This window comes from Lagenorhynchus albirostris, chromosome 14 (assembly GCF_949774975.1).
Source record: "Lagenorhynchus albirostris chromosome 14, mLagAlb1.1, whole genome shotgun sequence".
NCBI lineage: Eukaryota > Metazoa > Chordata > Mammalia > Artiodactyla > Delphinidae > Lagenorhynchus > Lagenorhynchus albirostris.
The window spans coordinates 82028744-82094238 of NC_083108.1; the positions used below are offsets into that span (position 1 = coordinate 82028744).

General features: G+C 48.8%; 2 protein-coding genes and 1 long non-coding RNA gene across 9 annotated transcripts; 1 reads left to right on the plus strand and 2 right to left on the minus strand.

Annotated features, from left to right (window-relative positions):
- Positions 1-6076: 6076 nt before the first annotated feature.
- On the minus strand, positions 6077-7845 carry LOC132504334 (uncharacterized). Its single transcript, XR_009534854.1, has 3 exons — positions 7109-7845; positions 6590-6767; positions 6077-6400 (listed from the first exon to the last, which is right to left on the minus strand). It is a non-coding gene; the product is annotated as an uncharacterized LOC132504334 (long non-coding RNA).
- Positions 7399-13211, plus strand: SNRNP35 (small nuclear ribonucleoprotein U11/U12 subunit 35). Of its 2 annotated transcripts, none has more exons than XM_060121638.1 (2): positions 7399-7544; positions 12327-13211. In XM_060121638.1, exon 2 carries the CDS (start codon positions 12330-12332, stop codon positions 13068-13070), a length of 741 nt encoding a protein of 246 aa, XP_059977621.1. In that variant the 5' UTR covers positions 7399-7544; positions 12327-12329; the 3' UTR covers positions 13071-13211. The 2 variants fall into 2 exon arrangements, with proteins under 2 accessions (XP_059977621.1, XP_059977623.1); XM_060121640.1 differs by having other exon boundaries at positions 7458-7614.
- Positions 13212-16011: 2800 nt separating this feature from the next.
- RILPL1 (Rab interacting lysosomal protein like 1) lies at positions 16012-60157 on the minus strand. 6 transcript variants are annotated; one of them, XM_060121635.1, is made up of 9 exons: positions 59289-60151; positions 52141-52291; positions 37776-37894; positions 36889-37110; positions 27138-27310; positions 25134-25226; positions 18882-18969; positions 18584-18607; positions 16754-16858 (listed from the first exon to the last, which is right to left on the minus strand). In XM_060121635.1, exons 1-8 carry the CDS (start codon positions 59595-59597, stop codon positions 18605-18607), a joined length of 1158 nt encoding a protein of 385 aa, XP_059977618.1. In that variant the 5' UTR covers positions 59598-60151; the 3' UTR covers positions 16754-16858; positions 18584-18604. The 6 variants fall into 6 exon arrangements, with proteins under 6 accessions (XP_059977619.1, XP_059977615.1, XP_059977616.1 ...); XM_060121636.1 differs by lacking the exon at positions 18882-18969 and having other exon boundaries at positions 16012-16858; positions 27138-27220; positions 59289-60157; XM_060121632.1 differs by lacking the exon at positions 18882-18969 and having other exon boundaries at positions 16012-16858; positions 59289-60146.
- Positions 60158-65495: the final 5338 nt, after the last annotated feature.

A 65495-nucleotide genomic window follows, 5' to 3' on the forward strand; every position in this document is an offset into this window, starting at 1 on the left:
CTCAGCGAAGATCCCATGTGCCACAACTAAGACCCGATGCAGCCAAAAAAGTAAAAACTAAATAAATTAGGGACGTCCTTGGTGGCGCAGTGGTTAAGAATCCGCCTGCCAATGCAGGAGACACGGGTTTGAGCCCTGGTCGGGGAAGATCCCATATGCCGCGGAGCAACTAAGCCACAACTACTGAGCCTGCGCTCTAGAGCCCATGAGCCACAACTACTGAGCCCGCGAGCCACAACTACTGAAGCCTGCGTGCCTAGAGCCCGTGCTCCGCAACAAGAGAAGCCACCGAAATGAGAAGCCCACACACTGCGACGAAGAGTAGCCTCTGCTCACCGCAACTAGAGAAAGCCCGCGCACAGCAACGAAGACCCAACACAGCCATTAAAAAAAAAAAAAAAAAAAAAAATCCCGCAGCTGCAACCAAGACCCGATGCAGCCAAAAATAAATAAATAAATACTAAAAAAAATCAATCTATGTAACCCACCATATTAACAGGCTACAGAATCCACAGAAAAACTACTAGAGCTAATAAATGAGCTCAAGGTTGCAGCATACAAGATCAATATAAAATATCAATTGCATTTCTTTTTCTTTTTCGCCACACTTTACGGCATGTGGGATCTTAGTTTCCCAACCAGGGATCAAACCTGCGTCCCCTGCAGTGGAAGTGCAGAGTCTTAACCACTGGACTGCCAGGGAAGTCCCTGCGGAGCAGAAATTGAGACACAGACGTAGAGAACAAACGTATGGACACCGGGGGGGAAAGCGGCGTGGGGGTGGGGGTGGTGTGATGAATTGGGCGATTGGGATTGACATGGATACACTGATGTGTATAAAATGGATGACTAATAAGAACCTGCTGTATAAAAAAATAATAATAAGAAGAAAAAAATAAAAATGAAAAATAGAATTATCATATGATCCAGCAATACCACTTTGGGGTACATATCCAAAAGAATTGAAAGCAGGGTGTCAAAGAGATATTTGCACACTCATGTTCATAGTAGCATTATTCACAATAGCCAAAAGGTGGAAGTTACCCAAATGTCCATCCACAGATGAATGGATAAAAAAAATGTGGTGTATACATACAATGGAATATTAATCAGCCTTAAAAAGGAAGGAAATTCTGACACATGCCACAACATCAATGAACCTTGAGAACATTATGCTAAGTGAAATTAAGCCAGTCACCAAAAGATAAATACTATATGATTTCACTTATATGAGGTATCTAGTGTACAAACTCATAGAAACAGAAAGTAGAATGGTGGTTGCGAGGGGCTGGGGGGAGGGGGGAATGGAGGGTTGTTGTTTAGTGGGTATAGAGTATCAGTTCTGTAGGGTGAAAAAGTTTTGGAGTTTGGTTGCACAACAATATGAATGTACTTAACACTACTGAACTGTACACTTAAAAATGGTTAAGGTTGTAAAATAAATTTTATCTTATGTGTACTTTACCAGTTTTCCTTCTTTTAACATGTGAGGAAACTCTATGGGGTGATGAAAATGTGCTACATCTTGATCTTGGTGAAGGTCACATGAGTACATACATAGGTGAAATATTGCGGAACTGTATGCTTAACACTGTGTATTTCCTTTAGGTAAATTATACCTCAATAAAGTGCTGGTAAGGAGATAAGGAATGAAGCACTGACAGATGCTACAATGTGGATGAATCTTGAAAACATTTTACTGAGTGAAAGAAGCCAGCCACAAAGGCCACCTATTGTATGATTCCATTTATATGAAATGTGCACAACAGCAAATCCATAGAGATAGAAAGTAGATTAGTGGTTGTCTAGAGCTGGGGGAGGGGGAGGGGGAGTACATGCTAATGCAGACAGGGCTTCTTTTTGGGGTGATGAAAATGTTCTAAAATTAGATTGTGGTGATGGTTGCACAACTCTGTGAATAGACTAAAAACCACCGAACATTGTCGGAATGTAGCCTTCGCAGAGCAATGCTTATCAGAAAGAATTTAATGTTGCTGCATTTATTTTTTACCATCAGGATCCCCAGCCACCACTGCTGGTATGAATCTCTTCTGCACCACTGTCCTTTTCAAAAGTTCCTTCTGCCTTGAAATTTCTCTAGAAATTGATCCTCTACGGCACCATATCTTCCTTCCTTCTTGGTTACACAGTGAAACCTGGTAAATCGCACTTTAAAAAAGTCAAAGTGTCTTCCATTGAGTAACTAGGATTTTGATATTAAAAAAAAAGATTCTTTTGTTCATTCATTTGACAACTTATTTACTGAGCACCTACTATGTGCCAGGGCTGTAAAGTAGTAGCCAACAGGGCTGTGGAGTTAAATAGTTTTGACTTGAACTTCACAATTGTTACTTCCTGGTACATAAATTTGATCAAATTCTCTAATCTCCAAATCCCCATTTCCTACAGTCAACTTGGAAAAATAAAAGTATTCCCCAAAACTGGTGTGAGGATTAGACGAGATAATTTGTGAAAAGTGCCTCATCCAGTGTCCAGCACATCATAAGCATCAATGGACACTGGTTGTTATTATCAAGTGTTAATGATCTTAACTCTTAGATCCCTCATAGAACTGGACAATCTGTTGGTAGATAATCATGACCCTTCTCTCTCCGTTGGGAAATTATGAAAACAATTCTGAATTACAGCTGTTAAAAAACAAAATTCGGGACTTCCCTGGTGGTCCAGTGGGTAAGACTCCATGCTCCCAGTGCAGGGGGCCTGGATTCGATCCCTGGTCAGGGAACTAGATCCCGCATGCATGCCGCAAGTAAGAAGTCTGCATGCCGCAACTAAAGATCCCGCATGCCACAATGAAGATCCCGTGAGCCACAACTAAGACCTGGAGCAGACTAAATTAAAAAAAATAATAAATAAATATTTTAAATTTATTTATTTTAGTTTTGTCTGCACTGGGTCTTTGTTGCTGCGCGTGGGCTTTCTCTAGTTGCGGCGAGCGGGGCTGCTCTTCCTTGCGGTGCTCAGGCTTCTCATTGCGGTGGCTCCTCTTGTTAAGGAGCATGGGCTCTAGGGGCGCGGGCTCAGTAGTTGTGGCTTGTGGGCTCTAGAGTGCAGGCTCAGTAGTTGTGGTGCATGGGTTTAGGTGGTTCGCGGCATGTGGGATCTCCCCAGAACAGGGCTCGAACCTGAGCCCCTGCATTGTCCCCTGCATTGGCAGGCAGATTCTTAACCACTGCATTAGGGAAGCCCCTAAATAAATATTAAAAAAAAAAATTCAACTGAGTATATTTGAAGATCTCCTTGGCTTTATTTGACAATTCATGAATTGGGCAGCATCTCATCTAGCAAGTAGAAAAGAGCTTCAGAGGAGCTGTACAAATGGAAGGTTTTTAAAGGCAGAAAAGGGGGATAAGACAAGGAAGTCATAAACAAAAGAAAGGATTATTTCAGGTAAGGTCGCCTTCCCTTGGGGGTGAAGGTGGGGAGCCCATCAAGCAGATTACCTCACTAGGGATGATCAGGAAATTCCAGATTGATTGGTTTAAAATTCCACCCCTGGGAGAGGCTGAAATTGAAGTTATATATTAAGGGCTTAGCACAAGTGATTCCATTTGGGGCCGGTTTCTTTTTTCACCCAGCAGAGGTTCTTAAAGTGTGTTTCCGAGACCAGCAGCATCAGCATCACCTGGAAACTTTTCAGAAATGCAAATTCTTGACCCACTGAATCAGAAACTTTAGGGGTGGGCCCCAGCAATCTGTTTTTTTTTGTTGTTTTTTTTTTTGCGGTACGCGGGCCTCTCACTGCTGTGGCCTCTCCCGTTGCAGAGCACAGGCTCTGGACGCGCAGGCTCAGCGGCCATGGCTCACGGGCCCAGCCGCTCCGCGGCATGTGGGATCTTCCCGGACCAGGGCACGAACCCGTGTCCCCTGCATTGGCAGGCGGACTCTCAACCACTGCACCACCAGGGAAGCCCCAGTCTGTGTTTTAACAAGCCCTCTAGGTAATTCTGATGCACATGCACCCTGAAATTTGAAAAAGTATGAGTGCTACCACAGTGTTCAAGGTGGATTCTAGACCAGACCACAACTGTTCAAATCTTGATTGGCTCTGTCACTTGCAAGCTGTGTGATCTTAGGCAAGGAAATTACTTCTCTGGGGCTCAGTCTTCCCAGCTATCAAATGGGGGTAAGGATAGAAGCCACTTTATAAGACTGCCGTGAAGTGCTTTAGAACAGCGTCTGGCACATGGTAAGTGCTCAATACGTGTTGGCTATTATTATTACTATGCCTATTATAAACTACTTTATCTCCAGAATATGAAGTATGAGAAACTCCCCAAGTTCATATGATTATTTGGGTACAAGATATGAAAAGCTGGATCAGTAACACACATAGAATATGTCTACCACAAAGCTTTTTAAAAAGTCCAAGTGGGGCTTCCCTGGTGGCGCAGTGGTTGAGAGTCCGCCAGCCGATGCAGGGGACACGGGTTTGTGCCCCGGTCCGGGAAGATCCCACATGCCGCGGAGCGGCTGGGCCCGTGAGCCATGGCCGCTGAGCCTGCGCGTCCGGAGCCTGTGCTCCACAACGGGAGAGGCCACAGCAGTGAGAGGCCCGGGTACCGCAAAAAAAAAAAAAAAAAAAGAGCATAAAGTAAGGTATCGCCCAACTCACTGTTAAGCAAAGGAAAACATGACGTGGGAAACAAAAGTAGTGGGTGGGTCATGCTTCATAAAAATGGAACCATAAGTGTTTGGGGGTTAATTCCACCCACAGGAAAGTTCCATTAGCAAATATCTGGTGGTCCTATTTTGGTACATCAAGCAGAGGAGGTCTCATGCTCTTCTGAATACTGGTGGCACCATTAATTTCCTGAGTGGTACATTCAGTATGTCTTTCTTCCTGTTCTCTTTTGGCTTAAATGCCTGCAATCCTGGATCAGTGACTTCAGCTCTAGGAGCTGAAAGTCTTTAGAAAAGAATTTGGTTGCAGGAAGGGTGGTGCCCAGAGCACTTGTTTTCAGTCGGTGTTTGCATAACAGCACACTTTTTTTTTTTTAAAACTTAGGTGAAATGTTTATTCAGGGTGATGAGTGGGAGGGTGGGGTGTGTGTGTGGGGAGGTGGTGTAGGTGGGTGAGGGAAGCATTAAAGGAGACTACAGCCAAGGGACTAATGTCCTCCACCATACTCTCCAGGCCAGCTCTGTTCCACCCAGGAAGGTAACAATACACTCTGCAATGAGTTGTTGAGAGAGTGAAGTGAGCTTAGCCCAGTGTCTGGCAGGTGATGCTAAATGTTTGTTTGTTTGTTTTTTTAAATGTTTGTTTTAAGATGGTATTAGTGTGGTGGTGATCAGTTTGAAATGTACAGAAATATCAAATCATAATATTGTGCACCAGGAGCTAACATAGTGTTGTAGGTCAGTTATACTTCAAAACAAACAAACAAACAAACACATAGAAAAAGAGATCAGATTTGTGGTTCCCAGAGGTGAGGCCTGGGGGTGGGGGAATTGGACGGAAGCAGTCAAAAGGTACTTATTTCCAGTTATAAATTAGTACTAGGGATGTAATGTATGATATGATATATATCTTTTTAACACTGCTGTATGGGAAAAAAATTTTTTTTCTATTTCTTTTATTTTGTATCCTTACGAGATGACAGATGCTCACTAAACTTACTGTGGTAATCATATCATGATGTATGTAAGTCACCTTAAACTCATATAGTGCTGTATGTCAATAAAACTGGAAAAAGGAAAAAAAGATTGTATTAATATGAAACTTCTATAGAGATCTCTAGTAGGGTTGCTCACGTTGCCCTTCAGATCTTCTGCTTGGTTTATAAAGTATTTTGTTATATAAGTAATTTTGTATATAATTAAACTTATATAGATGTGGCAGCCGTGGAGATGCCTGTCAGATGACCCTTCAAGAGGCCACCAAGCATATTAAAAGATGTCTGCAGCACCTTCAGACTCTGCAGCAGCATTCGTGCTGTGGATGCACTTTTCCCAGAAGCCTTCCGTTGGTAAGCCAGCAGAGCAGAGATACTGGGACCACAATATTTCTTTTTAAAATTTAATTAATTAATTAATTTTTTAATATGTTTATTTATTTTTGGCTGCACTGGGTCTTCGTTGTTGAGCGCGGGCTTTCTCTAGTTGCCGTGAGGGGGGCTACTCTTAGTTGCGGTGCGTGGGCTTCAAACAGTGGCGTCTCTTGTTGCGGAGCACAGGCTCTAGGCGCCCAGGCTTCAGTAGTTGTGGCTCACGGGCTCAGTAATTGTGACTCGCGGGCTCTAGAGTGCAGGCTCCGTAGTTGTGGTGCATGGGCTTAGTTGCTCTGCGGCATGTGGGATCTTCCTGGACCAGGGATCGAACCAGTGTCCCCTGCACTGGCAGGTGGATTCTTAACCACTGCGCCACCAGGGAAGTCCTAAATATGAAATTTTAAACTATAGATATTGCTCACTTTTTTACTCAATACATTTTATTAATATATTTCAAGAGAACGTACTTTAAAGAAAGCTATAGATATTCAGAACCTATGCTTCACCTACATAATAAAGATTTGATAAAAACTAGGTAGCAGTAATACATCCTTAGTAGCTGGTCATTGGCTTACCTTCTAAGAATAGGACTGGAATCAAAATGAGATCAGCTGTTCGCAGAAATGACCCACTTGTAAGAATTAATCAGAAAATGAGTGGCTGAAGAAATCACGAGACTCATCATGAAAAGCACAACTGTCTCAAGACATTTCAAGTTGTACCACAAGTCGTAATCTACCCGAATATTTTGACCTAACAAAAAAGAAACACAGCATAATCTGAATGCATACATCTACCCGTTCTACACAGATTTACTGACCACACGGTTCTCCCCTCTCCCTCCCACGCTTAGGTTTTAAATCTGGGCTTCTTAACCGTGACTCTAAAGGCAGGGGTCCTCAAAGAGTCATTTTGAGGTTCATTCAGCGGTTCTGAATTCACTGATTCCCTGCGGGGCCCAGGAAACGGCATTTAAACCAGCTTCCACGCGATTCTTAAGTAAACTCTCCAAACTGTGAAGAACTGTTTTGCTTGTGTGGAAAGCGAACGTGTTAAATTTACGGGTTAGAAAAACTCTGGCAAAACATACGTACAAAGTTTCCTTGTGAACCGGCATACGCATTTTCTGAGTAAAAAAACCCCACAATATTAATCAAATTCTCAAAGCGAGCCTAAGAACCAAAACTCGCATTGCGCTGAAACACCTCCTCGCTACGGAGAGAAATCCAGCGGCTCCCAGACAACTAGCTGCACATTCGATCGTCTTTCAACTTTTGTTCAATTTAGCAGTTTCTGTCTTCGTGAAAATTTTTACAGAAACAGAAAGTTCATTCTCTTCGGAGACAATATGCAGTCGATGCTCAAGGCATGTGATTAAATTTGTTAAAATAAAAGCAAAAACGGAAACGGGGCCCGTGACGAATCTGCTACTTCTGATGTAAAGGTCCTGTCAGTCAAGGAGGAAGAATCTTCCGTCGCTTCGAGCTCGGCACCTGGCCCTGTGGGAAAGGAAGCCCGATCCTTGCTGAGGTGAGCGGGAGCGGTTTGGTGGGAGTAGGGCCCACCCTGGCGAGAAGGACGAGGGAATTCGGCCTGGACGGTATGTAGGCGCGTGCGTGGGCCGCCATGTTGAAAGCGGGCAAAGGGGGACCGTTTGGGGTTGTGTTGCGGGGAGCGGGGTCGACAGCTGGGTTGGTAGGATGGCCCCTTCCGTCCTGTGCCCTCTCAGATGGTGACGGGCTGGGGAAGGCAGCCCTGAGGGCCGGCGGCCGAGACGGAGGCGCTGCGGGGCGGGGGGCGGATCGGAAGTATAGACTTATTCACGGAGACTTCCGCGTTAGCGTCCACGGCCTCACTGCGCGTGCTCGGACGGCTCTGGGCGCCAGCCTTCAGTTTGCTTCCCACCTGGTGGGAAGCGCCGGTTGTTCCGTTCTGCAGGCTCAGCCTGGGGACGAGTGCTTTGCTTGTTTGCTTAAGAATAGCTTTTTTTTTTTTTTTTTTTTTCGTGGTACGCGGGCCTCTCACTGCCGTGGCCTCTCCCGTTGCGGAGCACAGGCTCCGGACGCGCAGGCTCAGCGGCCATGGCTCACGAGCCCAGCCGCTCTGCGGCATGTGGGAGCTTCCCGGACGGGGGCACAAACCCGCATCCCCTGCATCGGCAGACGGACTCCCAGCCACTGCGCCACCAGGGAAGCCCAAGAATAGCTTTTATTTGTATAATAATTTATAATTAGCGCTTTCAAAGACACTACCTTTTCTCATCTTCACAAAAAAACGCGGTGAAGAGGCACTTAGCAGCATTTAACAGGTGGTTTAAATTTTGCCGAAGCTAACACTAGGTCTCACACCTGGGTGTTCTGACTCCCAATCCAGTGCGTTTTCACTTTCCACACTTCTGTCTTTAATAGTTCATTGCCCCACTCACCTCCACCCCCGACGATTCATCTCTCACATCCCATCTCCGTTTATGAAGTAATGACGAGAATCTAAACATCCAGAGAGATCGTGGTAGAAAATCTCAATGCAATGTTGCAACGGAGGAAATACACCTAGAAAGATTAACGAGAAGCTGTGAAGCCCGCTCTTCTCTTGGTATTGAGTATTGATAGGAGCATGCAGGTGAGGGAGAAAACCGGAAACTCATCTTTTATCCCTTTGTAATTTTTTTCCAGAGTTTAATTTGAGGAACTCTTAAAGCTTTGAACAGGAGCTCTGACTGTGTACAGCAATGTCAGCTTTATTTGGTGGTTCTTTGTGACCTTTTCCTGTGGAATGGGGACGGGTTCCTTTCCCACTTGCCTGCGAGGGGGCTCTCAGCCTCAGATACCCAGACGTGGCCTGCTTTTTCCTATCCCCATTTCAAGCTTTATATTTTATGACAGCTATCTAAGGAAAGAGTTAAGAGCTCAAGCTCTGGAGTCAATAAAAGCCCTTGGTTCTAACTCCCCCTCTGGGCTACTTCTGTGATTTGGGACAAAAGACAATCTTTTTGCATCTCACCTTTGGCATCTGAAATGGCAATAATAGAAGTGGGTGTGTCCCGGTGTTGTTGAGAGGTGAGGGGAGTTAAGTGCTTAGCACAGTGCCTGGCACCTCCTAAGTGTTCAATACAGGTTAACTATATTATGGTCTCTTTTTTGTTTGTTTGTTTTTCCTGCAACCTTGCGATTAGAATCTTAAGAATTTTAGGTCCATTTAGAGAATACCAGAGCTGAGATCCAAACAACACAGTGATCTCTCTCTCTTTTTTTACCCCATGTGGAGCAATTACAGCCATAATAGACAAAAGACACAAAGTGAGTTAGAGGCAGAGCCCAGACCGGACCAAAAGTGTCTCACTCTTCTCGTGCTCCTTCCCTTGTTCTAGTTGTTTATCATCCTTTTACTGATAAGGATACCAGAGAGGTGTCTTCTCCAAAGTTGCTTGTTAATGATGAGACGCATATATGTCCTCCTTTTACAATTTGGTGGCAGATGGTGTAATGTCCTGCCTCTCAATTTTCTTTCTTTCTTTTTTAAAATAATTAATTAATTCGTTGGCTGCATTGGGTCTTCGTTGCTGCGTGCGGGCTTTCTCTAGTTGGGCGAGTGGGGGCTGCTCTTCATTGCTGCGGTGCACGGGCTTCTCATTGCGGTGGCTTCTCTTGTTGCGGAGCACGGGCTCTAGGCACATGGGCTTCAGTAGTTGTGGCTCGTGGGCTCTAGAGCTCAGGCTCCGTAGTTGTGGCGTACGGGCTTAGTTGCTCTGCGGCATGTGGGATCTTCCTGGACCAGGGATCAAACCCGTGTCCCCTGCATTGGCAGGCGGATTCTTAACCACTGTGCCACCAGGGAAGTCCCTGCCTTTCAGTTTTCAATGAAGTGGTCCTTTTTGTCTGATTTGGACCAAAATAAGTTCAGTGAATTTTGTTTGGAGTTGGTTCAGTTCCCCAGCATTTATCAGGAAGTGTCCTAGGATCTGGAGACACTGGGTTGAAGAGTGTTTATTGTGAAGAGTGTTTATTGTGTGTTGGGCAAAACGTGATCAGTATGACAGAAGAGGTACCGTGAGCTGTGGGACCAACGGATTTGCTTCACGGGGAAGAGGCTGGAAGCTGGACTTGAAGGACCAGTAGAATTTCCACAAGTGGAGATGTGGGAGGTGGAAAGGAAGGGAATATTCCCAGCAGAGGAAATTGCACCAGGAAAGACACAGAGCTGGGGGATTAGGGCACGTTCAAGGAATGAGGAGCAGTCCTGGGGAGAATAGGTTCTGCAATGGAATATGAGGAGAGGCTAAGTGAGAGTCAGAATTCTTGAGTTCATTGACTTCGGGTTTTATTCTGTAGGTGTCTTACTTTTTTACTGGGAAAAGAAATTCCACTGTGATCACTCCCCCTACATAACCCATAAACTGAAGAGCAAAACCAAAAAAGATCCTTGAGGAAAATTTGAGGGGGGGGGGGAACTATAGGTACCATTTTAATAAATATCATGGAAAGATGCTGTTAGGAATGAAGATCACCAGATATATTTGACAGAGCCCTGGTTTTTAAGGAACATATTTCAGCCTTGGCTCTAAAGCTTTACAGAGGTAGTCACATGATTACCAGCAGGGTCTGAAATGTTGGCAAGCACCGAATTATTCCAGCAAATTCACATGAATCAATTATCATGTGTCAGACTTAAACTTACCCACCCTCTTTCAAACAAACATAGATCTTCTATCGGAATGAATGACAGTTGCAGTGTGCTTGCTGAACTAAAATTACCATTGCAATCAGTTCTCAAGCTCCAAAGCATAAATGGATTATGAGCTAGGGAAGTAGGAAGAAATCCCATCTTCCTTTTTTTTTTTATATAAAGTTTCTTTTTATTTATTTATATATATTTTTTGGCTGCATTGGGCCTTCGTTGCTGCACACATGCTTTCTCTAGTTGCGACGAGTGGGGGCCACTCTTCGTTGCAGTGCGTGGGCCTCTCATTGCAGTGGCGTCTCTTGTTGTGGAGCACGGGCTCTAGGCACGCAGGCTTCAGTAGTTGCAGCACGCGGGCTCAGTAGTTGCAGCACGCAGGCCCTAGAGTGCGTGGGCTCAGTGTTATGGCATGCAGGCTTGGCCGCCCTGTGGTATGTGGGATCTTCCTGGACCAGGGATCGAACCTGTGTCCCCTGCATTGGCAGGTGGATTCCTAACCACTGTGCCACCAGGGAAGTCCCCCATCTTCCTTTTGAACTAAAGAGCCTGCGTCTGGGTCACTGTCATTTTGGCTTTGCTCCCTGTTTACTGACAGATGCAAAAGGTTGCATTCAGAGCACCATTTTCCCATGTAGTTTTGTTTTTTTAAAAAGTCCTTATCAGAATAATCTGGGAGGGACTCCCCTGGTGGTCCAGTGGGTAAGACACCGCACTCCCAATGCAGAGGGCCCGGGTTCAATCCTTGGTCGGGGAACTAGATCCCACATGCCGCAACTAAGAAGTCCCGCATGCTGCAACTAAGGATCCTGCATAACGAAACGAAGATCCTGCGTGCCGTAACTAAAGACCCAGTGCAGCCTAAATAAATAAATATTTAAAAATTAAAGAAAAAAAATCTGGGAGCGGGAATGTGGGGAGCACAGATGAAATAAGACAGGCCAGGTGTTGGTCATGGTTGGAGCCGGGTGAGAAATTCATGGAAGGTTATGCCATTGTCTACACTGGTATGTGTTTGAAACTCTTGGTAGTAAAGAGTTTTTAATTTTTATTAATGTTATTATTATCATTATTTATATATATATATTTGGCCGAGCCGTGTGGCTTGCAGGATCCTAGTTCCCCAACCAGGGACTGAACCCGGGGCCCGGCAGTGAAAGTGCCGAGTCCTAACCCCTGGACCGCCAGGGAACTCCCATAAAGAGTTTTTTAAGATGCCCTTTTCCACAGAAGTTCCCAGGCTGGTTTCCCTCTGACCATTTTAAAGTCTCTGAAAGGTGAGCCTGGGTTTTGATTCTGGATTTTGATCCGTGTTGCCACGTTATAACAGTTCGTGTGCGCCCTGCCGTGGCTAAGCTGGATGATACACGTATGCAGCAAACTCAGGCACGTTGCCCTCTGCTCCTTCCGGGGAGGGTTGGTGGAGGAGTGCGTGCGAGCCTTCTGGAGCCCCACTGCCTGGCTCTGATACTGTCTCCCCTGCCTTCTAGCTGGGAGGCCACAGCGTCTGAAAAACCCTCTTCCTTCCCTGTTGGAAGAAGGGGCGAAAAGCAGTATCTACTTCATGGGGTTGTTGGAAGGATTGAATGCGTAGCTCACAGTAGATGCTGCATAAACGCTTGCCGTGCTTCTCCTTAGAACATGAACGATTGGATGCCCATCGCCAGGGAGTATGACCCGCTTAAAGCTGGCAGCATTGATGGCACCGACGAGGACCCACATGATCGAGCTGTCTGGAGGGCGATGCTGGCACGATATGCCCCCAACAAAGGCGCCACAGGAGACCCCCTCCTCACCCTGTTTGTGGCGAGACTAAACCTGCAGACCAAAGAGGAGAAGTTAAAGGAAGTATTTTCCCGCTATGGGGACATCCGGCGGCTTCGGCTGGTGAGGGACTTGGTCACGGGCTTTTCGAAGGGCTACGCCTTCATCGAATACAAAGAGGAGCGTTCTCTGCTCAAAGCTTACCGGGACGCCGATGGCCTGGTTATTGACCAACACGAGATATTTGTGGACTATGAACTGGAAAGGACTCTCAAAGGGTGGATTCCTCGGCGACTTGGAGGAGGCCTGGGGGGGAAAAAGGAATCTGGGCAGCTGAGATTTGGGGGGCGGGATCGGCCTTTCCGAAAACCCATTAATCTGCCAGTTGTTAAAAGCGACCAGTTTCGAGAGGGAAAGAGGGAGAGAAGGGAGCGATCTCGATCCCGAGAAAGACACTGGGACTCCAGGACGAGGGATCGGGACCATGACAGGGGCCGGGAGAAGAGGTGGCAGGAAAAAGAATCAACTAGGGTGTGGCCAGAAGGTGACTGGGACAGAGAGAGGGACTTCAGAGATGACAGGGTCAAGGGGAGGGAGAAGAGGGACAGAAGTAAGTAGACTCCATCCCCTGCCAAACCCAAACGAAGGTACCCGACCAGTAAAAGCGCAGGGAGACCTGCACTGCTTGTATACAGAATCCAAGTCCAGTGGTTGAATAGAACTTACTGATGAAAACAAAAACAAAACAGAAGAAACTTACTAATGATAATGGGGTTGGGTACGTTTTCTTTCGACTCTGGAATGCAGGTTCAAGATGAACACGCTGATACTTTGAATTTTCTCTTCTTCATCTTATAGTTTTTGTTTTTGTTTTTTGGGGCTCATGGGCGGTTTGTGGGATCTTACTTCCCTGACCAGGGATTGAACCTGCACCCTCAGTAGTGAAAGTGCAGAGTCCTAACCATTGGACCACCAGGGAACTCCCTTCATCTTATAGTTGTAAGGACCCATTATTTGATAAGCTTGAGAAACAATTTTGCAGTCACCAGCATCTGTACAGAAAGACCTATGTAAGGAGCCACGACTCATTTAATTTGGCAGTACGGAATTTGCTTTTTTTCCCATCTATTGGAAATGGCCATTTTGAGGGCTTGGCAGAAAGAGGTGATGACTGAAAACCATTTGCATTGATCTGTGACTCCTGGGAACCCAAATCTGGTCAGAATCTAAGTTGTGTGTTTTCCACCTTTATGTCCATAGTGCAGGGTTTGCTGCAGTGAAATAAAAATGGGTTAGAAAAATGAATCCAAGGAGAATGTCCAGACTTAGTACCAAAAGCCAGTCTTAGCAGTGATCTGGGTCAGCAACCAGCTTCTCTTGAACAAATATAACTCCATTCTCGAGCCAAATGCTGACTACCTTTTTTCCTTTTCTCTTTTTGGCGGGGTGGCTGGCATTTAAAATGAAAACCCAGAGTTGCAGGGCTTTGGGGCTGTGGTCTGTGGTAATCCTCCAGCCCTTGGAAAAGAGAAAGTTCAAAAGAAGTGAGAGTGAAATGAAAATGAAATCAATGAAAGGTTAGTAGCTGGTTCCGATGGACTGATTTGCCTTTTCTCTCTTGATCATCCAGCCTCTGGTTTGTTTGAAACTGGATATATTGACCTGAACTTCTGAGAGCTTTGAATAAGTACCATACTGTTCATGTGATTTTTCAAGAAAGTGACATTCAACCTTTTTCTTTTATCCATGGCTGTGTCTTTGAAAGTTCAGGTTCTTAAAATTCAGGATGTCTCATGTAAAGTAAATGTCTGATTTAGTAGCAAGACTCACACATTCATTACTAGGTTTTTGCATCAGGAGTATGAATCTCATCGTTACATAGGGGACCTACGATATCTTAAAAGTGCTATCAGCTGTTAGAACTGTTTTAGGAGAATATGCTCTTTCCTTTGTAAATTTCCAGTGCAGAATTTCACTCTTCTCCCAAATCTCAGAAGACCGCCTTGCAGGAACACCTTTATGATTTCACCCATGTTTCATTTACAACGTGTGTTATGAGCTAGAGTTGGTAGGTACATTTGGTAAACAAGCTGCTCCACATCAGGGAAGCTGAGTCGTGAGACGGCTTCAGAAGAAACACACACAGGGGCAGCAGTGTTTACGTAGTGTTCACAGAGTCTAAGCTGGCGGCTATCAACCCTGAGTACCAGAATACCGATGGATGGAAAAAATAGGCACATTCAGTCTCCACCCCTGGACATTTGGGCTTAGTCTTACAATGGCCCTGGTAACTAAAAAAAAAAAAATTAGTAGAACCCCGCCCCCCCCCCCCCCCCCCCCCCCCGTCAGGGACTGTAGTTGTCAACATGGCAAAGGCGGATACCCTCCGACCCGGCAATTCTGCTGCTAGTTTATTCTGCAGACTGATGCACGTGTGTGAGTGTGCAGCACTGTTTTAGAAAGATTGGAAGCTACCTGTCCACCAGTGGGGCCTGGACAAACATGAACAAATTACACTCGATGGTCGACCAGGGTTCCTCAGTCTTGGCACTATTGACATTTGGGGCTGGAAAATTCTTTGGTATCGGGTGCCGTCCTATGCATTGTAGGATATTTAGCAGCGTCCCTGGGGCCTACTGGATGACAGTAGCACCCACCCAGTTGCGACAACCAAAAATGTCTCCAGTGAGTGCCAAATATCCCTGGGGGCCAAAATCACCCCTGGTTGAGACCCACTGTCTTTTATACTGGTGTGAAGTCATGTCCAGGGTATTCTAAGGAAAGAAAGGTATGGGATAGCATGTGTATAACATGCTGCCATTTATGTAGAAAGAGAACAGAAATATATCTGTATTTTTTTACATGATTGCATGTATATTTATAAATTACTTCAGGAAAGACACCCAGGAAACTACCAACACTGGTCACCCCAGGGGGAAGACAACCAAAGGTGATGCGGGGAGGGGGATTCCTCAGCACACATGCTTTTATACTCTCTGAGAATAAACTCTAATAGTTCTAATGGGCAGTCAGGTTGGAGAACCACTGCTCTAAACCAACATTATCGTGTCTGGTCATTTTTCTCAGCGATCTGGAAACGGAGTTCATGTAGATCCTATAAACCAACTTGATGGTTTCTTAGCAAACCATAGTAAAATGTGTAGAAAGCAGCCCAGTCAGATGTACTTGAGTGCCCTGTTGGGAAATGGTACCTCTCTCAATCCGTGAGCACCCAGTCTTGCACTCTGGGTGCTCCGTGAGTGGAGAGAAAACATTATTTGGGTAACCCCCCAACTTGCCAGTTGCAGACAGGGCATGTGGCTCTCCGTCTCCACTGCAGCCTCATGAGTCAGCCAGACATTTGGTCCCCAAGCCATCTTTTCACCCACCGCCATTGCTTTGGCAAGTCTACCCTACCCACCATCTGGCATCCCCTAGGGTTCCGCACGTCACACTCAATCCGCTTTGGGACATTTGTCTTTTTCGCAGGGGACTAAGTATTTGACACGGTGAATGCTGAAACAAGATGCCAAGAAAAAAAGAATCCACACAAGAAATGTTGCAATGTCTCATCCTCAGCAACTTTGTTTGGTTAGTACTGCATAACTCACAGCAGATTCCAAGGCACTGGCCTTGAACATTGCTACATGCTCTAGGCATTATCAGTAACAAGGTGCAATAGAGAACCACAGGCTCTTGCAAACTTGTCTCCAGTTTCTGGGCAGGAGGACTGTCCTCCCTATTTTCTGTTTGCTTTGTGCCTAAGCTGGGCCAGCTCATCCTGTGACTTTGGAAGCCCTGCCTGTCTAGTCGATGCGTCCTATATATTATGCTACCACCATGACAATGTCATGAACGTAACTAATGAAAACCTACCACTTCCCTGCCTCCCATTTAAGTATGACAAATGTGATCATAAAACCTCTACACAAATAATTTCATACAAAGCAAGTCAAACAGCAGTTATAGCGGCATGTGATGTATCTGGCGAAGCTTGCGTTACTGAAGTTAATGCAAAAGTCAGCTTCCGCGCGTGGTCTTATTAAATATATATCCTAAGGGATCAGAGTCATCTATTAGAAACGGTGATAGCCCTGGTATAAATAAACGTTTCTTTAGAGTTTGGCATCAGTTTTTTGACGTGCTCCCTCAAAGCAGACAGTTTGTTGGAGGGATCAGGTTTGAGGGTGTGACACCCAAGGCGGCCAGGTTCTGTTGCAGGCGCTGGTGGTTCAGGTCCAAGGACAGAGGCGGGTCACGGTCACAGGTGCTGCAGGGCCTCCTGTCCTTGTTCCGTGTAACCGTCGTCACGGTGGCAGTTGGCCCACTGGCCAAAGGACTCGTGGATGCGCACGTTTCTCTGCGTGTTGACCAGACGCTTCTTATCTCGGGAGAAGAAGCTAAACCTTTGAGAAAGGAAGGAAAGAAATAAGAGGCTGCCCTTGGCCATGCACGTCACAGTTTTTGCAATGCCAGCAGCAAACGTGAGGGAGCAAATCAACTCGAGGTGTGAAAGAAAAAGTTCGGGGTGCGGGTCAGAAAGCAGCAGGGCATTCTGCGTGTCATTGTCACAGTACCTTGGAGGTGACACAGTGTGAGCAGGGTGTGCACATAGGTGATGTATCTCCCGCCTTAAGCACTACTGAGGATTTCTTCTCATGACCAGTGGAAATAAAAAGCTACTGGAAACATACATTATGGGTTTCTTTACCTTAATGATGCACAGAAAGAAATACTTGAAAGCCATATGGTACGTAAGACGATTCGGATGTAAAGAGATGAATATTTTAAATTCAAGTAATTATTTCATGTGGATTGGGAAACTAGGTAAGTAGCACATCAAAGCCCAAATTTCATGGATATTACTACAGCTTAGGATGAGGGGAAAGCAGGTATTTAAGAAAAATGAGGCAATTAAAATATGTATTAAGGAATAGCATACACGGTTCTCTGATTAGATGAACATTATGAATATAGTATGTGAATGAAATTTGGGAAATATTAATTTGGACAAGTGACAAGAACTGATTTAATGGTGATTAAAACTGATTTAGTTTAAGGGTGAAAGCCTTTAGAAGTTATCACAGTAACTATCTACATAGCAACAGCTAAAGTAGACCAAGAGGTTTTTTCAAAACAGCTGTGACTATTGGTCATTGATCAATCTGAGTGAACCATCTGATTGACGCCTAAAAGATGAACCTAGAAATCTCAGGCCAAAAGCTGATAATGTGGCCCATTTAAAACAAAGTCAGCTTAAACTCCACCTAAACGGAGACTAGGACCCTGGCCGGTAGACCTGAGTTGGCCTATTTTGAGTGTTTCCCCAAAGCCCTCTCTAAGCTGCCAGCGGTCCTTCTGTACTCTCCGCCTCTAATTAAAGATTCTTTCTATTTTTACCAAGTTCCCCTACTCCTGAATTTTGGTTTCTGAACTTGGTAAGAAATATAGTAGCTCTGTTATGTTTTCCAGGGGCAGGAATAGGAAGGAACCCCTGAAGAAGTCAAAGCTTCAGATCAACTATTTTTAGTTCCCTCTGTCCGTTTACCTATTTGTTTTTTGGTTTGTTTTTGTTTTTTAGTGCTGTGGCCTATGGAGTTCAGTTTTAATCACATCTGAGTGAAAATGATTTTCCTATTCTGTGGTTACTGGATCCTACAATAACTTCCTAGCAGGAATAAAGTGGTCTTTCATTGCAAAGCTGGGGCAAGCCAAGTTTGTCTAGAGAAATTCTCCCTACCAGCTAAAGTCTCTTTTTTTCTGCAACCAATACGTGTACTGGCAAATGAAGGCATTCTTCTCATTCTGGGTTATTCGTGAGCTCTTTCCATAGGGCAATCAAAGCAATTAGCTGGTCAGAAAGACAGCAGCGCTCATCACTGTTACATATCATGTCTACATGATTCAAGCAGGAAAGCCACTTGCCACTTCCTGTCCAAGGGGACACAGAAAGAATCAAGACAAAAGTCTCCTCCTCTGCTTTTCCTGTTTTAACAAGATCAAATGGCTTGCTGACTATGGCTTGGCAAAACAAAGCGGTTTAGAAAGCCAGGGTGTGAAGATCAGAAACACAGCGTTAGTGTCACTTGGGGGAGCGCGGGGATGGGTCATGGTGGGCATTGATTACTGACCCGTCACTTAAAGGACCTTCTTTACTGGATCATGGACAAGGTGGTTTTAGAATGGAAACAGAAAAGACAGAAAGAATTATTGGTGACAGAGCCGAGAATTCCGAGGCTTCACTCGTGCATATGCAGCGTCATGAGCCGCACGTTTGAAATCGCACTCCACACCCACTTCAAATGGGAACACGCAGGTGACGGCCATGCAGCTGAAGGGGCCAGAGGAGACAGGCCAGCCCCAGCAGTAGCTGCAGCAGACATTCCAAAGGCACAGCTCAAAAGGAAACCAGAAAAATGCAGTGCCTACGAGGGACACAAGTCGTCGGACAGGCTGCAGTGTGGGGTCATCTATTATCAGTCCGGCTGCTACCATGGGCATTATGGCTGTAAACATCCTGGTTAGAAAAGTACAGATAGACACAGAGAAGATAAAAACAGGGGCGGCATGAAAAAGAAACACACTCCACAGACAGGTCAGCCGAAGGGTTTGCTTATGGTTGATGTGGAATTATGGCCCCCCGTGCCCCCCATTCATAGTTGGAAAAGCCCTAACTCCCAGGAGCTCAGAATGTCCCTTATTTATTTATTTATTGAATGTCACCTTATTTAGAAAGAGAATCCTTGTAGATGTAACTAGTTTTGGTGAGGTCATACCGGAGTGGGGCGGCCCTAATCCAATACAACTGGTGTCCTTATAAAAGGGGGAAATTTGGACACGGACACGCACACAGGAAGAAGGCCATTTGAAGGTGGAGGCAGAGATTGGGGTGATGCTTCTACAAGTGAACAAAGGCCAAAGATTGTCAGCAAACCACTAGAAGCTCGGAGAGAGGCATGGAGCAGATTCTCCCTCATGGCCCTCGGAAGGAATTGACACTGCCAACACCTTGATCTTGGACTTGTAGCTTCTAGGAACTGTGAGGCTATACATCTCTATTGTTTTTTGTATTTTTTTGGCCGTGCCACTTGGCTTGTGGGATCTTAGTTCCCTGACCAGGGATTGAACCCGGGCCCTCGGCAGTGAAAGCGTGGAGTCCTAACCACTGGACCGCCAGGGAAGTCCCTATCTCTGTTGTTTAAGCCAACTCAGTTTTTGGTACAACAGCCCTAGCAAACGGATACAGCGTGTGACAACCACGTAGGGAAGACAGGGTGGCCTCAAGGGCTGAAAACGCAGGCCCGGGTGTGGGGAAGGAAGTGTCAAAACCTGCCGTGGGATTACTCTTGGGTGTCTTCCAGCACGTCTCCCCCAGCTGCCATGAGCTGCAGGCTATGTGCCCTGAAGGCAGCCAGGGGAGACCCAGGAGAGAAGGTGAGGCAGCCAGGATAGGCCGGGCAGGAGACAGCCTGCATCGTCACCCGCCTGGTAAGTCAGAGCTGACAGTGAGTGCTCGTCGGTTCCTAGTCTGGCAAGGAAAACGAAGAAGAAACTCCAACCAAGCCTCCAGAACTGATTTTGAACAGCTCTGATTTCTCTTTTTTTTTTTAAGAGCTTGGCTGAGAAAAGATATAATTATCTCAAATGAGGTTTGAGAATTCTCTGCGTCTGGACCACCTTTGACGCAACTTCACAGACTAGCTGGGTGTTGGCACCTTGGCAAAACTACCTGGATGGCTTCTCAGAGACAACGAGAAGGGGTTCCATTTGCTAAATGAATGGGCCCAATCCCCAGGGGCCAGGCTAGCGGGTACCATTAGCTTTCCAGGGGCTCTAAGCCACAAGGTACTGCACCCAGCTCTACCAGGACCCCTCTCTAGCATAACAGGGAGCCCCCAAAGACAAAGTTGTTGTTTGGGGGATGGCCCCAGATGTGTGGGGCGGGTATTTTGCCTGGACAGATGTTTGCCCACTGGAAAGTGCTGGACTTCCTTTGGGGCCCAATCAGGGGCCAAACTGATGCACCAGGGCCTTGGGACACCTGGGGTGTTCCTTCTCTGTGCGTCTCGCTGGGATCATGGAACGGACGACCCTCTTCCCTCTCTATTCCAGGTGCCTTGCTGCAGGAGCCGCCTGCTCTAGAGGGACAGCCACTTCCGTGAAAAAAGACTGGCTTGTTTTGGGCAAAAGTTGTCTCCTGGATACGATGTAGCTGGTTTCAAACTCCCCTGAGCCCCTGCCACCACCCCGCCCTGCGACAAATTATTTCTGGAAGACTCAAACCAAATGAAGTTCTAACAGTGGCATTTCAGGCAGTGTGATGGGCGGCTGTAAAGAAGCTATTTCTGGGCTGCAGTGAGCAGGGTGGTGGGTAGGGGGACAGGGAGAGAATGCCCTGCTGTTGCTACCGTCGGGTACTTGGGTGGCTGCCTGCTCGAGGCCAACCTTTCCAGTATGTGAGGCCAGTTGTTCTGATGGCAGCTTCCCTGGCTGTGCCTCTGCGCCCCCGCCAGCTGCCTGCCTCTCAGGTCAGCCCCCGCCCCTGCTCAGCAGCGAGCAGCTGTGTGTGTACCTGTCAGCCCGGGATTGAGAGCCGGGCACCACACAGAGGGGGCTCTGGTGCCTGGTGTCCACTGGGGATGAGGCGGGAGCCACTCAGGCGCTCCCTCGTGACCTGCCCAGCCAGTGCCAACCCAGACTGGCCAGCAGCTGCTCAGTCACAAGCTATTCTTGGAAGGTTTTCTGGGCACACTGTCTTGACAGGCGGCAGAAGTTTCTGGTTCCCTTGACCAGTTCAGCCCAGAAATGTAGACTCTGGTGGCTCTGGCTGGTGGTGCATTTGAGAGATAAGGGAACTGGGCAGCCAGCCCACAGCTGGTGACTCGGGAAATGCGGTGAGGAAAAGGGGGGTGGGGAGGCCGAACGAGACAGCTGGGGCAAGCACTGTCTTGTCTTGGCCAGGAGGCAATCAAAAGGCATGGGTTCCAATCCCGACTTCGATCCATCCAGCAAGGTGATTGCAGTGAAGTCAGTGGGCTTCCCTGGGCCCCAGTTTCCTCATCTGAGAAATGGGGCTAATCCCAGCTCTGAATCTCTGACAGGGTGGAAGGTACCCTAGTTCAAGTGCTCCAAGCCGGTGAAGCCCTTTCGAACCTCCATGGTAGCTACTGCTTACTTACTGGAGGGTGGGGAAAGGTGGTCGAGGGCGAGAAGCTGAGCTGGAGCACAGCTGTGAGCTGCACTAAAGAGGCTGTGTGACTGATACTCCATAAAAGCAAGGACAAAGGGACCAGACAGACCCAGACGGGTGCCCGAGAGTGAAGGATGGGGAGGGAGACAGGCATGGAACCGTCTTAAGAACTGTCATTCCCTTGCCCCGGTCCCCAGGGAAGATCCATCCCTGCCCCAGGCTCTGAGCTCCTGGCCACACTGATGCAGCTTCCGGTCAGTGGCCGAGGTGGACAAAGTGACCAGTGTCCTGTCTGGGCTGGTCAAAAGCCTTTGTGCCATCTGGATCTTCCACTTATCCCCTACAAGGCCGGGGCGGCCATGGGACTGGCCACCTGCACCCCGTGGACGAGAGATTCTGAATTCTCTCTCCCTCTCTGTCTCTGACTCCCAGATTCCATCTGCTTCTCCTGCTGGGCTCAGAGCCCCAGGTCTTGCTGAGCAACCAGAGGCCAAACTGAAGGGGAGAAGGGTTTGAGAACAGGGCCCCAGGGTCCTTTCTGGAACAATCTGGAAAAGAGGACCAGACACCACAGCCTACTCGTGTGTGGGTAGAAGAACTAGTGGGAAAAACATTGTTGGTTAATTCTGACAACTTTCCTCTGGATTTTACCCAGTTTGAGATTTGCAAAAACCAACTCTTAAGTACCTGTTTTAGAGAAAGGGGGCTGGAGTGGAAAACTAGAAAGTCAGAACATCCTCGCTTCAGAAGGAAGTCTTAGAATTACATATGACTTGGAATTACAGTGCCAGAGATGCTGTAAACGCAGCACTTGGAGCAGAGATGCTAGCAACGGCTGATTGTTAAAGGGAAGGAACTGCTGAAAGAAGAAGATAGATGCTGGTCTCTTGGTCTCACCCCTCCCTTAGCTAAGGGAGGAACTGTGTGGGCTCATGAACTTATTCTCAATTTCCCCAGGTTTCAACCCAAAGCATTTAAGGTCACTTCTGCTCATCCTTACATGCAAGTGGGGCTGGTGGACAGATCAGGGTCTAAGCGAAGTCAATCCCATTTCTTAGCAAGCACTGGATGTGAAACCCTAACCAAGGATACTGAGTACATCATAGAATTGAGACCAAAGGGCTCCCTCTCCCCCAGGATGAGGCTACAGTGGACGCCGGTTACTTCCGTCTGCTCAGCAAACTGATCTTGCTTGGGGTCTGTCCTTCCCCAAATCCCTGTCCATGGGAACTGGATAGAGTTAAAGCTACTCTAAGTTTCAGGCGTGAGAATGAGACCCAGACCAGACCTATGGATGCACTGCCCTGTGGGGTGATCATGTGACCCAGTCAGAGCCAAGGAGACTCAATTCTGTGACTTCTGTGGGAGATTCTCTCCTCCCACTGGAGTTTCAGACAAGAAAGCAGAAGCCTGAGCTGATGGCGGCCATACTGCCACCCTGAGGGGACAGCACGCCCAAGAATACAGCCCACAGAAAGGAAAACAGGTTGAGGCAGACGGAACCAGGCAGAGCCCTGAGAACAAGACCTGGGTCCAGCTGAGCCTGAAGCCAGGATGACCTGAAAATCTCTCGTTGCTTGGCCAACAGTTTTTCTTTCTTTAAATTACTTTGAGTTGCGTTTCAAGTGCCAGTGGGAGATTACAAACTAATACGTGGCCACCATGGTGTTGGGACCCAGAGGAAGCCTATCTGATTCCAAGCTTCACCCCCAGGAAATATTTATCCCTAACCAGAACTGGGGACCACAGCCCCTCCCAAATCCAGCGGATCCGCTTGACCGAGGGCCAAGCAAACAAGCAACGTGAAGCTGGCAGGAGAGGCTTGGAAAGGAGCCGCGTGTTAATCCACACACTCCAGAGGGCGGCTAGCCTTTCCCAGGGCCCGGTATCTGAACAAGTCGCCCCTCTCTAAGAGCAGAGGGTCCAGCAGTTACACACATTTTGCGTTCCCTTCCTATCCCCCAACACCGTGGATCACGTCAATTCACAGGACAAGAAGTAGCCAAGAATTTCCAAACAAAAGTGGAATTTAAAGGTTGAGGCGGGGCTTCCCTGGTGGCGCAGTGGTTGAGAGTCCGTCTGCCGATGCAGGGGACACGGGTTCGTGCCCCGGTCCGGGAAGACCCCACATGCTGCAGAGCGGCTAAGCCCGTGAGCGATGGCCGCTGAGCCTGCGCGTCCGGAGCCTGTGCTCCGTAACGGGAGAGGCCACAACAGTTAGAGGCCCGCGTACCACCAAAAAAAAAAAAAAAAAAAAAAGAAGGGCTGAGGCATCCGAGTAACACCCCAGTTCCTCTCCCCACACACCCCAGTTGGCTTTCCAACCCATGCCACTCGCCTTCACAAAGCTTCTACCAGGGTTTGGGGGGAAGAACCGAAGCCTCTTCTCTAAGAAGGTGCAAGGCTGAGAGTCAGGAAGACCCTCTCAGGGGACAAAATGAGGCCACAAGACAACTGGGAGCAGAAGGCCCTCCTGCAGAGTTTGAAACGTGGGCTCTGGGCCAGGCTGCCTGGGTTGGAACCCTGGCTCTGCCTCTTATTAGCTGTATGACCCTAGGCAGGTGATTGACTTCAGTGCCTCAGTTTCCTTAACTGTAAAATGGGGATGACAGTGCCCTCACCTCACAGGGCTATGGTGAGGACTCAGTGCCATTATCTGCAGGAACGGTACCCGGCAGATAGGTTCTTAGTAGATATTAGGACATAGTAGGATCTTACTAGATGTTAGCACATAGTAGGTTCTTACTAGATATTAGCTAACTAGACCAGAGCTTTAACCCTTTATCTGAAGGGCTACAGGGGTCAACGAACCTAAAACTGTTTGCAAGACTGTATGACTCCACCCTCACACACCCCCCACCCCCACCGCCGCTGAAAGGGTCTGCAAACTCTCATTCAAATCTCAAAGGAGTCTTTTGACGCAAGGACTCCGAAGTAGCTTTAAGTCTAGTGGAGGGCTAGGACTAGGCCGCGCTTTCTCTTGTGTGTCCCCCACAGCCACCAGGGCCCAGTGCTGCTTGTATTATGCACCAATGAATACTTAATGGAGAGACAGATGGACAGGTGAAGTCATCACAGAAAAGCATATATGGGGTGGACCCGCGGCCATTCAGACACCTCGGAGCTGGGGTTTCAAGGCCTTAAGATGCGTGAACCTTTCCCACCATGCAGTATTTGCTGTCCTCAAAGACATGCCCCGACTGACACACTCAAGCAAGCCCAGGCCCCAGCCCTTTCCCACCCCCTAGGCCTTCCCCAAACCTCTCTGCCCAGGGACCCCCCGCAAGGAGGAACTCAGCCTTCAATGTACAGAGGTGACTCTGCAGTCAAGGGCCAGGCTCAGCGTGCCCCGGGCGTAGGCCGAGCCCCGCGGGAGGTGGTTAGTAACAAGCCCAGCCCTGGAGCAGGTGCCCAGGAGAAGTGAGAGGCCGTGTGAGCCGCCAGCTCAGCCGCGAGCGAGCAGCCCCAGACGCCGGGAGCGCAGCACTTACAGTCGCTTGATCCCAGACTCCGGCTGGGGGGACATTCTCGGGTGGGTGACGGGTGGAGGTTGGGGTATTCGATTTTCCTCTTCTATTTCTTCACTGGAAGGAGTTGAGAGGTGTGAGATAAGAGTCAAAAATTCCGTGAGAGCTGGAATATTCTCTCTGATGGTCTGGGAGGGCATGTACTTTTTCAGGGAGTGAAAATAAGGGACCCAGGAGGACAGCAACGGTGGCCTTTGCCCCATAGGCTCTCTGCCTCGGGGGCTGGCCTCTGGAATGGCCAGTTAAGAGGAAGGATCAGTCCTGGAGGCAACGGACACAGGTGCCTGCAGGCCCTTTGGCCCAGTTGGTCACATGTGAGAAATTTCAGGAAGGTACCCACATCTCTATTTTAAGTTTACTTTGGAGATTCTAGCCGAAAAGAATGGCTTCCTATTTTCTGTTCTTGCCAAATGCTTCCTTGTCTCCACACCTTTGTGGTTTATTCTGCCTAGAATATACCACCCACAACATCTTCCATACCTGAAACGTACCCCCCTATCCTTCAGGGAAGGCCCAGTTCAAATGCCACCTCCTCCATGAAGCCTTCCTGATTTCCGCCCCATTCCCAAGCCAGAAGTGATTTCTCTCTTCTTTGAACAGCCAGTGCACACACTGTCATAAACCTTTCTTATGTGGCAGACTCACAGTGGGTTTTCAATAAAAATGTGTGGCACTGTATTTTCTCTGATGTCTTATCTTCCCTACTGGGGCAGGGACCACATCTGGTGCCTCTGTCCTTCCTTCCAGCTTTCCATTCAACAGGTAGCTGTTGTGCGTCTACTCTGAGCTAAGCTGCATCCTAAGTGCAGGGAACTTAGTCATGAACAAGACAAATAAGGTTTCTGGTCTCATGTTGTTGCAGTCTAATGCGGAAACAGACAATAAAACAAGCATGTTCATAAACAGGATAATGTGAGACGATGAAAAGAGCCATGAAGAAAGTAAAACTGGGTAAAGTGATAGACAGCGACTAGAACAGAGCGCTCCTTTGGAGGGTTGTTGATGGAGAAGGAAGGCCTCTCTCAGGAGGTGACATCTGACCCGAACCCTGAATGACCAGGAGCCAACCATGGGAAGAACCAAGGGGAATGTTTTCCCAGCTGCAAGAGCAGCATGTGCAAAGGTCTTGAGGTAGAACCGAGCGTGGTGTGTTTTGAGGAACCGATAGCAGGGTAGTGTGTACAAAGCGGAACAAGTGTGAGGTGGCATGGTACTAGATGGTGCTCTAAGCCAGGTGCAGTGCTGTCCACAGAACTTTCCACGAGGATGGAAATATTCTATATCTTCATTGTTCAATACAGTGGCCACTAGCCACACGTGTCAGTGGAACGCTTGAAATGTGCCGAGTGCAACTGAGGAACTGAATTTTACATTTTACTTAAGTTTAACTCATTTAAATTTAAATAGCCACATGTGGCTAGTGGCTAGTGTATCAGACAGTGTGGCTCTAATATGTACAAGGAGTTCATTGGCCACGGATGGACTAAATGATCAAATATTAGGCTCTATCGCTCCACCATCTCTTATCTCTAATTCCAAAATCCAAAAGGCTCTAAAAACCAAAATTCGTTTTGTTTTCTTTTATTTTTGGTCATTCACTTGGTGGCAAAACCTGAAATGAAATCTCGTGAGGCTGTTTATAGTCTTTATTTATCCCATTTAGTAGGAATGTTCGTATCTTTTGCTGCAAAAATATTCACGTGTTTGATTTTGGGAGAGCTGCCCCAGAGCTCGCTGGCAGTATAAGGTAATAAGGTAATACAGTATACATAATATTCTTTTCTAACAGGAGTGCACCTGAGCCCGAGTTTCAGAAAGGAATTATGAGTCGGTATGTATGTGCTTCAGGCCAGAGATGGTCCCCACAACGAATACAGATGCAATCCTTGTCTTCCAGGTGTGAATTTGTCCCCAGACTCTGCACAACCTCAGAAAGGAGCCAGCCTGGGAGCTCCCAGGGGCACTCACCTCTTATAGTATGCCAGTTCCTCCTGCAACAAAAACACTTTGGACTTGAGCTCGTTCCTCTCGTGCAGCACGTCCCGCAGTTCCTGCAGTGTGAACCGGGGGCGGTTGGGGTCCTTGAGATCCATGGCCACCTTCTCTGCCTCGGAGACACACCCGTCTCCACCCAGCTCCATCTGGAGGAGGGCAGAGATGCTGCTAATGAATTCCTGGCCGCCGCCACCAGCACCCACTCCGCATCCTGCCGGAGCCCGAATTTCCCACCCTCCCAGGGCCTGAGCAGCTTGCTGAGGACGCTATTTTAAGAACTCGAGGGTGGCCTCTGCTCATGTTCTGTGCAGTCAGCATCCCTCGGGAGACCAAAGCCAGCGGCCACCTGCGCATTGTTTGACTTCTCGATAGCCAGACCTGCAGTCCTGGCGCCTCCCCACCTGACCCAGGGTTTTATGACAAATAACATGAAAAGGTGTCCGAGGAGAAGAAACCGTGTACTATCCAATGCTGCCACCCTCTTCAATCTGCCTGCTTTCCCTTTCCCGTGTTCTTGACTCATTTTCTAGCCAAGTGCATTGCTAATTTGGCCAAAGTTGTTGGAATCAGAGCCAATGCGCAATTCTCTATTTCTTTTCATTTGATATTAAGTCATATACAGTTTTCCATTTGTTACTGGCCTTCTGGTCAAGCCTGCTCCTCCCCAGTGGCTGTGAGCATCTTTTCACTGGAGTTTGGTGGAAGCCCTGGTTGGGGCGGGGGGGTGGGTAACATCGCAGCCAATGTTCACACGCAGGGCATTTCTTTCTTTTCCACACAGGTCACACAGATGGATCCTAGCCTGTTAAATCACCCTTCTCCACACCCAAATCCCATCCTCCTGCCCTCTTCCACAGCAAGGAGCTTTTTAAAAAAATCTGTGATAAAATTCGCTTGACATAAAATTTCCACTTTCAAATGCGCAATGCAGTGGGTGGTGTTTAGGACATTCACAGTGCTGTGCAACTACCACCTCTACCTAGTTCCAAAACACTTTCCAGAGGAAACTCCACACCCATTAGCAGTCACTCCCCATCCACCCCTCCCCGCCCCCCCTCCCCCCCCCCGCAAGCCCCTGGCAACCACCATCTGCTTTCCATCTCTATGGATCTGCCTTTTCTGGACATTTCCTAGAAATGGAATCATATGATATGTGGCTTTTTGTGTCTGGCTTCTTTCACTCAGCATCATGTTTTCAAGGTTCATCCACATTGTAGCCTGTGTCAGTACTTCATTCCTCTTCACGGCTGAATAATATTCCACTGTGTGAAGAGACATTTTATTTATCCTTTTATCCACTGATGGACATTTGGGTTGTTTCCACCTTTTGGCTATTGGGAACAATGCTACCATGAACATCTGTGTATGAAGGTTTGTTTGAACACCTGTTTTCAGTTCTCTGGGGTACACACCTAGGAGTGGAACTGGTGGGTCATATGGTGACTCTATGTTTAACTTTTGGAGGAACTGCCAGTTTTCCACAGTGGCCGCCCCATTTTACATTCTTGCTAGCGGTGTAGGAGGGGTTTGACATTCTCCACATCCTTGCCAACATTTTTTTCTTTTTTGATAGCAAGGAAGTTTTTGCAAGCTTTCCAAGTCAGCTGGCCAAATCTGCAGGTGGCCCACACTCTCCAGGCAGTGTACTATTCCTGACACCCTTGAGCTGCCAATGTCTCGTGATCGTCTAGAAGGAGTGGACAAAAGCTTAGGACAACAGTGGGAAAGCTCTGGAACAGGGGAAGGAGGGACTGAAATACAGAACTGCCCCCCGCCCCCACCCAAAAAAAAATCCCACAGAAGCACAAGGAGAAAGGGACTCCCACCTAGACGGGCCAGGATGCTGAGGGACTCCAGAAGACAGAGCTGAGAGGCCTCCCATCCTGGGAGAGTCAGGGACGTGCTGTTCTGGGAAAGGACACTTGAAAGGAGACACCTCCCACCAGGGCAGATCAGGTGACAGAAGAGCCACCCGGCAGGTCAGCAGCTGAGCAGCAGGCAGCAGGGGAGGCACCTCGTGGCAGCAGGAAACTGAAACGTGACACACGCCGCCCCCTCAGACCGGCTGGGCATCAGAGTGGGGCCTCTTTCCACCCACGAACTTGGGGAGGAAATGGTGGAGGATTTAACTTCCCGAGAAGGCACTCTAAGGCATCTGCTGATGCCACACCTTCAGGGGGCTGTGTCCTCAGGGTGCGTCTTCAGTGTTTGACTCCCTCTGCAGAGCCTTGGGGGCTGCTCCTCGGACCACCTGATGGCCACACATTCAGATGGTGCCCCTACCCAAGCTTCCTAGTGCAAATGCCTAGTATACAGCAGGCACTCACTAATGCCAGTTCCCTTCTCTTCCTCTGCCCAGGTTAATCACAGAGCATCCGCAGATGTCTAGTTTTTTTCTTTTTTTGCAGTACGCGGGCCTCTCACTATTGTGGCCTCTCCCGTTGCGGAGCACAGGCTCCGGACACGCAGCCTCAGCGGCCATGGCTCACGGGCCCAGCCGCTCCGTGGCATGTGGGATCTTCCCGGACCGGGGCACGAACCCGTGTCCCCTGCATCGGCAGGCGGACTCTCAACCACTGCGCCACCAGGGAAGCCCGGATGTCTAGTATTTACTTAACATTACTGGGCATCAACTTTCTGCCTGCTGGTCACTGAGCTAATGAGACAAATAGGACAGTTGGTGGTGGAGGAAAGATACACACAAATTTACAAGGTAATATAATTAAAGAGGTACAGGCTCCGAGAAGGATCACGGAAGACGTTACTGCAGATGTGGTCTCTGTGCATGGGGTCTTGACGAATGTGTAGGAGTTCACCAAGAACTCTGGGCCCACCCTGGCGGGGGAACCCTCCCCCATTTTGTTTGGCCTTCACTGTGTTCTAAAACTCTTTTGAATTAGTTGCCAATGGTTTTAGATCAGGAGGTTTCACACTGAAGTTTGGGTCTGGGGCTTCCTTTTGGGAAAAAAATTGGAAGACTGGGTCCCACTGGGTCCACATGGCAGCACTGGGCTGGTAACTGCATAGCAGCTGCTCCCTTTTACATGCTATTTCTATGGCTGCCCACTGCCCTCCCCTTTTTCCTTCCCTGCCTGTGGACTCCATAGGTGCTGGCGGCTGCAGACTCTAATCTCAGGCTCACACACTCCCTCCAGCCCCTCCCTCCCTAAACAACTCAGGCCCTGACATTCATTGGGCAAGTCCCCTGACTTTCGGCCTCTCTGGGAAGGGCTGGCTGAAGGGTCCACACGCCCCTCACTTTCCAAGGGGACTTTGGGCAAGCTGCTTGCTCCTCCCTGGGCCCTCGTTTCCCCATCTAGCCCTCAAAAACCCAATAAGGACTTCCGTGGCGGTCCAGTGGTTAAGACTCCATGCTGCCAATGCAGGGGGCGCAGGTTCGATCCCTGGTCGGGGAACTAAGATCCCACATGCCGTGCAGCGTGGACCAAAAAAAAAAAAACAAACAAAAAAACCCAATAATATTTCTAAGGGCCCTTCCCACCCTGACATCCGGGGATTCCTATGAACACAGGCTTTCAAGGCGCAGCAGTTCCCATGGGTTGACATCACCCAGGACATCAAAGGGCTTCCTTAGAACCTGAGTTCTTTTCCTCTGGACAGCTTTTTTTTTTTTTTTGGCTGTGCCGAGCGGCTTGTGGGATCTTAGCTCCCTGACCAGGAATCAAACCCGTGCCCCCTGCAGTGGAAGCGTGGAGTCTTAACCACTGGACCACCAGGGAAGTCCCAGGGACAGCTCTTCTATCAGAGAAGCAACCTGATTCCCTTATAGCTTGGGGGATTCCCAGACAGGTTTGCAAAAAAAGTCCTGTCTTCCGGGACCATTGCCTGCAAGTGCAGAAGAGGGTAAGCTTGGGGGTCCAGCTCTTCGGAGACCAGCACAGGCACTGATGCAGGCCAGTCCTCAAGAGACACAGCAAAGGCTCTTCCCAACACGGCAATCGGGCTAATCAGCAGCGAGCCTTCTAGGCTTATTCCACGAGGGACCACGGAGGTGGCTCGGGTTATCACCGATTGTCTGCTGGTCCCCTGAGGATCTCTGGGCACAGCTTGAGGGAGATGCCCGAGGCCCCAGGTGCTCCCTAGGGAGGCCCCAGAGACCGGCTGACAAGCAATGGGGCCTTGTCATTGGTGGAGGGAGGCGACACCCTCTACCAGGGCTCTCCATCATGAGGCCTGGCCTCCTGGGCACACTCCCCACTGCCTGGGCACAGCAAGGCCACTTCCTGTGCTCTTGAAGGCCACTGAACATACTTCTGAGCAGCCCCTGGGCCAGCAATGGGGAATGACTGTGCTCTGGTCACCCTTGGTAGCTCCAGGCTACCGCGAATGGATTCAGCCTGAAAACCCTGTTTCACAGGCCAGCCACCAGGACCCTATCTGCTTTCCCTGTATACTTAAAAAGGAAAAAACCCTAACTTACTAAGAAATCAGAACTTGTAAGGCAGAGACAGTGACATCAAGGAGGTACTATTAACTTTATAGTTTTCTTATTGATTTTATATAAAGTCTCTTAGACAGGAAGCCAACCTCATTTTCTTAAGGGTCTATATGTCTAACTGTCAAAGGCAGGAAAACCGTCAGTTAAAATATGAGAAGCTGGATGAACTAGAAAACATGCTGAGTGAGAAGGCAGTCAGGATCGCCTGTTGTATGATTCCATTTCCATTTTGGACATTTCCGGACATTTTTGAAATGTCCAAAAGAGGCAAATCCAGAGACGGAAAGTAGATTAGTGGCTGCCAGGGCTGGGGGGAGACGGAGATGGGGATTGAGTGCTCATGTGGACGGCATAGCTTTCTGGGGTGATGGAAACGTTCTAGATAGTGGTGACGATCTCACCATATAGTGAATATACTAACAATCACTGACTTGGGGACTTCCCTGGTGGTCCAGCGGTTAAGATTCCGCCCTTCTAATGCAGGGGGCGTGGGTTCGATCCCTGGTCAGGGAACTGAGATCTGACAGGCCCTGCGGCGCGGCCAAAAAATGAAGAAACTACACAAAACGAAAACCAACCAAACACACAAAAGAACACTGACTTGTACACGTTAAATGGTTGGATTGTATAGTCTGTGAATTACGTCTCAATAAATTCCACCTCAATAAATATGTGATAAAAATATACAAAGAGTCTTGCCTACCGGAGATCACACTGAAATGACAGCGATGCATCTCAGAAAGAATCGTATGAATCAAGAGGCAACGGTAAGAACGGATTCCTACCCCAGCTCTGGATCCCTCCATAGCTCCCACCTTCCCTCACCAACCTGGTGCCAGGACTAACCGCAACCCCGGCCACACCCTGCACGTTCTCTAGTCTGGATCATGCTGTTCGTCCTGCCTGGCATGGCCTGCCCCACATTCTATCCCTGGACATCCTACCCATCCCACAAGACCCATCTCAAGGCCCTGAAGAGCTGCACTGCCCTCTCCTCTCCACTCAGAATTCACTGTGTCCTCCTCTGATCCCACCACCCTCCATCCCTGCCACACTAACTTTCAGACCGACTGAATCAAGTCACGTTCATGTCACTCATTTGTCAGATAGGAAACTGACCATCAGAGAGATGGACAGGCCCCAAGTCACATGGCAGCAGGTGATGAACGCCACTCAGCTCCAAGGGATGCCATCAAACCCCGCAAAGACGCCCTGGGTTTGGGAACAGACGCTGCGAAGAAGCTCAGTGGGTCAGTCATAACTGCTACCGGATTTTACTCCCCTGTTTCTGTCCCACCCCCATCGTGCCAGAAAGGAAACTGCAACCGACCGGCAGCCGTGCCGTGGAGGTGTGAAACGTCCTTGTCCTAAAGAGACCTGGCGCGGGGCTCAGAGCCTTGTGGCTGGGGTGATGTCCTCAGGACCCAGGTTTGGACCAGGCCCCCCCTGCCCAGCCGGAGACAGGCCTGAGCTCTTGTGGGGCTCAGGAGGTTGGAAGGGGTACCCAGGGCAGGCTGGGGGGTGTGTGACGGCCCCAAGCTTCTCCCCCTGGCGCCTTCTCTCCATCCCCCTGCTATAGATTTGGTCCAGCCCTCACCTCTCTTGCCGGGACTACTGCAAAAGGTTCCCGACAGCCACGTCTGCCACCAGCTCCTTGTTCAAACTCTCCTCCATAAGCTCAGAGCTGATCCTGTCACTCCCCTGCAGAAACCCTGCGAAAGAATCCACATCCCTCACTGCTCAGCGTTTTTTGTGTGTGGCATTCTCAGCCCCGACTCTCTGGCATGGACGATTAACATCTGTCGTCTCCGATTGGTCTGCATCCATTCCCACACATCTCTGGGCTGAGTCATTGCAATGTTCCTCTGGAGAAACTTCCCTTTCCCACTCTCTGTGAGTGTGGCTTAGATGGGTGCCGTCTCCATGTGGCTCAGGAATGGACGACATGCCTATCCTAACCTCAGACCACAAAGACTGATTCAGTGGTGGGCTAATGAGAGGCTCCCTGAGACTCTTGCTGAGAATCTGGGAAAGAAGCAATTTCTTTCTGCTGGGGTTGCAAAGCTGGCTGAGTACCAGGGGCCACTATATGGCAAGAGGCTGCTTGAGAATGACAACAACACAGAGGAAAGCAAAGCTGAGAGAAGGTCTGAAACAAATTCCTGACAGCATCATTTGGGCACCTGGAACCAGCTATACCTGAAGCCATCATTAACTCAAAGCTTTTAGTTATTCAGTCGAAAATTCCTTAAAAAAAAAAAATCCTTAAACCATTTTAACTTAGGCTTCTGTCACTTTTAGCCAAAAGCAGACTCTAACCCCTCCCTTTTAAGGCTTTCCTCCATTACCTCCCTATCTGTAACCCGGAGGTTCTTGTCCTTCCAAGAACCTAGAAGTGTATGGCCTGAATTCACAAGACACTTAATGACTGTGCTCGGACGAGAGCCAACCTGATGGTAAGCTCCTCTGTCTAACCTCCCCCACCTGTAACCCAAGAGACCAGCACAGTGCCTGCAAACCAGAAACAGTCAATAAATATTTGTTGGAACAAATGGCAAGCGCGGAGCTTTCCTGTGACGGTTCATTATACTCTTCTGAAACGGCACCTCCATCTTCTACACCTACCTGTCAAAATCTTAGCGTTATTATCGCTGACATCCAGCTGAAGCAAGAGCTGGTCCGTGAAGCTCCACGCCACCCCCATCGGGATTAACCGCACTACCTCTGTGTTCCTGGCACATTCTGGGGGCACATCTACGTGGGAGACACCTCTGGCGCCCCGTGTCACATCCTGGGCCCACCTGGGTTTTGCTGCAGCTGCGGTGCAGTTCCGTCCATGTGGACAGGGGCCCACCTCAAGCACACACTGTGTGTCTTTCCATTTCTGCTCCACAAGTTCTGCCCAGGAGTGCTGGGGAGATGACACCTCCGGGGGCCACTCTTAGCTAATTGGGGACAGGCATTTGTGGATAACTGTTCTAAGCCTTTCTTCTACAGAAAGACAGTTCCGGGAGGTGTTCTATGGTGCTTCTCAGAGGTCCCAGCGGGACTGAGCTCCCACTGTGACCTCAATGACACACCCTCAAATTCCCTTTTCCTCCTTCCCTCACTTCTCTGGTCTTTGGGATCACCTCACAAATTAACCTCCTGCCCAGAGTCCTTTTCTCAAGCTCGCTTCAAGGGAACCCAGACTAAGACAACCTCTTACCGCTAAGACAACCCCCTTCCACCTTAAGTGTGGCTGCTGGTCTCCAAGTCTATCTCCTGCACTGGGCTGTGAGCTGCCTGAACCTCCACAGCACTCAGCGCATTGCCTGCAGATAAAAAAGCAGACTTCTCTCTGCAGCTTACCTGGCCTGCATCACTGGCCCCTGCCGACCTCTCTGACCTTATTCAGACCCTCTCCCTCATCGTCAGCTTGCACAACAGGCACCCTTGCCTTCTTATACTTTCCTGACTGCACTGCAATTTCTCCTGCCTCAGGGCCTTTGCACATGCCACTCCCCCGCTTCACCTAGTTTACTTTCACTCATTCTTTCGATCACCTCCTTGAGGAAGCCTTTTTGACTCCCCCAGACTATCATGGTAATAATACCAACAGCTAACACTTTAAATGAACTAACTCACTTAATTCTCAGAACACCAATCTGGGGGTAAGTATTGTTATTAGTATTCCCATTTTAGAGATGAGAAAACTGAGGTGCAAAGAGGCTAAATAATTTATCCAAAGACACGGAGGCAGTAAGGAACCGAGGCAGACTGGCTCTAGAGCCCACACAGTTAGTTATGCACTCCGGACCCTCCCTCAGTTATGGGACCTTCTGGCACCATCCCTCTCCTTTAGCATGAATCACCGTTTTAAAAAAAAATCGAGATACAATTCACTTACCATAAGATCCACTTTTTTTTTTTTTTTTTTAATTGGATGTGCCACGCAGCTTGTGGGATCTTAGTTCCCCAACCAGGGATCGCACCCATGCCCCCTGCAGTAGGAGCATGAAGTCCTAACCACTGGACCACCAGGGAATTCCCAAGATCCACTCTTTTAAAGTATAAAATTCAGAGAGGGACTTCCCTGGTGGCGCAGTGATTAAGAATCCGCCTGCCAATGTAGGTGACACGGGTTCGAGCCCTGGTCCGGGAAGACCACACATGCCACGAAGCAACTAAGCCCGTGTGCCACATCTACTGAGCTTGTGCTCTAGAGCCCGTGTGCTGCAACTACTGAGCCCAGGTGCCACATCTACTGAAGCCTGCATGCCTAGAGCCCGTGCTCTGCAACAAGAGACACCACAGCAAGGAGAAGCCCGCACACTGCAACGAAGGGTAGCCCCCGCTCGCCGCAACTAGAGAAAGCTCGTGTATAGCAACGAAGATGCAACGCAGCCAAAAAATAAATAAAAGTTAAAAAAAAAATTAAAGAAATTCAGAGATTTTTAGTACATTCAGAGTTGTGCAACCATCATCACTATCTAATTCCAGAACATTTCCATCACCCTGAAAGAAACCCTGTACCCACCAGAAGTCACTCCCCATACGCTCCTTTCTCCAGTCCCTGCAACCACCAGTCTGCTTTCTGTCTCTATGGATTGGTCTACTCTGGACATTTCCAATAAATGGACTCATACAATATGGGGGCTTTTGTGTCTGGCTACCTTCACTTAGCATGTTTTTGAGGTTCATCCAAATTATAGCATGTCTCAGTATTCCATTCCTTTTTATGACTGAATAATGTTCCACTGTATGCAGAGATCATATTTTGTTTATCCATTCTTCAGTTGATGGACATGTAGATTGTTTCCACCTTTTGGCTGTTGGGAATAGTGTTGCTATGAACATTTGTGTACACGTTTTTATGTGGTCATATATTTTAAGTTTTCTTGTGCATATGCCTAGAATTGGAATTGCTGGGTCACATGGTATATTATGTGATTATTTGACTAATGTCTGTCTCCCATACTGGCTGTAAGCTCCATGTGGACAGGAACCAGTTCTCTATTTTATCCCCCATGCCTGCAACACAGTCAACAATTATTTGAATGAATGAATGGCAGACGCCCAGTAACCACCACCGAGCTGGATACCCTGGGCTAGAATGCTGGGAGTCCTGGGTTCCAGGCTCAGCCCTGCCTCTGCCCAGCTGTGTGTCTTCTAGCCAGCAGCTGGCCCTCCCTCGGCCTCCTAGTTCTCTCAAGTGTAATGAGGAAAAAGCAAGGCAGCCTGGCCCCCCTCGAGCCAGCCTGCAGAAGCCAGCTTCCCACTCACCACAGGCTCCTCCTCTCCGTTCTGGCTGAGTTCGCCCTGCAGCCTCTCTCTCAGCTTCCCGAGCTCCGCCCGCAGGCTGCCCATCTCCTGCTCCTTGGTTTGCAGATCTGCCTCCAGTTCTACCTTCTGTTCGATCAAGGCCTTCCCCTGGGCCTCCACCACTGTGACACGGTGCCGGAGGTCGTGGTTGATCTTCATCAGCCGGGTCTGCTGCTGCTGCAGCTGTAGAGAGATGAAGGCTATTGGATAGGGCCGCCACATCCAGTAGCGCATGTTGTGTACTGCACAAGAGCAAACCATCTACAGGCGTGCCATTCATACTGTAGATGCCTTGATTTGTTTGAAATTTGTTCACGTTCTTACAACTCTGTTGATGCCAGAGATGGGCCATGTGTATATTTACTATGATAATTTTATGGTAGATGGAAGATAAGTGTCTTGTTAGTATATTATGACAATTTCCCAGCAGAGGGAAGTAACATGCCTTGAGAAAGGGGCATCTTTTTCTAATTTAGGCAGAGACACCGTATAGGTTCCCGGAGCAGCCTGGACCATGCTGGGGCATGAAGGGGATGGGCTGGAGGAAGCCTCAGAGTCAGAGCAGAGGCTGACCGGGCCCTGGGACCTCCTCAGTGTGTGGAAAGAGTCAGGTCACTGGGCAGTGCCACGTTCCCTCCTACTGCTCCAGTGAAGACTCGGCCGAGGGTCCTCCGCACGGCAACTGTTTCAGGGCTGGGCCTCTCAAGCCGTAAGCAGGATCCCCACCCCACGGAGCCCATGGAGTGAGACTGACGGGGAGAAGGGGCGCTTCCTGAGGGGAGGATCCCGTCTCTTGCTGGTACCCACTGGCCGGGAGGGCGGACACAGGGCCGGGGCTCAGCACTTACAGCCTCGACATCCTCGTTCTTCAGCCCGAGCTCCCGATCCTTGGCACGGATCTCGTCGCGCTGTTTGTCCACCACCTCCTTCAGCTTCTTCATCACCTGCCGCTCCCGCTCCGACATGCCTGGGGTGGGGTGAGAGGGACCCGTGGGTGTGTCCACCTCCCTCCGCTGCTTAAACCATCCGGCGGCTCCCCATCGAGATGAACCTGCCCCCCACCTGCTCCTGGACTCACCTCTGCTCGTCTGCCCCTCCCCAGCGCCTGCTTTCTGCCCCTCCACCCTTCCCCTGCTCATCCCCACCGCAGGGCATTTGCTGTTTCCAGCTTCCGCAAGTCCCTTCCTACCAACCTCCCCCCGGCTGGCTCCCCTTGATTCTCAAGCCTCAGCTCAAAGTCACCTCCTCACAGAGGCCTCTCCTTCCCTGACCACCCCCCGCCAAGTAGCCCCCTCCTCCCACCTCATCCATCCCCTCACTTTTTACAATGGCTAAGTGTCTGGTACATCCTTTCATCTAATGAAAGATGATACTGCATAGTGATTCAGAGGGTCGGCTCTGGAGATCAAACACTGGTTCTCCCATTTATTAATTGTGTGGCGTTGGGCTACCCAACCTGTGCCTCAGTTTCCACATCTCTAAAATGGGAATAACAGTACCTACCCCATAGGGCTGCTGCGAGGATTGCTCTTGTTAATACACATGAAGCCAATATTGAAGAAGATGTCTGGTACACAGCAGGTGCTCAAAGGGTGTTGTCTGTTCTCCCTGCCCCTCGTCCCCCAAGTATACGGTCAGCCCAGGAGGCAAGACCTTGCCTAACCTATTCACTGTGTATTCCCTGGACTAGCATAGTGCCCGGCACACAGTAGGTGTCTGCTCAGGGCTTTGGTGAATTAACGAACGTGCGGATGGATGCTGTATTAGTTTCATGTGCTGCTGTAACAAATAACCAACCAATTTTGGTAGCTAAGAGCATCAGAAATTTATTTTCTCAAAGTTCCAGAAGGCAGAAGTTTAAAATCAGTCCAATGTTGGGAGTTCCCTGCTGGCCTAGTGGTTAGGATTCCGGGCTTTAACTGCTGTGGTCTGGGCTCTATCCTTGGTTGGGGAACTGAGATCCTGGAAGCCATGCAGCACGGGCAAAAAAAAAAAAAAAAAAAATCAAACGTCAGTCCAATATCAAGACGTCACCACATCTGTGCTCCCTCTGGAGACTCTAGGGGAGAATTTGTTCCTGGCCTCTTCCAGCTTCTGGTGGCTGCCAGCGTTCCTTGGCTTGGGGCCCCATCACTCCAGTCTCTGCCTCTGTGGTCACATGCCTCCTTCTCTTCTGTCTGTGTCAAATCTCTCTCTGCCTCCTTTTCAAAAAAAATTTTTTTTTTTGGCCACACAGTGAGGCATGTGGAACTTCCCTGACCAGGGATTGAACCCATGCCCCCTGCATTGAGAGCACGGAGTCTTAACCACTGGACCACCGGGGAAGTCCTCTGCCTCCTTTTTATAAGGACACTTGTGATGGCATTTAGGGTGCACCCAAATAGTACAGGATAAATGCCCATCTGAAGATTCTGACTAAATTACATCTGTAAATATTTTACCATATAACGTAACAGCCACAGGTTCCAAGGATTAAGACCTGATATGTAGGGGGCCCATTATTCAGCCTCTCATAGGCACTAAGCCTGAGAGCTAATCCCCGCTCCCCAGGAGACCAGAGCTGGGGAGAGTGGTAGTCAGGCTCAACCACAGATTAACAAGGGAGAAACCATTGCTTCTCTCCAATTTTCCTCCCCTCATGGGACTCAGGGGACATACCACGAGACGACCAGGCCCTGGGGAAAAGAACCTATGTGGGTGATTCCTCAGCTATTCTCCCCATGGGACTCCCTTCTCTAAGCCGCTCCATCCCAGCTTTTCCGCTGGCCGCCCTCCTCATGTCCTGGATATTCCCAAGCAGGCAGTCACCACGATGAACGAGCATTCATGGTGCGTGTCTAGAACGGTGTGTGATGCTGCTGGGGCTACAAACCCAGAGAAGACCCAGACCCTGCCCTTGATGAGCTGGAGGCTTTATGTAACAGGCACAAAGGCAGGACGGTCCCAGAAGGCAGCCATCCTGTCTCAATCGTCTCTGTAGTCTGGGGCTTCACACGCGGTAGATGCCCCAGGCTGGCTGATGGAAGAGGGACTGGTTCCCCTCCATGCTCCCAACGTATAGCTCACTCCTACTAAGCCCAGGAAGGACAAACTGCTTTACACCCTCGACCCTATTTCATTCTCACTCCCAACCACTGGAAATGGGTATTATTGTTGTGGCCGTTTTAACATGAGTCCCATTTTACAGATACGGAAAACTGAGGCCCAGAGACAGACTTGTTCAAAGTCGCACAGCTAGGCTCTGGCAGAGCTGGGGCTCAAACTCAAGTTTTCTGACTCCAAGTCCTGTGTCCTCTCCATGATGCCGTGCTGCCTCCCCACTGGGGGACAAGACTCAGAAGCTCCTGGCAGGTCACCAGAATGTGTCACCATGGGGCAGACTCCAGCCCATACTTTGTTCCAGACAGGGCCACCTGCTGGGAGTACTCACATTTTACTGTGCATACACGTTCGACATTCACTCCTCAAGTATTTATCGAGCACCTGCTGTATACCTGACACTGAGCTAATCGCTAGGGTCATGATGGCAAGTAAGTGTGGTACAATTCTGCTCTCACCAACTTACAGGCATTAGACAGATGTGTGTGTCATTACAGACCATAACAAGTACTGTGAAAGACTCAACGGGGGCTGAGAAAGAATGATGAGGGAGACCCAATGTAGACTGCGGGTGCAGGAAGGCCTCTTGGACAAGGGTCATTAATGCTGAGACCGGAAGGGGGGAAGGGCAGCCAGGTGACGCGGACGAGCGTTCCCAGGCAGGGGCCCTATGGGAGGAGACCCTGCATCTGAGGCGCTGGAGGGCAGTGCCAGTGGCCGAAGCACAGTGGCTGAGGGGGTGATACAGGCTTGAGCTGGGAGTGAGGCTGGACCATGCGGGGCCTCGGAGGCCAGGTAAGGAGGCTGGATTTTCCTCTGAAGGGGCAACAAGAACCTCAGGATCTCAACACGTAGAGCCTGCACGGAGCTGGAGGGTCAGGCCAAGGAGACCAGGAAGGGACAGCCATAGAGGAAAGACTTACAGGAGGGCAGGGGTGCCTGGTATGCAAATGAGACGAGCTGGAAGGAAAGGAACTGTGATGAGAAAAGCTGTCAGCTGAGTGACTGGGAGGCCCCGGAGGCAATAAGGGTGACTTTGAACGCCTGGGTTCCATCACAGCATATGGCCTCTGACTTCTGAAGTGACGTTAACCTCTCTGAACCTCCATTTCCTCACCTGCAAAGTGGGGACACGCTGATGTTTTTCTTTTCTTTCTTTCTTTTTTTTAATTTTTGGCCACGCCGCTCGGCACGCAGGATCTTAGTTCCCTGCCCAGGGATCGAACCCGTGCCCCCTGCAGTGGAAGCACAGAGTCTTAACCACTGGACCACCAGGGAAAGTCCCATGATGCTTTTCTTTATTCCACCTCTCTGACAATGCTGTACATATAAAATAAGTACATTAGGGAATCACACAAGGCCATGAAATAGGATCTTTTCCTACTGTGGGCCTGGGGCATCCATTCTGCCCCTCAGACCACTCAGCTTCCTCCTTGGACCTCATACCAAGCTAGGAGGCTGAGAGATGCAGAGAAGCTGCACAAGGCCCTCAGAGATGCCAGCCCAAGCAGGAGTGGAAAGGCAGGGATGGAGAGAAGGGGCAAGCATCCTCACCAGGACGGCTAAACTGAAAAGGACTGTCAATGTAAGTGCTGGAGAGAAGGCGGAGCAACAGGAACGCTCGTCTGAGCTGCCGGGGGGGTTGCTACTTGGGAAAACCAATAGGCATCAGCTACTACTGCTGTTACACATCCTCTGTGAACCAGCAGCTGATGCTGGGCATAAACCCCCACAGGCCTTCACGCACAGTGCACGTGATCGCCAGCAGAAGGATGGTTCAATAAACGGCAGGAAGAGCGGACACTACGTGGCTATTTAAAAGACAGATACACTGGGAAGTACAGTAGGGACAATCTGTACAGCACAAGACGTGCAAAAATGTTCACAGCAGCTTCATTCATCATAGCCCCAAACTGGAAACCACCATGACGCCTATCAACAGGAGAACGAATAGGGACTTCCCTGGTGGTCCAGTGGTAAAGAATCCAATGCAGGGGACGTGGGTTCAACCCGTGGCTGGGGAACTAAGATCCCACATGCCTCGGGGCAACTAAGCCCACGTGCCACAACTATTGAGCCCGCGTGCTGCAAACTACAGAGCCCACGCGCTCTGGAGCCCGTGCGCCACAACTAGAGAGAAGCCCAAGCACTGCAAAGAAGAGACCTCACGCCATAAGGTAAGATCCCGCATGCCTCAACAAAGATCAGAGAACCAAGGACTTCCCTGGTGTGTTGCAACTAAGACCCGACGCAGCCAAAAAAATAAGGAAGATAAATATTTAAGAAATAGTAGAATGAATAGATAAACCTTGATACGAACAAGAAATGGAATACTATACAGCTATGAAAAAGAATAACTACACGTTCCACTTGGAGTTTATAAAGTCAGTTATTTCTTCAGACACTCCTTGCTTCTCAAAGGATGCTCTTCAGCTGGACTCCTGAGCTGAAGGGCCCCCAGACTTGCACTGTGGAAACACAGGGCCATCTGGGGTTTCTGGGCACCAGGTGTCCCCCTCCCAAAACTCTTGGGCCACTGCTGCAAGGCGGGGCCTGGGCCTGGGCTAGTGTGACAAGAGGACACTGCTAACGTCTCCCAAAAAAGCGCTCCTTAGACACAGTGCATGAGCAAGTGTGTGTGTGTGTGTGTGTGTGTGTGTGTGTGTGTCTGTCTGTCTGTCTGTGTGGAGGAGGAGGGCTGAAATCAGGTGTAGGCAGAGTCTGTGAAAAAGCCACGAAAGTATTCACTGCTCTCTGAGCACCTGTCCCGCAAAGGCTCCAGGCAGGGGCATCAAGGGCCCAACTCGTGAAATTTAATCCTTGGTGGGGGGCAGATTCCACTCCTGGAGAAATCAGGTGAGCAGAACAGCTACGTGGGGTGGGCGCAGGGGAGCATGAGCCCAGAGAAAGGAAACCTGGACCTGGAGCCCAGCTACATCCAAGTTCCCCGACCAGGGATTGAACCCGGGCCACCGCAGTGGAAGTGCCGAGTCCTAACCCCTGGACCGCCAGGGAACTCCCAAAGACAGCAATGGGTTTTTTTGGCTGCACCTCACGGCTTGTGGGATCTCAGTTCCCCGACCAGGGATAGAACCCGGGTCACGGCAGTGAAAGCCCAGAATCCTAACCACTGGACCATCAGGGAACTCCCCGTCTGTCATGGGTGTCGGTAGCTGTAGGACCAAGAAGCTAGAGAACAAACGGTAAAGAGCTTAGAGTCTGGAGCTAGATTACTTGGACTCATTCCTGGCTTTGCCACTTCCCTTGCAGCTGAACTTGTGCCTTGTGCCTGTTTTCTCACTTGCAAATGGGGATCATGTGGAGGCCCCACCTGGGGGGCTCTCGTGAGGCTGCATATGTTGATCTACATGAAGCGCTCACAACAGGCCTGGCACAGAGTAAGAGTCTCTAAGTGTTACCTGTTATTTTATCTATAAAATAGAAATGCCAGTTTTCCCTGCTCCAAAGGTTGCTGCTAAGTCCAAGCGTTGTTACGAAAGTGCTTCGAAAAATTAAAAGGTTAAGTGTTTTTAACAGACTCGCAGACATAGACAAAAGCCAGGAGAGTTCTGAGTAACTGTTTAGTCACCCCAGCAATGCAAGACCCTGGGATCTAAAAGAGACATTCGGGCAAGTGCACAGAGAAGCAAGTGCAAGGTCAGTCCCAGGTCCCGAGTCTGTAGTAGTGAAAACTGGTAATGATCTAAACATCCACTAGCAAGGAAATGATTAAACAGGTACTTTCCACACAATGGGACACTATGTAGCCAGTTAAAAGAAAAAGGCAAGGGCTTCCCTGGTGGCTCAGTGGTTGAGAATCCGCCTGCCAATGCAGGGGACACGGGTTCGATCCCTGGTCGGGGAAGATCCCACATGCCGTGGAGCAACTAAGCCTGTGCGCCACAACTACTGAGCTTGCGCTCTAGAGCCCGTGAGCCACAACTGCTGAGCCTGTGTGCCACAACTACTGAAGCCCGTGCACCTAGAGCCCGTGCTCTGCAACAAGAGAAGCCTCCGCAATGAGAAACCCGCGCACCGCAACGAAGAGTAGCCCCCTCTCGCCACAACTACAGAAAGCCCGCGCGCAGCAACGAGGACCCCACGCAGCCAAAAACAAACAAATAAATAAATAAATTTATAAAAAACAAAAAAAAACGACCTTTTTTTAAAAAAAGCAAAAGGCAAGTGACAAAGTCACAGCAGCAGTATTCACAATGGCCGAAAGATGGAAGTAGCTCAAATGTCCATCAACAGACGTATGGATTAAAAAAATGTGATCTATCCGAATGATGGAATATTATTCAACCGTAAAAAGAAATGAAGCGCTGACACAGGCTACAATGTGGATGAACCCTGAAAACATGATGCTGAGTGAAAGAAGCCAGACACAAAAGGCCACATATTGTATGAGTCCACTTATATGAAATGTCCAGCATAGATAAATCCATAGAGACAGAGAGTAGACTGGAGGTTACCAAAGGCAGGCGGGAGGGGGGAGTGGGGAGTGACTGCTGTGGGTGCGGGGTCTCCTTTGCGGGTGGCGAAAATGTTCTGGAACTAAATAGAGGTGATGGTGACACAGCATTATAAATACATTAAATGATGTACTAAACGCTACTGAATTGTACACTTTAAAACTGTTAATGTTATGTTCTGTGACTTGCTTGTCAATTTTTCTAAAAGGGCAATCCAAACAGTAAACACGTAATTATAATTTGTTAAAAAAAGAAAGGCAAGTGACAATCCATACAGCATAATCGCTTTTATTTTAAAAACAAAACACATTCCCTGCAATGTCAACGCCAGCACTGCAGGAGATTTTTCTTATTTAAAAACAACATGCACGTGGAATATGTGTGTAAATGCAGAGAAAGGGATGGTCTTCCCTCTGGTGAGTGAGGAAGGAGGCAAAGGGAATTCTCACGTTTTTCTTGAGTTTTGTTTCAACTTTTACAACATGAATACATGTGATAGTTTCTATTGTTAAAGACCAAAACCACCACCAACACCCACAAACCCATACTGTCTGTGCCCCTCAGTCTCTACAAGAAGAAAAGACCCTGAGAAGATTGAGCCGCTTGCCCCAAATCTGCTAGTTAGTGGCCATTTGGAGCATAATCCGGGTCTCTTAGTACCAGACCCACACGTTTTTCACTCCCCCAGAGCCAGAAAACCGCCTTTGATACTGGATGGTGATGATCACCAGCGTTTATCAAGCACCTGCCGTCACCAGCTACTGGGCTCAGCGCTCACCACGGATGAAGCGGTGCTCAGACCCCTCGGAGGGCCTCTCACTGTTGTGGCCCCTCCCATTGCGAAGCACAGGCTCCGGACGCGCAGGCTCAGCGGCCATGGCTCACGGGCCCAGCCGCTCTGCGGCATGTGGGATCTTCCCGGACCGGGGCACGAACCCGTGTCCCCTGCATCGGCAGGTGGACTCTCAACCACTGCGCCACCAGGGAAGCCCCTTCAGTGTGCTTTCGCTACTGACCAGGCACCCTGGGCTCCCTGGCTGGCAGGCTCTGTAAGAAAGTACAGGCCCCATGCCTACAGGCAGGGCAACTCTGAGGAGTAACTCACACCCCAGAGCTCGCTGCCTTGCATGGACTTCGTTGGGCTTCCTCCTTTCCCTGTCCTGATTCCTCCACTTCCCCAATAGTCTTTTCTAGGGCTGCTTCCTTAATGAATCACCTGCAGAGGAACATCTTCGCCTCGGGTCTCCTTCTAGAAGATGCTGACACAAGCAGAACTTAACTCATTTTATCCTTCGAATCCTTTACGAAGTAGGACCCCTGCTGCCCGCCTTGCGTAGCCGATGAACCTCAGGTGCACGGTAGCTCGTTAACTTTTACAAGGCCACACAGCTAATACCAGGATTCGAGCTCCGGCAGCCTGGCTCTAGGGTCCACACTTTTTTTTTTTCTTTCACGTTGTGGTGTGCATCAGTGCTTTATTCCTCTTTATGGCTGAATCATATCCCATTACACGGACAGACCATCTTTTGTTCATAGTACTTTTAAAAAAATATTTATTTGGTTGCGCTGGGCCTTAGTTGCAGCATGTGGGCTCTAGTTCCCTGAGCAGGGATCAAACCCGGGCCCCCTGTATCGGGAGCGAGGAGTCTTAACCACTGCGCCACCAGGGAAGTCCCCAGAATCCACACTCTTGCGACCACTCTACTGCCTCTCAAAGTCTCACAGCCCAAGCTCCTTATGTTATGAGCAAGCGTCCTGGAGAGAATAATGTCCCCTCAAACTTCACATCCACCTGGAACCTCAGAAGGTGACCTTACTTGAAAAGAGGTCTTTGCAGATGTAATTAAGTTAAGGGGAGGTCAGGCTAAGTGAGGGTGGGCCCTAAAGCCAAGGACTGGGTCCTTATAAGAGAAAGGAGAGGGAGAGTCAGACCCACAGACCCACAGAGGAGGCCACGTGACAACAGAGGCAGAGCTTGGAGTGACGCAGCCACAGGCCAAGAGCTGCCACCTGGAAGAGGCGGGAGCGTCTTCCCCTAGAACCTCGGGAGGGAGCACAGCCCTGCTGACACCTTGATTTTGGACCCCTGGCCTCCAGATCTGTGAGAGAATACATTTCTTTGTTTGAAGCCTCCCAGTTTGTGGTCATTTGTTACAGGGACCCCAGGAAACTAATACAGTAAGCATACGGAGAAAGTCCTATACAGAAAGTGCACAGACGACTTCTACTGAGGTGAAATTCGTATCAGCCACTCTCGGGTCCCACAAAAGGTTCCCCTGGTAGGACAAAAGCAACGTAATTGCCCTCAGGGCTATCTTTTTTTAAAAAATAAATTTATTTATTTATGTTTGGCTGTGTTGGGTCGTTTCTGTGTGAGGGCTTGCTCTAGTTGTGGCAAGCGGGGGCCACTCTTCATCGCGGTGCGCGGGCCTCTCACTGTCGCAGCCTCTCTTGTTGCAGAGCACAGGCTCCAGATGCGCAGGCTCAGTAGTTGTGGCTGACGGGCCCAGTTGCTCCGCAGCATGTGGGTCTTCCCAGACCAGGGCTCGAACCCGTATCCCCTGCATTGGCAGGCAGATTCTCAACCACTGCGCCACCAGGGAAGCCCAGGGCTATCTTTTTTGTTTTTTTGCGGTACGCGGGCCTCTCACTGTTGTGGTCTCTCCCGTTGCGGAGCACAGGCTCCGGACGCGCAGGCTCAGCGGCCATGGCTCACGGGCCCAGCCCCTCCGCGGCATGTGGGATCCTCCCAGACCAGGGCACGAACCCGTGTTCCCTGCATCGGCAGGCGGACTCTCAACCACTGCGCCACCAGGGAAGCCCCCCAGGGCTATCTTTTATTGACTAGTTCTGCGTTTGATGCTGTATATATTTTTCTCAACAGTCCTGGGTGTCAGGAGTTGCCACACCCACCTTACAGGTGAGGAACCTGAGGATGGGAACAAGGTGACCCATTGGTAAGAGTGGTCTGAGATTTAAACTCAGGTCCACCTCACTCCACAGCCCATTCCCCTTATAATAGACTGTTCTACCCAGGCACATCTCCAAGAATATTCTAGCTCTGTGTGTCCAACTCAGCAGCCACTAGTGGCAATGGAGCACCTGAGATAGGGCACGTACAAATGGACGTGTGCTGAAAATGTAAAATACACATCAGCCATCAACAGATGGGTAGATCAACAAAATGTGGTCTGTCCATTCAATGGGATATTATTCTGCCTTAAAAAGGAAGGAAATTCTGACACAACTACAACATGGATGAAACTCAAGGACATTATGCTCAGTGAAAAAAACCAGTCACAAAAAGACAAATATTGTATGATTCTACTTATGTGAGCTACCTGGAGTAGTCAAAATTATAGAGACAGAAAGTAGAATGCCAGTTGCCAAGGGCTGGGGGAGGGAGAAATGGAGAGTTATTGTTTAATGGGGACAGAGGTTTACATTTGCAAGATGAGTTCCGGAGTCTGGTTGTACAACAATGTGAATGTTCTTAATGCTGCTGAACTATACACTTAGAAATGGTTAAGATGAGAATTTTTTTTTAACCTCTTTATTAGAGTACAATTGCTTTACAATGGTGTGTTAGCTTCTGCTTTATAACAAAGTGAATCAGTTATACCTACACATATGTCTCCATATCTCTTCACTCTTGCATCTCCCTCCCTCCCACCCTCCCTAACCCACCCCCCAAGGTGGTCACAAAGCACAGAGCTGATCTCCCTGTGCTATGCTGCTGCTTCCCACTAGCTATGTATTTTACATTTGGTAGTGTATATATGTCCATGCCGCTCTCTCACTTTGTCCCAGCTTAAGATGAGAAATTTTACGTGTATGTTATCACAGTAAAACATACATATATATATTATATTATACATAAATGAATAACCCACCAGATTTCAAAGACTTAATATGAAAAAAATGCAAAATACCCTACTGATAATTTTTAATTTTTAAAATTTTTATTTATTTCTTTCGGCTGCACCATGAGGCTTGCAGGATCTTAGTTCCCTGACCAGGGATTGAACCCAGGCCCTCAGCAGTGAAAGCACAGAGTCCTAACCACTAGACCACCAGGGAATTCCCCCCAACTGATCATTTTTAAATTGATTACATGTTGAAGGATGATATCTTGGATCTACTGGGTTAAATAAAAATATTAATGAAATTACTTTCACCTGTCCTTTTCACTTTCTTTTAATGCTACACCTGGAAAAATCATAGTCATATCTGTGGCTTGCCTTACATTTTTGGGTAAAAGGAGAAATATGTACACAACTGGAAGAGCAACCAGTGTATTGCCTTACATTGTTTTTGGACAGTGCTGTTCTCAGCTGCCCTTCAGAAAATGGGTACGTGGTCAGTTTTCATCCTCTCCTGGTGACAGAGTTGTTTGTCCAGAGCCCAAGAATTTTCTTCCAGACGCTTGAGTGTATCTCTGCACCCCCATGCCCCCAGTCCAATTGCTTCCATATCTGTAATTCATCTCCGCATGTGCTAACTAGTAGTTTCCAGGTGCTGACAAGACGATTTCCAAATACAAGAAGTAGGGAAGTGCTTTTTAATCTGGAGACTTCCAGGGAGGGGGAGACAGGAGACTGGCAGGTGCTCTGAGCGCACTGCCCAGTATTTTTTTTAAATTAATTTTTATTGGAGTATAGTTGCTTTACACGGTTGTGTTAGTTTCTGCTGTACAGCAAAGTGAATCAGCTATACGTACACATATATCCCCTCTTTTTTGGATTTCCTTCCCTTTTAGGTCACCACAGAACACTGAGTAGAGTTCCCTGTGCTATACAGTAGATTCTCATTAGTTATCTATTTTATACAGAGTAGTGTATATGTGTCAATCCCATTCTCCCAATTCATCCTACTCCCCCTTCCCCCCTTGGTAGCCATACGCTTGTTCTCTACGTCGCAGTGCCCAGTATTAACGGCTGGGAAAGCAGCACTGTTCCGGGCAGGTTGGCTCTTCTAAGCGGGCATCCCAGCCCACTCACCCCCTAAATCCTGTTTGCCCCTAGGCCTTGCCCCACTGCCTAAAGTGGTACCAGACACACAGTCTAACTTCATGGGCTGCACCTCCTCCCAGGGACCCCCCCGGCCCAGTGTCTGTTCCTCTCACAGGTGGAAGACATGCTTTTGCCCTTATTGTGTTCCCATGGCTTCCCAGGCAGAATAAAAATAACTGTGAAAGGCATGCCTGGCATCTGCCCAGTTTCTCCACTAGGGTGAGGGCTGCTGTCGAGCTGAACACCGAACACCGGAGGCTCCCCGAGCTCACACCCGGGAGCTGGACCCACGCGAGATGCCAATTAAGTGCGTCTCAGATGGTACCCGTGTGGGCTGTCTGATGAAGAGCCCAGCAGGAATGCAGAGAGCCGAGGCCAAGCTCTCCCACACGGGGGGTGCCGTGTGCACACACATGCAACCGAGTGCCTTAGGGTGTTCGGGCCCGTGCCTGGGGGACCTGCGGCCTCTAGGGCATCACTGGGGTAGGCAGGGCGAGTTCCAAGGTCACCCCTGGAGGCCTCTGGGTGCCCTGCAGAAATGTCACAGACCAAAAGATGGCTATGGGGACATCCCTGGTGGCGCAGTGGATAAGATTCCACGCTCCCAATGCAGGGGGCCCGGGTTCGATCCCTGGTCAGGGAACTAGATCCCACGTGTGTGCCACAACTAAGAGTTTGCATGCCACAACTAAGGAGCCGGCAAGCCGCAACTAAGGCCCAGCACAACCAAATAAATAATAAATATGAATAAATAAATAAATGAAATAAAATAAAACCCACCAGACCATAAGGTAGGATTCCAAACGATATTAATTAGGGAGACGACTAACATTTAAAAAACAACAAAAACAAAAAAAACAAAAGATGGCTGTGGGCACCTCACTAAGTTCAACACAGTTACCACAGGACTCAGCAATTCCATGCCGAGGTATATACCTCAAAGCACCGAAAACACATGTCCACACAAAAACATGAAGGTACCAGAACCTTCACAGCGGTACTCTCCACAATAGCCAGAAGTTGGAAACAACTCAGCGTCCATCGGTGGATGAATAGATAAACAACACGTGGTCCAAACAGACAACGGAGTGCTGCTAAGCCAGAAAGAGAAAGGATGCACCCTCTCAGCCTGTTTTCCTCCTCTTTTCAAAGAGGAGATTGGATTCGATAACAACAGCTCATAGTAACAACAGTTAACACTTGCTGAGTGTGGGCACCAGGTACTATTCAGTTTACACGTATTAATTCATTTAATCCTCACAACAACTTTATGAGGGAGATATGGTTATGGCCCCCATTTCTACAGGGGGCACTTAAGGCACACCAAGGTCAAGTGACTTGATCAGGGTCCCTCAGCCAGTAAGTATTGGGTTAGGATTCACACTGGGCAGTCTGGCTCTAGCACCAACACTTATCACCACTACGACTTTTGTTTTCACTGCACGACTCAGATCTCAACAAAGGAAACCCAAGGAAAAGAGGATGCCAGCAACCAGGTCAAACAATTCCTTTTTCCTTGGTCCCTACGGTCCTTATACAGTGTGCTACTTATTCTCACAGAGTGGTAAACACGAGTTCTGAACTTCAGGCCCCCACGGAAGTCCACCCCCTTCCCAACAAACGTGAGGAGGGGGCTTGTATAGGGACCCAGGAAGTTCACCCAGACTAAAGAGTTGGGCCTGAGATTCCTTGCGATCAGAGCCAGCCTCTGAATGAGAAGGAGGCTGCTGGGGGGCCCACAGCTGATGCAGCGCACGGGGGCGCAGGCCAAACCCCTCTGTCTGTCTTTGCTTCTCCAGCACCAGCAGAGGCCTGGAGTCAAGGTTCTAGATAACTGTTCGTAGGATGAATGACAGTTGGGGGGCTCCAGCACCATTCAGATCTGGGTGGCCACCCTGGGTTGCTCATTGTTAAACGTGTACCTGTGACAAGCACCTCAAATTTCTTCCCAGCACACTTAGAATAAAATCCAAACCTTGGCCTCTAAGGGGCTATGTGATCTGAGCCCTGCTGACCCCACTGACCTCATCTTTAACCACCCTTGGCCTTGATCATCTTCTGTGACACTGGTCTCCTTGGTTTCCATAAACAGTCATGCCCCAGGGCCTTTGCACCTGCTTTCCCCCCAAGATATTTGCATGGCTCACTCCATGACTTCATTAGGGCTCAAATGTCACCTCATCAGAGAGGCCCTCCTTGATCACCATATGCAAAGAAGCACCCCACCAAGTCACCTCTATCATATCCCCCCCAGATTTTAGTTCTTCCATAACCCTGGTCAGAATCTGGAACTGTGTCATCTGTCTGTTTACATAGTTATCACCTATCTCCTCTGCACTAGAACATAAGCTTCCCGAGGGCAGTGGCTTTGTCTTGCCCAATGTGTATACCCAGTGCCTAGAGAAGAGGCTGGAAAAGTGAGGACCCTCGAACAATTTGTCAAATGAACCTCTCGGTTTCATCACCTGTACACCAGGCTACACAATGTCTCTCGGGTAGAGTGATGGTGAGAATCCACATGACATGAGACACCATTGCTTGGGGACCATGCTCCTGTCACTCGTGATGCCGGTGATGGCAGTGGGAAGAGCCTTCCCCTCACCTCCCATGTTGGCCCCTCCTCTTACCTTCATGCTTCTGGAACTCCTCCTCGGAGAAGCTGACGTCCTTGTGGGAGAGGTTGGTCATGAGCTGCTTGTTCTCCTCCTGCAGCTGGGCGATCTGGGAAAGGAGGTCTTGCGCTTCCCCTCGCCACACGTCCTCCACCAGCTCCAGCTCCTGCGGGGGTGAGGGGCCGGAGTGGGGTCACAGCCTGCTCAGGGCAGCAGCCTTACCCCCCTGACCCTCGGGAGCAGCTCAGGGCTGCTGGGGCTTTGGGTTGTTCCCTTCTCCATGAGAACCAGGCATCGGCAGGTGAGCAGATCAGGCCATCACTAGCCCACATGGCAACTTTACAAAAAACAGAAGGTGTCCTTCCTCTGGGCAAGGCGTGCATTTATGCCGTTAGGACCTGGCCAAGTTAGAAATGCCCTGAAGACAACAATGGCATTGGAACTGTACCTTCTAACTGTCTAGACAGGAGAGAGAGGGTGGAGGGGCAGCCCCAGGCTGCAGGGACCCAAACATACCAATCTCTCTAGGGAGGTCACGTCCCTGATCTTTGGACAGACCCTCCATCAAGACAAACCTCTCTCCAAGGGAGAAAGGGGCTGCAAAGATCCCAGGGATACCACCTGGCCCCGGAGCAACCTGTACATCTGAAACAGGAATCTCTTCAAGCAGACTTGGACGACTCACTCTACAAATCTGAGGCTGTTTCCCTTAGCTGGGGAGCCCTACTATAGAAACTCACAGTGAAGAAAACAAAAACACTCATTTGAAAAGATACATGCACCCCTATGTTTACAGCAGCATTCATTATTTACAACAGTCAAGACGTGGAAGCGACCTAAGTGTCCATCAATAGACGAGTGGATAAAGAAGATGTGGTCCATATATACAATGGAATACTACTCAGTCATAAGAAAGAATGAAATCTTGTCATTTGTAACAACATGTATGGTCCTAGAGAGTATTATGCTAAGTGAAATAAGTCAGACAGAGAAAGACAAATGCCATGTGATCTCACTTATTTGTGGAATCTAAAAAACAAACCAAACGAACAAAACAAAATGAAAACATTCTTAAGACACAGAGAACAAACAGGTGGTTGCCAGAGGGGAGGCGCTGGAGGGGGAGTGAAATAGGTGAAAGGGATTAAGAGGTACAAACCTTCAGTTACAAAATAAATAAGCCACAGGGATGTAATATACGGCATAAGGAATGTGGTCAGTAGTATTGTAATAACTTTGTACGGGGACAGATGGTTACTGGACTTTAGCTTGGTGATCATTTCATAATGTATGCAAATGTTAAATCACTGTATAGCACACCTGAGGCTAATATAATATTGTGTCAACTGTACTTCAGTAAAAAAATAAAATAAAAAAATAAAGGCTCACAGGGTTGAATGTGAGGATAAATAAGATGTCTATAAAAATTATTTTGTGGATGGCTGTAATCAGAGAAACACATAATAACAAGTGTTGGCAAGAATGTGAAGAAATTGGAACCCTGGGCATTGCTGGTAAGAATGTAAAATGGTGCAGCCACTGTGGAAAACAGTCTGGCAGTTCCTCAATAAGTTAAACATAGTTACCATATGACCCACCAATTCCACCTGTAGGGTCTGAGAAATGAAAACATGTGTCCACACAAAAACAGGTACATGAATGTTCATAGCAGCACTATTCATAATCGCCAAAAGGTAGAAACAACCCAAATGTCCATCAGTTGATGAAAAGATGAATAAAACGTGTTGTATCTGGAATATGATTCAGGCAAAAAGGGATGAAATACTGACATATGCTACGATTTGGATGAACCTTGAAAACATGATGCTGAGCAAAAGCAGCTGGTCACAAAAGGGCGCACAGTGCTTGACTCCGTTGATGGGAAATGTCCACAATAGGTAAATCCAGATACAGAAAGCATACTGGCAGCTTTCTAGGGGCAGAAGGGCTGGCAGGGAGTGAGGAATGACTGTTAATGAGTCTGTGTTTTCCGTTCGGAGTAATGAAAATGTTCTAAAATTGATTGTAGTAATGGTTGCACAGCTCTGTGAGTAAACTAAAAACCACTGAATTGTATGCTCTGAATGGGTGAATTGTATGGTATGTGAATTATATTCAGTAAAGCTGTTACCAAAAAAAAAAAAAAAAGAGGCATTTTGTAAAATCATAAACTGTATAGAATGCTGGTTTAAAGCATGGATACTGGAGCCTGTTGACCTGAGTTTGAATTCTGTTTCCGCCACTTACTAGCTGATGTTGGACAAGTTATTCAACCTTAGGGTGCCTTGGAAATGAGGAATACAGTGCTATATCTACCCCCGTGGGGTGTCATGAGGATTAAATGGTTAATATATGTAGATGTTTGGAATAGGGCCCAGTACCCAGAAAGTGCTAAACATATGTCTGCTGATTTCTGGTCCTCTTACAGCCCATCCCAAGCCGGCCCAGGTGGCCGGATGTCAGCATCGCCTCCTTTCATCTTTTAAATAAGTTCCTAAATCCTATCTCCTTTGTCAGGAAGCCCGCTGCACTGGGGAAATGAGAGGTAATAACTAAGTATTCGCACAGCTGCTTCAAGGTCACCAGGGGAGGTGAAGGGTGGGGCCAGAGGGCGAAAGTGGTGGTGGAATGATGAAGTGGCCACGGGACCTTCCCACAGGCAGGTGTGGGCTGGAAGCTGAATCAGGCTCTTCTTGCCCTGGTCCTCTCTGCTCCCACCTGACACAGGCTGAGCACACAGAGGGCCCCAGTGCTATCTCAAGTGTAACTGGCTGGGGTAGGCGGAACAATGGTCCCCAGAGAGGTCCATATTCTCATCCCTGGAACCTGAGAATATGGAAATTTACAGGGCAAAAGGGATTTTGCAGATGTGATTCAGTTAAGGACCCTGAGATGGGGAGATGCTCCTGGTTATCCCGGTGGACCCAATGTAATCACAAGGGTCCTTAAAAGTGAAAGGAGGCAGGAAGGGCAGAATCAGAGACCACGTGGGGACTTCCCTGGTGGTCCAGTGGTTAAGACTCTGTGCTTCCACTGCAGGGGGCGAGGGTTGGCTCCCCGGGTCGTGAAGCAGAGATCAGAGTTAGAGATTTGAAGATGCTACGCTGATGACTTTGAAGATGGAGGAAGGGGTCACAAGTCAAAGGATACAGCTGGCTCCCAGGAGCTGCAAAAGGCAAGGAAATGGATTCTCCCCTAAAGTTGCCCGCAGGAATGAATTTCCTGACACCCGATTTTAACCCAAGTGAGACTCATTTCTGACTTTTGACCTCCAGAATTTTATCCAGTATTACCCATATTGATATTATTCATAATATCATATTACCAATGTGATAATAAACTTGTGTGATTTTGAGTAAGTTTGTGGTAATTAGTTATAGCAGCAATAGATGAATACAGACTTTAATCCTCAGTTCTTTTTTTTCTTCTCTCAATGAACTAAAGTTGATGCTGGGGGAGCTGGTTCTTGCCTCTGAGCTGACCATGGAGAATTTGATCTTGCCTCGATACCAGCTAAAAAGGCTCTTCCAGGAAGTGGCCCCTGACCAATCACCTCGTTAGCCTCCTCTCAGCACTGTCTTCAAACTCCTTATGCTGGCCTGTGAAGCCCAGCATTAGCAGACCCCTGTACCTCCCTGACTTCACCTCCTACCCCTCTTCCTCACTCGCTCTGCTCTTGTCACACCAGCCTTCTTTGTGTTCCTTGCACACACCAAGCTCACTCCTACCTCAGGGCATTTGCACTGGCTGCACCTCCTGCCCAGAATGCCCCTCCCCCAGATCTCTCTATGGCTGGCATCTACACTTCATTCAGATCTCAGCTCAGATGCCACCTCCTCAGGGAAGCCTTCCTGACTGCCCCATCAACTAGACACCATCCCTGGTCAGTCTCTTTTATATTTCCCTGTTTTATCTTCTTCACGGTACTTATCATAAGCTGAAATTTTTTAGAAGTTAAAAAAAATCTATCTCCTCACACTAGAATCGCACCATTCCATTAGAGTAGCCATTAGCCACATGTATCTGCTGAGCACTTGAAATGCCACTGGTCTGAATTGAAACATGCAGTGAGGGTTAAACACTCACTCACTGAATTTCAAAGACATAATAGGAAAAAAAGAATGCAAAATACCTTATTAATAATTTTTTTTAACTATGTGTGGCGATGGATGTTAACTAAACTTATGTGGTAATCATTTTGCAATATGTACATATGTCAAATCATAATGTAAGCCTAAAACAAATACAATGTTATATGTCAATTATATCTCAATAAAAAATAATTTTTTACATTGATTACATGTTGAAATAATATTTTGGAACGACTGGGTTTGATAAGATATGTTATTAAAATTAACCTCATCTGGGGAATTCCCTGGAGGTCCAGTGGTTAGGACTCTGCGCTTTCATTGCCGAGGGCCCGGGTTCAATTGCTGGTGCGGCCAAAAAAATAAAAATTAACCTCATCTGTGTCTTTTTATCAATGTGACATGCCACATTATATATCTATGGGACAGCACTGCACTAGAAAGTCAGGTCCTTGAGGGTAAAGACCTCACCTGTTGTGGTCGCCACTGTCGCCCAGAACAGTGCCTGGCAATTAGTAGGTACTCAATAAATATATCTGTTGAATGAATAAATGAACAACGTATGCTGTTTATATTATATGCACTTGTATCTGCACAGCCACTGCTTTCTGAAGTCTCTTCGCGTGTTTTTCCTGTCTTCCCTGTTACCCACCCACTGCCTGAGATGAGGACCTGGTTTTCCTTTCCTTTGCATCACCCAAGTCACCTCGAAAGGCACTCTGCAAGCTGCAGTGGGTCAACAAGGCTGCAGATGGAGTAACCAGGTAGAACATGATGAGACTGTGGCCTAGGTCTGAGTGATGAACACAGCTGAGTCCGGGGATCTTTTGGGAGGAAGAGTTGGTGGAAGAGAGGGTGAATGCTTTACTGGAGCCATATTTGTCAAGAGAAAGAGAGAGAGAGAGAAGGAAGAAAAAAGGAAGGAAGGAAGGAAGGGAGGGAGGGAAGGTGGGAGGGAGGAATGAACGGATAGACAGATAAGATGAAGGACATGCTAAGATTTCTGTGGAAATAACACCTTGAAGAGCCTTTGAGGCTTACGGGGTGAGGGGAATCAGACAAGTCTCTCTTGATCCCAAGAACATGAAGTAAAGGGGACTGAAGCGGGGATGGGGAAAAAAAGGATTTTGTCCTCCGAATTAGAAAAGATCGTCCTCTGTATTGACAAATGAGCGCTGGCTTTGAACACACGGGTGTTTACTTCCTGGCTGATAGCATTCCAGAAGTGACAAGTGCAGCTGGCTGGGAATTCCACCTGACTCCAGGCCTAGTGGCCTCCAGTGGCTCTCAAGGGTGTCTGCCAGTCTGGCTGCGGCAGAACTAAAGTGCTAGGGGTGGGGACATAGGTGCCAGGACTTCTTGTGTGACTTGGGCTAAGTCCCTTAGTCCCTGTCAATAAGAGGCAGTTGTATGAGAGGATCTCAAGGTCCCTTCCTTCCGCAACCCCCCGGGAGAGATGGAAGGATCTGGGGTAGGAGTAGGGGTATCTGTTGTCTCCAATATCAGCCTAAGAGCCCTCGGTGAAAAACTCTCCCAGCCTAAAAACAATAGTTAACAGTGGTAAGGCCCTCGAAATGGCCCAAGTTTTGTCCTGAACACTTTAATTCTCACCACAATCCTATGAGATAGGTACTATTATTATCCCCATTTCACAGCTGAGAAAACTGAGGTACAGAGAGACTAGGTGACTTGCCCAAGATCACACAGCCCGTGAGTGACAGGGCTTGAAACCAGGCTATCTAGCTCCCAAGTCCCTGCTCCTGGGAATCTTGACATTAATTACAGGGCAGGGACATTTTCAAGCTCCCAGTGTGATCCTGGAAACTTTGCCTAAGGCTTGGGAGCTTGAATTTCCTACCTGACCTCAGCGCATAGGGACCTTTGGGGGCAAACACAATCAAACCTCCAAAACACTAGTTCTCTTAATCACCCAGGGGTCTGCCCTTAGGTTAAGACTGCAAACACAGCCGGGGCTCTGTTCCTTGAAAAGACACAGACCTCAAAGTACACAGTATGTGATGGCTGGCCAGAGAATTTCAGAGAGGCCAACTGGATTTCCTGAGGCCACACAGCAAGTCAGAGTCTGCTCAGACGCCCTGATCCCCCAAGGAAAAGCGTTTCCTCCCATTCTCAGTCTGAAGGGAGCGTCCCTGGGCTGAGGTTGGGGCAGGAAACCACACGTCTCCCACTTCCTTCTCCCCAGGCACCTTGTCTGGACTCCCGGCCCAGTGAGGAGTCCCTGATTCATGAGCCCAGCGCTTGTTCACAAGGCAGAAGCTTAGCCTTAAAGCTGCCCCAAGTCATCTTTCTCCAATTCAAAGAGGGTGGGGAAGAGGCACTAGAATTACCTCCACTGGGGCTGAGACTCTCAGCACTACCTTGGGACAAATTCCCCCCGGCCCCACTGTGATCCTCAGTTTCTTCATCCGTAAAATGTAGAGAATAATCCCTACCTCACAGAGTAAAATCGAGGTGGGGAAACCACCTCAGGTTAATAAACTAGGAGGAACCCTGGACTGGGGTTCAGGGCTCCTTTTTGAAAATTAGAACCCAGAGACTGGCGGTCAATAAGCTCAGTGACTGGAGGTCACATCCCCTTGGCTCTGGAGGGCTCTGGAGTGGGATGAAGAATGCGGCCCGGTATCACATCTTCTCGGGTAACACTGAAGGGCAGGGGCGCTTATTTCATTTCTGGAAAAGAATAATATTATCTAAGCACTCTAGATAGTATCCCATTTAATTTTCATAAGGTGGGTCCTATTAGTATCACCATTTGATATGTGAGGAAATAAAGCACAGAGAGGTTAAATAACTTACTCAAGGTCACACGGCTATTAAGTGGTAAAGGTGGGATTGGAACTCAGGTCTGACTCCAAAGAACTACTCTTAATCTCTGGGGGTGCGCAGGCTGGGCGAAAGAGGGCCAGCGGCCTCCCTCCTTCCCTCACCCAGTCCGATCGTCTCTCGTCTATTCCCTGTATACACACGTGTGCACCTACAGTTGCCCAGTGCTGAAGGACCCCTAGGTCCCAGCGGCCACGTTGCCGGGATGGGCAGACTGAGGCCACCGCCCACCTTCTGGTGCTTGCGCTCCTTCTCGATGCGGTCCATCCTCTCCAGGCGCAGTCGGTCCAGCTCTAGGCGCAGCTCGTCCAGCTCGGGCGCGACGTGGTGGCGGCTGACCAGCACCTCCAGGATCTCCAGGACACGCACGACCTTGGGCATGAGGCGCGCGATGGCCTCGCAGCCGTGCTGGTCGATGACCCGCTCGAACTCGTGGCCCACGAGCGACGCGATGTCGTACACGTCCATGACGGTCAGCTCCGCCACGTTCTTCTCCAGCGCCGACTCGGCCGCCAACGCCGACCCCCGGTCCTCCTCCATGGCCCCCCGCCCGGCCTCTCCCCCACCCCGCAAACTAGTGCAACTCCCAAACTTGCCGCTGTCGAGGGCAGCGCCGGGCCGGGCCCACCTCTCGCCGCCGCCGCCGGCCCGCGCTTAGCTGGCCCTCGAGCGAGGGCGCACCGGGGGGGCGGCGGGCGTCGGCATGGGCGGAGGCGGCGGGCCGGGAGCCGGGGGTCAGCGCGCGGGGGTCAGCCAGTCTCTGCGCCTGGCTCGGCCCGGAGCCTGCTCCCCAGTGGGGGGAGAACGAGGAGAAGGAGGAGGAGGCGAGGAAGGCGCGCGCGTGCGCAGGCCCGCGGCGCCTCCCAAGTTGGGAATCTGAGTTGGGCGCAATGGAGGCGCGGGGTCTGGCTGGAGAGCGGGCCCTGCTGCCCTCTGAAACAGCCCTTGCCGGCGGCTAGTCTCCACGCCCGGGGCCTGGCAAGGAAGGGCGGCCGTGGCTCCTCCGGGAAACTTTGGCGGCGGCGACGCCAGCTGATGAGCTCCCCCCGCGGGGATACCGCGCGCCCCGCCCCGATCCTGGCCTGGAGAGGGGCGCGCCCGGCTTCCGCCGCCCGAGGGCGCCCCGGCGTCCCCGCGGACACCGCACCCTCACCCACCGGCTCCGCAGCCCCCCGCCCCGCCGCTCCACCCGCGGGACCTTCCTTCCCCTCCCCCCCATCCCCCGCTCCAGCCGGTCCCCCCCATCCCCCGCTCCAGCCGGTCCCCCCCCCCCACCGCGCGTCCGGACGCGCCGCCCCTCCTCCAGTCAGGTCCTGGCTCCTCCTCTCTCACTCCCGCCCCGGCGGAGTCGAGACTAGCCCAGAAGAGAAGGGGGGGAGGTGGTAGGGGTGTGGGTTGCTGGTCTCTCTGGACGATTCAGTGTCTGGGGCGGCCCCTGAGCTGGAGAGAAATGGAGGGCTCAAGAGGTGCACTCCGGGATGCGGCCCATCCTGGGGAGGAGTCGAGGACCCCACGGCTCGTAGACCCCGTCCGACCAGGTCACCGGGCGGACCTGGCGGCGCCAGGCCCTGCGCTCCAGGAGAGGCGCCCGGGAGAGGGGCAGAAGGGTCGAGGGGTCCTCTGGTCCTTAAGCGGCCGGGCTGCGCTGCCCGCCAGCCACGTCTATGAGCGGCTCCTTGTGACCTAAAAACCACTTCACAGAGGAGGTGAGGCCGGGATTTGGATTTCAGCTTTCTTGTCCCAAGCCCTCTGTCCTTCTGACCTGGCTAGATCCACCTGTCCAGCAGACCACCCCTCCGCGTCCAGGCGAGCCTTCCCTGAACAGCCCCCCACCCCACGCATGCGTAATTAGGCGCCCTCCTGTGCATCCCCACATCCGCCTCCTACTCCCATAAAACTGCTCTTTGCATAGTTTTAACTGTGGTTACACATACTCCTCCCCCCATCAGACTGTAAGCTCCTTGAAGTCAGAAAAAACCCCTGAACGCCCTTGTAGCTGTAAAAACCCACCCCAACCTGACACATGTTAATTAAAACTAAAATTTTTTAAGGTTTAAAATGCATTGAGCTTTGGCTTCACATTTAGTTTAAAAATGCAGAGTGTTTACTATGGCCAGGCATTTTTCTAGGTACTTTACAAATATTTCCTCATTTACTCCACTACTTCTCAAAGTGTGGCCTGAAGACCACCAGGGTTCCCCAATACCCAAAGGGTCTCTACGAGGTCCCTTTTGCCGGCTATTTATCAGTGAGAGGCTAGATGTTCTTCATATACTGAAACACAGACCAGCATATCGTGATTGACTGAATATGCAGATGCAGATTTGTGGGTCCAGCTCTCTGATGATGAGCTAGACATTAAAGAGATTTGCAAAAATATGAGACAATGCCACTGTCCTTGGTACTTGTTTGTTTTGAAGCATGGTTATTTTTTATTAAAAAATATTAATGTTAGGGACTTCCCTGGTGGTCCAGTGGCTAAGACTCCGTGCTCCCAATGGAGGGGGCCCGGGGTTCGATCCCTGGTCAGGGAACTAGATCCCGCATGCCGCAGCTGAGAGTTTGCATGCTGCAACTAAAGATCCTGCATGCCACAACTAAGACCTGGCACAGCCAAGTAAATAAATAAAAATAAATATTAAAAAGAAAATTCATGTTAACATGTCATGTGTCTATTTTAAATTAATTTTTAAAAAACAGCTTAAATTTCTAGTTACAGTAGGTATCAATAGATATAACATATCTAACAAAATCTCTTTAGGGTCTTCAATGGTTCTTAAGAGTGCCCTCGGAAAAAGGTCCCTGAGAGCAAAAAGTTTGAGAACTGCTGCCTTACAACATCCAAAGAAGTATTATTCTCCCTACTTTACAAAAGAGGAAACTGAGGCACAGAGAAGCCAAGTCCCTCGCCCAAGGCCAGGCAAGCTGGTAAGTGCTAAAACTGGGGTCAGATCTGTGCACAGCAATCCAATAAAGTGGACCTATGATTATCCCCACCCTAAATCAAGAACAGTGAGGAATAGGGAGGGACATTAACTTCCTGTAGCTACTGTAACAACTTGCCATAAACTTGGTAACTTGAAACAACAGAAACATTCTCCACCAGTTCTGGAAGCGGGAAGTCTGAGATCAAGGTGCTGTCAGGGCCCTGCTCCCTCTGATGGCTCTAGAGGAGGATCCTTCCTGGCCGCTTCCAGCTGCCGGCTTCCTTAGCTCGTGGCAGCATCGCTCCAATCTCTGGCCTTCTCTGTATCTCTGTCTCCTCCTCTGAATCTCTTATAAGAACACTTATTGTTACATTTAGGACCTACCCACACAATCCAGAATGATCTTATCTCAAGATTCTTAATCATATCTGTACAAACACTTTGAAAAATAAGGTCACATTGACAGTTTCCAGGGATTAGGATGTGAACATAGCTATTTTGGGGGGGAGGGTGTGTGTCAGGAGGGGTGGCACCATTCAACTCACCACAAGAGGTTAAGTAACTTGCTTAGGGTACCACAGCGGGAGGGATGGAGCTGAACCCAGTGGGTGCCCATGGTGAACTAAGGGATAAATAATGAATGCCCAGATTGGGGCAACTTTACCCTCAAGGTAGCAAAGATGTACTGAGAGTCTGCTGGGAGGGGACAAGGGAAGAGGAGCCACAGTGCCAGCCTGCAGCCTGAGCCTCGGGACCAGGGCAGGAAAGGGATGGGAGAGTGGAAGGGATGAAAATGACTTTAGGAAGGGAAAGAGGAGGCAAGGGTCCAAGGTGACCCCCCCGCAAATGATGAGACTGAGTGCTTAGGAGAATGCTTACAATCTTAAAAAATGTAGGGAGAGGCAGTTGATCCTGATGCTTAAGCATCCAGACCTCTCTGCTTTGTGACCTTGGTCTAGTCACTGACTGGGTGTATCATGATCACACTTGAAAAAATTAATTTCTTCATATCAAATATCCAGTCTTCAAAATTTCAATTGTCTCATCAGTTTACTTCTTTAAAGTTTGTTTGTTTAACCCAAGATCCAAATAATGTTTACATATTGCAATTGGTTGATATGTCCCTTAGTCTCTTTTAATCCTCCATCTCTTTTTTTTTTCTTCTCCTTCCCTTGAAATCTATTAGTTGATGAAACAGGATTATTTGCCTTTTAGAGATTCTCAGTCTGGATTCTGATGATTTCACCACTGTGAAATTTCACCTTTAATATGTTTGTTCCCTATAGTTTCTTTAGACTGGTGTTGGATGGAGAGATTGATTTGAGTTGAGTTCAGTTTATTTGGTGGTGATGCATTCTAGCATCTTTCTTTATTTTGGAGGGATTTTGTTCTGTTTATTTAGCTATAGATCACATACAGTGACATGAACCCTTTTAAAGTGTGCCATTCGGTAGTTTTTAGTACATTTACAAGGTTGTGCAAGCATCACCACTCTCTAATTTCACATCTTCATTAACCTCCCCATAAAACCCTGTACCCATTAGCAGTCACCCTCCATTCCCCTCTGCCCCCAGCCCCTTGTGACCACGAATCTGCTTTCTGGGTCTACAGATTTGCCTGTTCTGAACATTTCATATAAATGGAATCATAGACTCTGTGGCCTTTTATGTCTGGCTTCTCCCACTTAGCATCATGTTTTTAAGGTTTATCTGTGTTGTAGCCTGTGTCAGTGCTTCCTTCCTCTTTACGGCTGAATCATGTCCCGTTGTAAGGATGGACCACATTTTGTTTATTCATCCATTGATGGACTTTTAGGTTGTTTCCACCTTCCCTGTTGTTTTGCCTGTTGTAAAAACAGTACTTTTCTTCAGATCACTTTGTAGGAACATCTTCTCCTCACAGATCTCCTTGTTTCTGGGAGATGACACAGGCTCCAGAAGAGGGTAGGGGGGAGATGGGAAAAGGGCTTTATCCAACCAGGGAACTCACAACTATTGAGTGAGTACCTTCTGTGTGCCAGGTGGGGCAATCCTGCGACCACCAAGCTGCTTTCTCTCTATGCATCTGCCTATTCTAGACATTTCGAATAAATGTAATCATACCCTATGTGCAGGAATAAGAGAAGACCATAGGCCACGTGTGTGAATCCCAGGTAAAAAATAGGCTCTATTTGTGTGAGTCAGCATACTGGATTGGATGGGGCAAGTTGGGGAGCGGTGGGGAAAGAGGTTGAAGAGAGGACCAGAAACTGATTCTGGGGCCAAGTTCATATTTGATGCAGTAAGTATGTTATATGATCTTCTGCAAGTCATTGAATCGTTCTTTGTCTTAGCTTTTCATCTGTAAAATGGGAATAACCCCAATCATACCTCCCTCCAGGATTTTTGTGGGGATTAAATGAGTTAAAATACGTAAAGTGTTTCGATCAGAGGCTGGCACGTAGCAAGAGCTACATTTATGTTAGCTATTGCTATTTATATTATTATTGTTGTTGTTGTTACTATTACATTTGCTTTTATTGTTACCCCTGAAGCATTTAGTTCAGAACAATGACATCATGGAATCAACACTGTTGTGTGACTGTTAGAGGAATTGGAAATTAGGGAAATCAAGTCCCATCAATTGTACCTGCAAAATATCTCTCAAATTCTTCCACTTTTCTTCACCTCCCTGAAACCACTCTAGCCCCACTTAATATTATTTCCCCTCCTGGAAGGCTACTGTAGGCTTCTAACCGAGTCGTCTGCTTCATCTTGTCTTCTTTCTAATCTGTCTTCTACACAGCAGCCAGTAATCTTGATAAACACGTACTTTTTATCACTCCAGGTATCAATGCCAAGTTACAATAAGCCCAAAGTCCTTCCCATGGCCGACAGGACTTTCATAGTGTCATCCGTGTCTACCTCTCCATCTTCATCTCACACTTAATCGGCTCACTCTCTAAGCACCAGCCACCCTGCTATTCCTTTAGTCCTTCTATGTACCATGGTTTATCTATTCCAAACTCAAATCCCTGGTAAGAGCATCCAAATGGCTGAGCTTGGGTCATAGCCAGTGCCCTGGGATCAGACGAAGCAAAGTTTAACTTTTTCAGCTTCCATCAAAGGAATAAAACTCTGCTTTCACCAAGAATCACACAGGGATGGATCACATAGGGGTGGACAGCCCAAACTTAGAAAGGGAGTTCAGATGCTGAACAGGAAACAACACATGACTTGTTGAGGGGGCCATGCAAATTTGGGTCCGAGCTGAATTGTTGGGAAACACTAGAAAAGGAATTAAAGATCAGTCCACTAGAGGGCCTCTTTCTCCATCCATTCCACACACAGCATTCAACCTCCCCTCCCAATAACACAGAACAGCTATCTAAAGACTATGGGCTTGCTGAAAGATTTGTGAATAAAAAGATATAATGTCTTTGAATTGCTTTAAAATAACCCACTGGGTCGGTGGGATGGTTGGGAATATGGATAAAATGAAGACTGGCCTTTTTGTTAATAATTGTTGAAGC

Bases quoted from the DNA above. Each gene is read 5' to 3' on its own strand.
- SNRNP35 (XM_060121638.1), top strand. From the start codon at position 12,330: ATGAACGATTGGATGCCCATCGCCAGGGAGTATGACCCGCTTAAAGCT.
- RILPL1 (XM_060121632.1), bottom strand. From the start codon at position 59,597: ATGGAGGAGGACCGGGGGTCGGCGTTGGCGGCCGAGTCGGCGCTGGAG. The intron at 27,311-36,888 runs GTGAGTGGGAAG...GCCCTCCTCCAG, and splicing joins ACGGAGAGGAGGAGCCTGTG to ATGGAGCTGGGTGGAGACGG. The intron at 18,608-25,133 runs GTAAGTGCTGCG...TCCATGATCCAG, and splicing joins GAGTCTGGGATCAAGCGACT to TAAAGAAGGTCCTTTAAGTG.